The sequence below is a fragment of the Castor canadensis genome, chromosome 1, assembly GCF_047511655.1.
Source record: "Castor canadensis chromosome 1, mCasCan1.hap1v2, whole genome shotgun sequence".
NCBI classification, from domain to species: domain Eukaryota; kingdom Metazoa; phylum Chordata; class Mammalia; order Rodentia; family Castoridae; genus Castor; species Castor canadensis.
In genome coordinates this window covers 207,960,991-208,030,556 of record NC_133386.1, presented here as the reverse complement: position 1 = coordinate 208,030,556, position 69,566 = coordinate 207,960,991, and the positions used below count along the sequence as shown (strand labels likewise).

The 69,566-nt window shown below is 53.4% G+C and overlaps 2 protein-coding genes across 5 annotated transcripts; both read right to left on the bottom strand.

The window, feature by feature from the left end:
* Window positions 1–33,425: 33,425 nt before the first annotated feature.
* Ifitm10 (interferon induced transmembrane protein 10) lies at window positions 33,426–46,273 on the bottom strand. 2 transcript variants are annotated; one of them, XM_020168813.2, is made up of 3 exons: window positions 46,109–46,273; window positions 44,806–45,258; window positions 33,426–34,039 (listed from the first exon to the last, which is right to left on the bottom strand). In XM_020168813.2, the coding sequence occupies exons 2-3, from the start codon at window positions 45,046–45,048 to the stop codon at window positions 33,890–33,892; spliced, it is 393 nt and encodes a 130-aa protein (XP_020024402.1). In that variant the 5' UTR covers window positions 45,049–45,258; window positions 46,109–46,273; the 3' UTR covers window positions 33,426–33,889. The 2 variants fall into 2 exon arrangements, with proteins under 2 accessions (XP_020024402.1, XP_073925850.1); XM_074069749.1 differs by lacking the exon at window positions 46,109–46,273 and adding an exon at window positions 45,649–45,845.
* A 3,451-nt stretch (window positions 46,274–49,724) lies between these two features.
* On the bottom strand, window positions 49,725–60,276 carry Ctsd (cathepsin D). 3 transcript variants are annotated; one of them, XM_020168759.2, is made up of 10 exons: window positions 60,109–60,253; window positions 58,789–58,886; window positions 57,915–58,074; window positions 55,754–55,877; window positions 55,003–55,121; window positions 53,531–53,757; window positions 51,276–51,398; window positions 50,847–50,991; window positions 50,669–50,767; window positions 49,725–50,575 (listed from the first exon to the last, which is right to left on the bottom strand). In XM_020168759.2, exons 3-10 carry the CDS (start codon window positions 58,035–58,037, stop codon window positions 50,408–50,410), a joined length of 1,128 nt encoding a protein of 375 aa, XP_020024348.1. In that variant the 5' UTR covers window positions 58,038–58,074; window positions 58,789–58,886; window positions 60,109–60,253; the 3' UTR covers window positions 49,725–50,407. The 3 variants fall into 3 exon arrangements, with proteins under 3 accessions (XP_020024348.1, XP_020024350.1, XP_020024347.1); XM_020168761.2 differs by having other exon boundaries at window positions 58,789–58,857; window positions 60,109–60,247; XM_020168758.2 differs by lacking the exon at window positions 58,789–58,886 and having other exon boundaries at window positions 60,109–60,276.
* Window positions 60,277–69,566: the final 9,290 nt, after the last annotated feature.

Sequence of the window (69,566 nt, the reverse complement as noted above, 5' to 3'; positions counted from 1 at the left end):
CGTCACCCCCGTCCCAGACAGAGCCCAGTCCCATCACACACTAACCCTGCTGCCCTCCCCCGCCGTGCGCCCCATCCTCCCCGGCCTCTGGTTCTGGGGACCTCGTGGGAGGACCGCTCGGTGTCTCTGCTCTGGGACGGCTTTACTTCACCGAGCACAAAGTCCTCGGGACTCATCTGTGTCGAAGCTCGTGACAGGTCGTCCTTCCTCCCGTGGCTGAGTGCTGTCCATGTGTCCACAGACCCCACCTTGCCCCCACCTGCTCATGGACCTGTGGGTTGTGTCCACCTTTAGGCTGGTGTGAGCAATGCTGCAGTGGACACAATGGACGATGTCCCTGCAAGTCCCTGTCCTTGGCTCGCGAGCACACCAGGAGTGAGGCTGCTGGCGATGGCGGCCAGGAGTGCTCCCTTCCTTTCTGTCATCCTCCGTTCTGCTTTGGAGAATGTTGACGAAATGGCAGCTGCTCCAGCAGCCATTTTGAGCAGGAAGCAGGCTCCTCGTGATGGGCTCTGCGAGGAGAAGGACAGAAGGGCTGGCCCCCTGAGGTACGGAGCCTTCACAACAAACTGCACAGACCTGTACACACAGACGGGCTTTGTGACAGTGCCAGAGAACTGGGATTCTGTCTTGTTTAAGGTGTTTTTATTGTGTCTGCTGTTTCATCTGGCCTCTTCTAAATAATTATTAGCTGTAAGTTAATTGGAATGGCACATTTCTGTGACAGACCAAACCTTGAAACCTGGGTCACTGTTGACCACAGCCCCCCAGAAGGTCCTGTCTCCACCGTTTCCTCGCCCAGCCTCCTGTGTCCTCCAGCATCCCGCTTGCTCCTTCCAAAACTGGGGCCAGGTGAGAGGCAATCTGCGTCCTCTGGAGCAAGGGTTTTTGGGTTTTTTGGAGGGGGCAGCAGTGGAGTTTGCTCTGGGCTTCGCACTTGCCAGGCAGGTGCTCTACCACTTGAGCCAAGCCTTCAGCCACCCCCACCCCAGCCATCCGTGACTTAGTGACTTAGTGATACTCCCTCCCAAGCCTTCACCATTACACCCCTGGAATCTTGTTCAATGTCCCCACCAATGGCTCTGCCAAGGCCTTGGAGACCTGCAGATGGAGTCGCTGTGGCAAGGTCCGGGTGCCTTTTGTCAGCTGTTTGCAGACATGTTTACACTGCTTTCTGACCCCGCCTGGCTCAGCTCTCCACCCCAGGAGACACTGACCGTGACAACACGCCAGGCCCTGTCACCTCAGGGGTGACGGCACTCTGCTGCTGCTTTGTGCAATGCTGTCACCTGCCACATCTGTCTTCCCCATTCTTTGCCTTTGTTTTGGATTCTTCTTCCTCCCCCTGTCTCTCTCTCTCTCTCTCTCTCTTTTTCTCACCTTCTCTTTCTCTCTCTTGTGTTCTCTCTCTCTCTCTCCTCTCCTGTGTTCTTTCTCTCTGTTTGTCTCTTTCTCTCTCTCTTTCTCTTACTTTTTCTCTTCCTTCCTTTCTCTCTTTTCTCTCTTTGTTTCTCTCTCTTTCTCTCTCTGTCTCTGTCTCCTGTGTTCTCTTTCTTTCTGTCTCTTTCTCTCTCTTTCTCTTGCTTTTTCCCCTTCTCTCTCTTCCTTCCTTTCTCTCTTTTTCTCTCTGTTTCTCTCTTTTTCTCTCTTTCTTTCTCTCTCCTGTCTTTCTTCTCTCTTTCTCCTTCACCTTTCTCTCACCGGGGCTCAGCAGAGTTCTTACATGCGGTCACACTTTGTTTCCCACGTTGATTTGGTTACTGTATTTAGTGCATTGCTGACTTCTGAGCTCTCTGGATTTAGTGGTAGAAGACTTACACTGAGCAGGTGTTTGCTCCAGTTGGAGTTTGTTTGACTAGTAATTTAATTTGTATTTTAAAATGCCCTGTGTTTGTTTTCCTTGACTACAAAGGACTTGTGTTCAGAGCAACAGATACAAACAGTGCTGGTGTAATGGGAAACGTGAAAGTTAAATATCTTCTGATCGGAATGTGCAGCACAGGGACCTGAACACTGATTGCTCATGGGGGCAGGGGTTGGAGGATAAGATCAGAGGTCCTTCCATGTTCGCTCCATGAAACCACCATCTCCCTGTACCCCATGCCACTGTCAGTTCTCCCGTGGACTGTGCTTTCCACTAACGCTGAGTGACTTTTAGACGGCTCAGGTGACCAGGCATTGGGTGGCCTGGGACCAATGGCCACTGTCCTATCCAACGCTACTGGGTCCACAGAATGGATGTCTTCCTCCGGGTGAAGGATTTAAAGAATGAAAAGTGACCCTGGTATGGGAGATGGGTTTGTCCCTGAGTCCCGCAGGAGAGGGGAGGCAGCTGGGTTGGACGCCCTCTGTCTGCGGTGTCCAGCCAGGCCGAGGACAGAGCAGGAACTTCCTCCCTGCCCGCGCCCAGCCCCGCTGGCTGAGGGCAGAGCCTAACACACCTCTGGTATTCGGGGCCAGGCTGCGATCAGAAGGAGAACGAGGTCCGGCACCTTCTCTTCAGCGTGGCCTCTGACCTGGTCCTGTGGACTTGGCCTAGTGTTGGGAGAGGCCGTCAGTCCTGGGCCACACCCTGTCTGTCTCTCTGAGGTTTGTGACAGTAAGTCCCTGAAGCTGAGGTGTGCTGTCGCTGTTAGCCGACTCTGAGGAGGTGACAGGGACCACAGTGTGCACAGCGCATGTCCTGTGCACTGGAGGGACTTTTGCTGCTTGCTACAATGCTGTTCTTGCTTGCTGCTGCCTCCTTAAATCTTACCATTGTGTGGGGACAGTGATTAGGCTTGCTCTGCTGTTTGCTCTTTGTACAGTTTTGCTACTTGATAAAAATTGTTGATTGTGTCCGAGTCACCTGGCCTCATTGTGTCTTCCCCTGCCCTGGAACTTAGGGTCAAAGGGCATGCTGCAGCTCTTCTGAATCTGACTCCTGCCATTCCCTGTGTGAGGTGGTCCTTGTCTCTGACCCTGAGTGTGTATCCTGGCTGCACCGTGGGGATCCCCTGCTTGGAGCAAGTTACTGTTTGGGAGAAGCTGCAGCTGCCCTGGGGTCCACCTGCAGCCAGCAGGTGGGGCCATGGTGTCAGCTAATGCAGCATTGGTTTGTTGAGTGGCTCCAGGAGTCCTGGCTCAGTAGTGAGTTTCCTGGGAAGCTGTCTTTGGGCTCAGAGTGGTGGAGCCCCGTTTCGGCCATGGCGCTGGCCTGGTTCACAGAGGGTTTCTCTGGCAGTCACTGAGCCCTACTATCTACCTCTCACTTTGTTGCATGGCACAGGCTTCACAAGGCTTCACAAGGGCCAGTGTTGGTCTGTCCTAAAGTCCCTTCCCTCCCTGACTCTGCCTCTCCTGGACTCTTGCTGTCCAGACTGCCACCTCCACATCCACCCAGATCTGTGCCTGGCCTTCTCCAAGACCTCCCTGGGTTGCCTCACAGCACTCAAGGAGTTGTTGGGACCCTGGGAGAGCAAAGTACACTTTAGTGGCTCTGTAACTCCCCTTGGTTAGACAAGGAGCAGATTTAAAGCCACTTCTGCAGTGGAAAACAGAGGAAGAAAAATAACCCTCTTTCTCAGTTCTCAGGACCAAGTGCACTCTGGCTCAGTCCCATGTGCCCCTTCCTGTCCTGTCCTGCCCCAACCTGCCAGGTCACACTGGCCACAGCCCCCCCACCCCCATGCTCTAAAGACCCTCATGGCTGGAGTAGAACCACTTCTCCTCTTGTTCTCTCTACTCCCTCCTGGCCTCTGCATACAGCTGGTGCTACATAAATGGTTCTGCAACAAGTAGGGCAATGCGAGGGTAGACAAGACAGTGTGGCTGAGGCCTGGACCCCAGAGGCCTGAACCATACCACTGCTTGAGACCTCAATGGTCCATCTCACTGATGGTCCCCTGCCACTGCTCCCAGGATGGGCACACTTGGGGCACAGGGTCCTCCTGGCCCCTCAAGTGGACGGGGAGAGTGGGGAATGGGAGGGGAGCCCTGGCTGGTGCAGCAGGAAGTCCCCACAGTCCAGGTCCTTCCCTGGGATGGGCCTTTGGGGACTGCAGGCACAGGGCTGTCACAACCCCCTGTGTTCTGTTGACTTACTTCTGCTCCCAGCTTAGAGTGAGTGCTCAGGACCTGGCAGAAGCTTCATGTGAGAGAGGAAGAGAGTGGTCCAGAGTGCATGCAGGACAGAGGCCAAGGATGCAACAGTGGACAGTGGGAGCCTCTGGTGAGATGGCCACAGATGACCTGCCACACAGCAAGCTTCTGTGTCATAATCGCTGACCTGCAGGGGATCCAGGAGTGAAGAGAGTGTCTGTTCAGGAAACTGAGGCTCAGAGGCTCAGGCAGCTCCTGAGCAGGTCACCCAGTGTGGAAACAAACCTTCCCAAACCCCAGCAGGTGCAGGAATGTTCTGGTACCAGCACGGAGCTCATGAAATAGTAACAAGAGGAAAGACTTTACCGCACCAAAAAACTTCTGGATGGAGAGAGGAAGTGGGGGGGACGATCTCCCTGACTGCCAAGACTGCACCTAAGCTGAGAGTGCGGGCTGCAGGAAGAGGCAGAATGCACCTGTGTACTGTGGACGTGAGCAGCTCCCAGGAGCTGAGCTGGAAGCACCTGTCAAAGCCACAGGGCCCGTCGAGGGAGGCCCACGGGCAGGGAGGGACCAGACCTTCCCCATGCCAGCAGGGTTGGGGTTGGAGCGATGGCCAATGTTGGGGTTTCAGGGCAGCACTCACTTCCGCTACCCCGGGGGCCTCAGACACCCACTTCTGAGAACCTGCCTCCCCCGAGCTCTGCACCTGCCAACACTGGCAACCAGCCTGAAGTCCTCCACCCTTTGCTCTCCAGGGCTAAGGGGTGGAGAGCCACCCCTTAACCCTTGGGGGCTGAGGAGACGGGAATAGAGGTGAGGGCCTCAGCTCCTTGCCAGTGAGCGAGCGAGTGAGCCTGCACGTCTGCTGGGGAAGAAAGGAAGGGCTGGAGCTATCCCATATTAAGACCACCCCGTGCCACAAAGTATGAACAATGGCTGTGGCCTGGGGTAGGTGGCTGTCACTTGCCCCTACAGATCCTGGTTGAGCCTGGAGTTTTGACTGTGTCCACTGGCGGGCACAGGCGGACTGAGCCCCTACTCTGAGTCCACAGGAAGAAAGCTTTAAGGACGCGTAATTTTATTGTCGTGCAAGCATCATGACTAGGAAGGACAGAACCCTGAGGGGTACGTGAATTTATTTTTGGTTCCTATTTTCCCAGAAGGCCTGCGGGAGGACAGCTGTAGTCTCTTTGGAGTCTTGGGGGATTCAATGACTCTCCAGCACCTGAACAGCTGGGGACATGGCCTCTTGAGAGCCTCACGGGCTCCTACAGACCCGAGACCCTGGAGGTCAGCTGGTCATCCTCCCCGGGAGAGATTTCTTGATTTTTTTCCCTTTCCACAGGCGGTCCTCTGCTATGTGCTCTTCTACCACCAGGTGGCGCCACCTCAGCCCCAGTCTTGCTTCTGCTCGCAGGAGCCTCCCGACTTTGTTTCTCAGTGATGGGCATGGCCCCCATTATCTCAGCTGGGGAAAGGTGGTGGGGAGCAGACAGCACAAGCAACTTGACCAAAGTCGTGACGAGGCTCAGAATCCATCCGGGACACAAGGGACAGGGAGGGATGGGGACGGGACTCAGGTGCAGGGACCTGGCAGAGCAGGGTGCCAAGGAGATGGAGACAAGGAGGCCACTCTGAGGCCAGCAGGGGTAGAGGCCACTTCCCTGTGGGTCTGAGCAATGAGTCTGGTGGACCAGTGCAGGGACAGAGCCACAGAAGGGGACAGGTCAGAGTCCAGTGATCTCCTGGACCTCCTGGGCACACAGCAAGAAAAGCCAGCACATCCACCCCAGAACCATGCTCTTATCGTGAATCCTGCCTCGTTTCCCGGTACCTCTTTCTGGGAAAGCTCTGTGTGAGGGGTTAGCACGCAGAGGACAGGGCAGGGGTTAACAGCTCCTGATGACCAGGGCTCTGTCTCCCTGGGTAAAGCAGGCAGATATATGTGGCCCTGAAACCCTGGCCAGCCAGGATGGCCAAGCAGACTCCTCTGGGTGGGTGCCCAAAACCCCAGCCTTGTCCACAACCTTGGGTGAGCCCACAGCCTGGTTCCAGATCATCACCCCTTGGAGCCCAGAGGTCCTTGCCTTGGTGCCTGCAACACAAAACCCAGCCCTATCCTCTCCACAGCTCAGAGCACACAGCCACCAGGGGGCGCCCAAGCACCGCTCAGCCGCCTCTGCGCCTCACCAGGTTCCTTGCCCTAGTGGGCTCAGGAAAGACCAGCTCCCCTCAAACCTTTAGCCATTGCCCTCAGGTGGGGCTCACTGTCCTGGGAAGGAAGAGGCCAGCACACACGAGACACCCAGGCCTCAGAAGCTGAGTGGACAGAGTAAGATGACAACTGGATTGTGCAGACAGCCAGCAACTCCATTTCCATGACCTCCGAATGTCAAAGTTACCACTGCCAGTGTAACATTTTGTAGAAGAAATGGGGGCCAGAGAGGTTCTATGATTGCCTGATGTCACATGACTGGGACAGAAGGGCTGTGCTTCCCCTGGGTGATGGTTCTACAGGAGCCTGGACTTGGTCCCAGCAGCCTGTCCTAAACCCCCAGCCCTGTCCTAGGAGGATGAAGGCAGGACGGTCACTGCAACTTTGCTGGAGGTGGCAGGGCCTAGAGGTGGCTGAAGCTCTGTCCCTGGAGGCAAAGGAGTGAATGGGAGGATGGAGTGACCATGCAGACCCAGAGCCAAGCAGCACACATGCACGCTCCAGCCTGTGGAACTGAAGCACTCCTGCACGTGGAATGACGTATTTTTCAAGGTTGCATGAACGCCCAGGCTGGCCCTGTCTTCATTTGAGACTCCCTGTCCTGAATGTCTTAGTCACTCCTGGACAAGGGCCCTGCGTTTTCATTTTGCAGACTTGGAAGCAGCCTGAGTCACGCTGCAACTGCTACCAGGTATTCAGCAGGTGTCCTGCAGGCCTGTGCGCAGCCCTCCCCAGCTGACCTCCAAGGACACTTCATTTGGGGAGAGGTGGAGTGGCTCAGGGTACAGTTCCTGCCCAGCATGTGTGAGGCCCTGAGTTCCAACTCCAGTATCACCAAAAAGTAAAAAAAAAAAAAAAAGAACAAGGAGTAAGGACACCTCATTCAGGCCCCTTCCTCTGGCTTCTGAGGGGACTTCATGGTGGAGACACTGGCTGTCACCTAGGTTGATTGTGGGTTACATTCCCATGTGTAGGGTGGAGACGGGCCTTCCACAGTGTCTGATTTCAGACTGTCGTCCCCTACCAGTCCGGCCCACGCTGGTAGCAGCGGCTCATTCCCAGCTGTCGTGAGCCATGCATCCATGGTTTCTCCAGCTCTGCCAGCCCAGCTGGACAGTGCTATCAGAGATCATGGTGCCAACCAACATGGAACCTGAAGTCCTAAGCAAGCCTTGGGTCATCCAGTCTTGGAGGGATGCAGGGCCATGGTTCCCAAGACTGCAGTCCTGCCATTTTCTAATCAAAACACTCCAGGTTCTTAGTATCCTGAATCCAGTCCTGATCCTGAATCCAGTCCTGATCCTGTACCCTGCCTTATAACTAGGTCTTAACATGAAGTCCTGCATCCTATCCTGATCCTGAGTCCTGCTATAATCCTGAGTTCTGCCTCAATCCTCAGTCTTACTCTAGTCTTGAGTCCTGCCCTGGTCCTGAGTCCTATCCTGTTCTGCTCTGGTCCTAAATCCTGCCATGATCATGAGTCCTACCCTGATCCTAGATCCTGTGTCCTGTCCTATACCTAGGTCCTATCATGATCTCCTGCATCCCATCCTGATCCTGGGTCCTGTCCTGATCCTGGTCCTGTCCTGAGCCTGGGTCCCACCCTTATCCTGAGTCCTGTTCTGCCCACAGATGATGGCTTGACTTGGGCTGCCTGCTCCAGAGTGTCCCCAGGGACTGTCTCCCTGGGCCTTAGTGAACTTTCCTTGGGACTTCAGAGCCAGGCTGGGATCAGGGATGAGATGAGGCAGTGCCTGGGGTTGAACAGTGCCCGCCAGCTCATGTCCACTTGGAACTTCCGAATGTGACCTTACTTGCAGTTGACATGAGGTGTACTGGATTAGGTTGACCCTCCCCAATCAATGGACCGTGGCTCCTGTGGCTGCTGTGTCCCTGTGCGCTGCCAGAGCAAGATCTGAGGCTCTGAACTCAGCTCTCAGGAGTGTCCCGCATGGCCACCTTCCCTAGGAGGTGACCAGAACCCCATCTCAGCTCTGAGCTATCCCACAGGCCCAGAACTCATGTTTCTGAAGAGGTAATGGCCCTGTTCCAGGCCTTGGCCTGTCCCACTGTCCCATCTTCACCTTTCCTGTCACTCTCCTCCCTCTTGGGATCTACCACCTTCTCTGCTCCCAGAACCCTGGAAACCTGACAGCCCCTTATGAGGCCCAGCCCAGGATGGAGTCCTCCCTGTCCATCTCTCTTCCTGGCCTCCTCTTCTTGTACCCTGTAGGCTAGATCAGACCTAGAGCAGCCCTGTGTGCGAGACCTCGGGCCCCACCAGGCTCTGAATCCCTTCTTTCTCCCCAGAGGTGGTCGCCAGTCAAGCCTAGCTCTCACTCTGCTACGTTTCCTACTGCCTTTGTCTGAGAGCAAGTCTGTCCTTGGATTCAGCCCATTCCTCCCACCAGGGTACAGGTGCCGAGCCCAGGGCCACAGCAGTGAGACAGACAGAAGCCTAGGTCCTAGAGCTCAAGTGCAGAGGGAGGTGACTTCAGTGGTCCTGGGGAGGGGCTTCTCTCTGGAGCAGCTGGGTGGCATTAAACCTGAGTGAATCGCCCACCTCCTGGGTCCCACACTGTGTTTCCGTCAAGTGCCATGTCACTCTGTGCACATGGCCTCTGTTGTGTGAGAAGCAGGCTGCTGGGCCTGTGGGGGAGGTAATGACAGATGCTATTAACCACAGAGCAAAGGTGGCCATCTTAGCATCAAAGACTGGGGACTGCGAGGGCAGAGGCCTGAGGACAGCTTTGCTCTGCTCCAGTAGGTGTCCTCGTTTCCAGGTCCTGCCCCTGGGCAGAAGAGGAGCCCTGGGAGGTTGGGGCTTCCATCAGTCTTACTTAGCAGATGTAGTGTGATTCTCAGGTAAAAGTCGCCATCAGAAGTACAAGGAGATGCACCATTGCAAAACACACAGCTTGTCTCCACTTTGCTGAGCTCACAAGAACAAGGACGATCACTGGAAGTGAGGTGTGAAAGGCTGAAGCAGAGCCCTTTCCTCCCGCTGTCCTGCCAGGACCCTGCACTGCATCCTTTGGTGCCATGGCTACAGTGCATTGACTGAAAACCAGAGAGTGGAGGACAAAGTCTGCATGCAGACCTCAGTGACTTTTCCCAGACCTAGACCCGGCCTCAGACCAACAGCTAGCATGGCCCAGCTCCCAGGAGCATCCACTTCCAGTTGCCACCACACCCGCTCACTAAATGCCTGTTTTGCTGTTATGGGGCTTTGCAAATGCTGTGGGCTGCCATGAGGTGACTTCCGTGGCTGGTGCTGCTTGCCACGACAAGTAGGTGAGATCCACCGTGCTCCCCCTGCATCCCAGCGTCTTCACTGTTCCTCCGGCAGCCATTGTGGGAATGAACAGAACATGGAGGCATCCTGAGCTCTGGCTTTGAGAGCCAGTCAAGTGTGTCTTGGGCTTGTTTCATGAACAGTAGAGGCCAAGGGCCTCTGTGTGAGGTGAGGCCCTGAAGGGACCGTGCAGCTGAAGGTAAGCTGTCACCACCCAGTGCAGATGGCACCACAGATGTGTCTGTGGTGTGATAAAAACAAGTCTCCTGAAAAGTGACCAGTTCAGAGGTGTGAAGGTCATGTGTGCATTCATTTTGTTCAACAGAAAAACCACAAGAGCCCAGAGCCTGGTGCCTCAGCAAATAGGAGCTCACATCAGACACCACAAAAGCCACCAGGAAAGGAGCAGCCATGAATGACAGCCAGAAACAGCCCCAGATGAGAAGGTGGCAAGGCCTTGAAGATTGACATAAGGCAAAATGACAGTTAAATATCAAATTCCCAGCTATCCTCCACCAGAAGTATAACGGCTAAGTCCAGACAGTGGACAGCTCCTGTAACCCCAGTAAAAACGTATCCACAAGCAATCGAGCCAAGATGGTTCTTTGGAATGACCAAGGCGTTTGGTGACACTCTAGCAAGACTGACAAGGTAGATAAAAGAGAAAGAAGACACAATGGCAGGAACAGGGATGAGAAAGGGAGATCGCATCAGAGCCACAGACAGAACGATGGAACTAAATGCAGCTGGCGAGCTTCTGCACAGCTCAGGAAACCCACAGCAGAGTCAGGAGATAACTCACCTGACAGAAGGTGAGCATGCAATTATCAAAAACCTTGACCCAAAACCAAATAGCCCAGTGAAAAGTGGGCCAATGAGCCCAAAAACGCTAAATCAAAACCACAATGAGACTGAGGCTGTGGTCAGGGTAAAGGGTTTATCCAACACGTGCAAAGCCCTGGGTGGGATCCCCGCCACCACACAAGAATGGACAAACCCACAGTGAGATACCAACTCATCCAGTGAGCATGGCTATTTTCAAAAAACAAGACATGGAGAGAAGAGAGGCTTTTCCCACTGTTGGTGGGAATGTAAATTAGTACAGCCCCATGGAGAGCAGCGTGGAGGCGCCTCACGAAACTAAAGACAGGTCCACGTTGTCATCCAGTAGCCCAACTTCCGTGTGTGTGGCTAACGGGAAGGAAACCTGAACAGTGTTGTCTACCGCCTGGTATTCACAGAACTGAGATACGGAATCAGCCTTGGCACCCATCAACGGCCAAATGGCCAAAGAAGGTGGTATATGGTCAGAATGGAATATTATACAGCTGTAGAGAAGAATGAAGCCCAGTCCTTTGCAGGAAAATGGATGGAACTGGAAATCAGCTGTGAGATCAGCCAGATAGAGGTGAGAGTCGCATGTTCTCTCTCATAGGTAGAAGATTTAAAAAAAAAGTGGACCTGAGTGTAGAACAGTGATTCACAGAGGCTGGGAAGGGTGTGGGGTGGGAAAAGGGAGGCTGATTCCATCAGCACACACTGCTTAGGCTTTGGAGTATCACAGTGAACCCCATTAATAAGTAAACTCCATACATGTTAATCAAAATAAATGCGGGAAAGGATAATTAAATGATATTGCAAATTTTCTCTGCCTTCTCATAAATTTGGAAGCTAAGATGAGAGACACGAGCCCCAAAGTCAAGAAGAGTTAGCTGAGTGACCCTCTTTCTGTCAAAGATACCAGGGCTGGAGGACAGCTCAGCTGGCAGAGCACCTGCCTCGCAAACACAGGGTCCTGAGCTCAAGTCTCACTACCGCCAAAAAGAAAGAGAAAGGGTTTTAATTCGTAATTCAAAAGGCTCCCCACAAAGAAATCTAGAGCTCTGCCCGGTTTCAGTGATGAGGTCGGGGAAGAAGTAAAGGGAAAGCAAGCAGGCAAAGCGTGGGTGCAGAACCAGAAAGCAGCAGGGCAGGGGAGACAGGACGAAAGCAAAGCCGTCCTTCAGGCAGGATGTGGAGAAGAAAGAGAGCCGGGCCTCGCAGTTCACCCTCAGGAAAGCTCTCACAAAGGCTTCTTTGACACGCTGACGACATCGGTAAGTCCTCTGGCAAGGCTGACAAGGAAGAGTGAGCAGACCCAAGTGGCCGTGGCAGGGCTGGGGAGCAATGTCCCTCCCGACGCCGCAGGCGCCTCAAGCGGGTCCCTAACGATAACACTGTGCACGACAAGCATTTCTAAACCCGACAGCTAAGAGGAAATGGCCACTGTCCTTAAAGTCACGAGCCAACTTCTCATGAAGGACCAGAAGCAAAGGAAACAAAAGGACACCCCTCAAAGTTTAGAGGTTTCACTGGTGAATGTATAAAACCGGGAGGGAAGAAATAGCCCATGGGAAGGAGCGTTTCCCAACCCTTTGGGTTTTTTTTAAGGGAAGAGCATCACCAGGCACCAAAACCAGAAGAAGTCACGGAGGAGGAGGAAGCCACAGAGCTGTGTGCGCTGTGGACGTGGGGACGGACACCTCAGCAGAGCACAGCAGGTCCAGTGCGTCTGTGTGAGGGGACACAGCACAACCAAGCGGGGTGACCTCAGAAAAGCAAGCTGGGTAACCTTTGATGAATGTCCCTGGCGTCTGAAAACACCAGAGGAAAACGGCACCAGGACCACGGTGGACAGGGATGCTGCTGAACAGAACCTCTGCTCAGCGACGCAGGAGAGGAATGAGGCTCTTCCATCTGACTGAGCCACACCAGTCCCGGCCGGCAGTGAAAGAAGGGACAGGGTGCGGTGTCACTCTCACTGTCCCTAACACGTCCTGAAGGACATAGCCCGTTCCACCGCAGAGTCACGCGAAGGCTTAGAGGAAGAGGGAAGCTTCTGGTTCTCACTGGAACGATTATCTACATGGAAAACGTAAACATCTCACCCAACCATCTAGAGCCAATAATGGGAACCCAGGTCACACGGTGAAAGACAAGCACATAAAAGTCAATCATTTTTAAGACTCGTTGTAGCAGCAATGAACAGGTGAAGGTCAAAATTATTCAAAATATCATTATAAATAGCTCTGAAATAAACACGAGAAGGTGCTTGGCCCCATAAGTCACTAGGGAACGGCAAAGGAAAACAATGAGGAGACCCCACTGCACACCAGTGTGTGGTCCAGACCCAGAATGCTGACAGCCGGGCCCTGGCGAGGATGTGGTGAGCTGATGGGGCAGTTTCATGGTTTCTTGAGACGATCACACTTACCACACAGTCCTGTGACCTTAGTGTTTCCCCGAATGACTTAAAACAGGTCTGCATGAAAACCTGTGATGTTCAGCCAAATTAGCCAGACATGAAAAGCCACCTATTTAGGATTCCACTTTTATGAGGTCCCCCAAACAGTGAGATTCCCAGACAGAAAGTAGCATGGGGATATCAGGGAATGGGGACAGGACTGGGGAGTTTAACGGGGACGGTGTTTCCGTTCTAAGCTGGGCATGGTGGTGCTCACCTGTAATTCCAGCACTGGGGAGGCTGAGGCAGGGAGTCATGAGTTGGAGACCAGACTGGGCTATGTCCTCCATGATCCCAGCTGTGAGATGTTCCAGAAAAGAAGATGGAGATGGCAAGAGGATCAGGGCCTGCATGGGGCTTGGGGGCCGAGGGAGGAGCGGGTGGAGCTCAGAGGATTTGGGGGTGACGAGACTGTTGTATGGGACACTGAAAAAACTGATACTCCTTGCTACACATTTTACAAAACCCATGGGATGGACTGGGGTAAGCCAGGACTTCTGGTGGTAAGGATGGGTTGCGGTGGGGTCAGAGGTCATGACAGACACACACCCTAATAGAGGAGGAAGTGCGTGGGGACTGCACGTTCCGCTCACGTTTGCTGTGAACCTAAAGCTATTCTAAGAAAATAGGACTAGCTGGGCACCAGAGGCTCACGCCCATAATCCTGGCTACTCAGGAGGCAGAGATCAGGAGGATGGTGGTTTGAAGCCAGCCCTGGGAAAATAGTTCTTGAGAACCTATCTCAAAAACCCCTTACAAAAAAAAAAAAAAAAAGGACTAGCGGAGTGGGTCAAAGTGTAGGCCCTGAGTTCAAATCCCAGTACTGCAAAATAAAGGTTTATTTAAATAAAAATCCCTGAAATGACTGAGTTATAAATCTAACTAGACGTGTTTAGAATTTGCATACCACAAACGAAAAACACCGATGAGAGGAATCTAAGACCACCCGAGTAAATGCTGAGAGAGAGCTGTGGATTTGGGTGCAGAACAGCCATGAAGTCCAGTGATGTCCAGTCTCCCACAACCGACTTCCAGATTTAATGGGGTTGGAACAAACACCTGAGGATGCTTTACAGGTGCAGCCATGCTGCACAGCCCTGGCTCCTCACCTGGGCCTGCCGCTGTCCAAGGGGAGAGCTTGGCGTCCCTGCCGCCATCTTGTGCCTCCGTATATCTGTATCTTTTGCTCTGAGCTGTTCTGTCTGCAGTCACATTGCAGGAATCCAGGAAGGACAAGACTAATTGATTGCATCTTGTGACAAGAGTCACAACTGCCCCCACTCCCAGACAACAATTTCTTATCATGACCAGGTACCAACAAGACCACACCTGTGACCGGGACTGTTTGGTAATTATACAGATCTCTCGCCCACCCCAATTCTTCCTCTGTTTAAGCCTCAAGCTCATGTCTGTACCTGGAAGATGGGCTGAAGTGCTTATTCCCCGTGGAGAGTCTGGGCCTCACTGTTCGCCTCCCTTCATCCCTACCCCTTCTTTGTCAGTTGGGGAGAGTGGCCAAACCTGACCCATGGAACCTCCGGGGGTTGGGCTTCTGGCCTGGAACTCTTGGTTATAGAGACAAAGGGTGGGTGCACAGATCAGGGGAAGGAATTGAGCCCAGACATCAGCTCACAAAAACATGACCAGCTGGCTTGTGACAGGTGCGAAGTCCACTACAGTGGAGACGTGTCCTTGCCCACTTACACTGCTCTGACAAAAGTCCTAAGTCTGGGTGATTCATAAACAACAGAAATCCATTTCTTACAGCCCTGGAGGCTGGGAAGTCCAATATCAAGCCCAGCATTTGGCTCCTGGTGAGGAAGAGCACAAGGGGCTCAGACTCTGATTAGCTATCTGTCCACTGATGAGGATGGAGACCTTGTGACTTACTCAGCTTCCCAAAGGCCTGACCTCTCAGTAGCACCACACGGGGCTCTCGACCTGCATGTCCATTTGGGGTTGGGGGCGGAAAACATTCAGGCCACAGACAGCAGGGACGGTGCTTTTCAACAAATGCTGTTGGAACAATTAAATGTCCACATGAGAACAAAAAGTAAGTCTCCACTTTGTACAAAATTGATTCTGAATGGATCACAGATCCAAACGTTAAAATACAAAACAAGAAGTAAAAACGTTTGGAAGACAGGAGGAAGTCTTTGTGACCCTGAACAAGAAGGAACTGTGCGTGCACCTGTGCAGTGGGGGTAGGAAAGTTCACAGAAGACCGTCTTCAGCTGCCCTGGGGCCTTGGCGGTGGTAATGGCTGGTGGTGGAGGATGGGCGCTGATTCTTCGGAAGGAGCAGCCCTGTTGTGCACACACCCTTATCTTCATGAATCTTCACGAATCCTTCAGTCTTGGGGGCAACCCTACAGTCACGAGGAATGCAATGGATTTGCACTTGTACGTGAAACAAAACAATGAAAGCCAAGACAGAAAGAAAATGACCCTGGAGACAGTAGATGACAGAGAGGAAGGGCAGGGAGGTGAGTTCGCTGCCCCGGGGCTGCCTTGCCAGTTTCCAGGTCACGGGGCAAGAGGGAACTGAGGCAAAGCTCAGTGGATTCCTTGAGGTGAGAGCCGAGACAAGCAGGTAGCCGGCGTTCCCATAGCGTCTGAGAGCAGAGAGCCACGACAGTCCGCACAGCCACTGGAGGGTCTTGAGGACTCGGGCAACCCTGAATAGGATGTGCATAGGACACTACCTGAGGTCAGGTGTACCCGTCAGCTTTGGTTTACTACAACAAACTACCCCAGGCGGCTACTTCATAAACAAAAGAGGTTTCTATACTTGCAATTTTGGAGGGCCAGGACATGGCGCCAGCTTGGCTCAGCCTGGTGAGGACATTACGGTGGGTGGCAGATGGCCATGCTAGGAGTTTGCATTGAAGCCAGCGTCACATCTGAACCAGGAGCAGAGAGAGACTGCTGTCACCCAGTACCCTTCAAAGGCACACGCCCCAGTGACCCACAGATCTCCACTGGGCCCCACCTCTTAAAGGCCCTACAGCCTCCCATCACAATGTGTCCTTGGGGACACTTGAGCCATAACACCAGGGAAGGAGCTCAAGGGCACAGTGACCACTGCTTCTCAGAACAGCTGGAACAGTGACCATCTACCGGCACCATGCCTGGGTTTTGGGCAGAGCACGGGGAAGGTCCTGTCCCAAGTGTGAACCATCAGCCTGTGTGACCCATCTTCCCTCAGTGATTGGGAGACCAGGTAGACAGGGACAGAGTGAGAGCGTGGAAAACTTGACCAGCACCATGCACCATGAGATCCCGGTGACGCTGAGGAACACTGCAGCCAGCGACAGCCGGTGCACACGCCTGAGTGCACACGGAACACCGGCCAGGACAGACAGACGGTGACCACCTCTCAACAAATTTCAGTGTTCCGAGTCATACCAAATGTATTATCTGAACTATCTTAGAGTTTCATAGCAGATTTTACAAATACGGATTAGCAGTGGTGGGGTTTGAACTTGGCTTCATGTTTTCGAGGCAGGCGCTCTGTCACTTGAGCCACTCCTCCAGCCCTTTTTGCTCTGGTTATTTTGGAGACAGGGTCTCGCTCTTTGCCCAGGCCGGCCTGGACCTCCATCTTCCTCTGCTACGCTTTCTGCCACAGCTGAGGTGACAGGTGCATGCTACCATGTTTTTTTTCCATTGAGATGGAAACCTTTTGCCCAGGCTCACCTTGAGATGTGATCTTCCCGATCTCAGCCTCTGGAGCAGCTAGGATTACAAAAGATATATTTAAAATATCTACATTTTTGGAAATTGTATGGCACACTGATAAATAATCCAAGAAGAAGTCAGAAAAGTAATAGAGTTATCTCAAACTGAAATAAAATGAGATACACATCTGAGTCTGTGTTTTCACAAACTTCCTGCACTAACGGCTGACATAAGAAACGAAGTTCTTGGGTAAGTGACTGATTCCTACCTTAGGAAACCGCTTCGGGGCACCCTCTCCTGGGACCCCTCCCAGCTCTGGGAGCCCTACTCTTGCTACTTTCTATCTCAATAAAACTCTCCTGCTTTACACCTCCCCACAAAAAAGAAAAAGAAAAAGAAAAAGAAACTGCTACAGGAGCAGCAAATGAGGTTGAAAGAAAACAGAAGGAAGTAAATTTAAAAGATCAGAGTGAAAACCAGGCACAAAAAATAGAAAAACAAGAGTGAAGTCAGGGACACTGAAAGAGCGTTCTCTGAGGTCAGAAAACCTGGTGAACTCTTAAGCAGATTGATCAGAAAACATAAGAAGACAGACGATACAGATCACCCACATTCCAGTCACTGCTAGCACCACAAAAAAGAATAATAATAAAGGAAAAAATGCAAACTACTTTTTGTTAATAAACTTCATCATTTAGATAAAATGGGCAAAATTCGTGAAACATATAAACTTCTAAAGCTCCTTTTGAGAGAAATTAGATAACTAATTTAACTTTTTTTTGCTGTACTGGGGTTTGAACTTAGAACCTCACACTTGCGAGGCAAGAGCTCTACCACTTGAGCCACTCCACCAGCCCTTTTTTGTGATGGGTTTTTTTTGAGAGAGGTTCTCGTGAAATATTTGCCTGGGCTGGTTTTGAGCCCTGATCCTCCTGATCTCTGCCTCCTGAGAAGCTGGGATTACAGGTGTGAGCCACCAGTGCCTGGCAAGACAAACTTTTCATAAAGAAAACTCCAGGCCCCGATGGCTTTACAGGCGAACTCTCCCAATCATGCAAAAAAAGAAATAATACTGTTGCCATAACAACGCTTCTAGAGTATTGAAGAAGGAGGAACACTTCTGACTCATTCTCAAATTTCCATGGAAATGAGGTCGACCTAGAGCAGGAAAAGAACTTGAACAAAAGAGACTTTGCTTCTGAGCGCAAGACTTATAAATCTCAGAGCTCGCTGTGGGGAGACGGGTCACCTCAGCTGGGTGACACTATTCCACAGGGCAGTTGTTATTCCACAGGCCCATTGTGTCCTCCAGAATGGAGGCGGTGAAATCCTAGGACCCAGAAAAGTGACTGTATTTGGGGATGGATCTCTAGAGAGATGAGCAGGTTAAAATGAGGTCACTGAGGTGGGTCTAGTCCACACAACTGGGGGCCTTGTAGGAAGAGGAGATGAGGACACAGACACAGGGAGGATGGCCACACGAGGACACTGGGAGGTGAGGCCATCTGAAGTGAAAGAGTGTGGGCTCAGGAGGAGCTGCCTGGTGACACCTCGATCTCCGGCTTCAGCCTCAGGACGTGGGATGATGGGCTGCTTGAGACGCTGAGTCTGAGGCGCTTTGTTACAGAGGCCTGTGCCAGCCCAGTTGTTGTTACCCCCGGTTGTCACGCGCAGGGGAGGACCGAGGGCAAGGATGCCATTCAACAGCGGGCAATGGCCAGAATGGCCCTACCACAGACTCACCTGGCCCAAACTGAGCACAATGGCACAGCTGAGAACCCATGAGGTCAGTAAGTCAGTGGAACCGAGCAGAAGTCCAGAACCAGACCCACACGGAGGGATGGCACTCCCAGGGCCTGCAGTCACTCCCGGTGTCGATAACCTGCGGGTCGTGGTAGCAAGCCGCTTACGGTAACAATCGCCTCTCCATACAGAATTTCAGCTTCTATCTCAGACCAGCTAAAGACATCACTCCCAAAAGAACCAGCGATCTAATTAAAATAGAGGAAAAATGTTTGTGACTGAGTTGGGCAGAGTGTAATACCTATGAAGTAAAAGCCCACTTCGTAAAAGGAGAACACTGATCAACGTAGCTCCATTAAAGTTAATTTGGCTGGGCACTACTTTGAAGGCTGAGGCAGGAGGACTGCCATTTGGAGGCCATCCTGGGCTACACAGGGAGAACCTGTGTCAAAAAACAATCAATCAATCAATCAATTCTCTATTGTTCCACGCGACAGACGACAGGCCTAAGAGCTTCCCTGGTGTGTAGTATGTCTGTCTGGCTTTCTGGAAAAAGTACAGAGAAAAAAGACTAGTGTGCCGCGGGGAGGGATTGGCCACAAAATGGCATGGGGGACTTTTTGTGGTGGTGCTGGTGGAATGCAATTAAGCGTTCTGAACCTTGGTTTTGGTGGAGGTTACACAACTCTGTATTTGTCAGAGCTCGCGGACGGGGTCGGGCACAGCTTAGTGGTAGAGTGACTGTCTGGCGTGTGTGAGGCCCTGGGTTCCAGCCCTGACACACACACACAGAGCTCTTAGAACTGTACATTTATTTTATATAAATTGTACTTGACTATTATTATTTTTAGTGGGGAAATGCCATCCAGTCCCCCTGGCTTTTGTCAGTACACGCCAGGTAATTCTTGTGGCTTTTCAGGTGAGCCCCGACGTGTCCCCAGCTGGATCATGGTGGCATTTAGCCCCTGTCTCCTGGAAGTCACTGAGAAGATAGAGTCCCTGTTGTCCTGTGTGAGGGGTTTTAGCCACTTATTCCAATGTACTGGAAATGCAGCCTCTCTGGGAAGGCTAGACCACCTCTGTAAATTCACAGCGTCCAGGTGGATTAAGACTTGACCTTCTTGGGGACGTCCGTCCACAGTCCCTGTCTCTGTTTACCACCAGAGCCTGACCTCCACATATCAGGTGCTCCTGGACTTTGTAGTTCTCTGTCCAGCTCTGTGACTGTCACAGTCAGGTCCCTGGAGTGTCCCTCAGCCGGTGTGCCTCCACTGAAGGAGACGACACCGCTGTGAGCTGACACTGGGCTTTCCTGCTTAGCCCTTGACTCCTTGCTCCCAGCCCTCGGCACATCCATGCAACTCAGCAGTGAGTAGCTGACCCCACCGTCTTTGTGGACCTTGTCCCCCTATTTTCCAAATGCCTGTGTCTTTGCCCTCCCATAAGCTGTCCTCAACCTCGACCTTCCCCTATCATCACTGCTGAGATTTTTAACCACAGAGCCTCCATCCTGCTTCAGGTATGACTAGGATAGCAACGTCTTTCCCTCTCAAGCCACAGGTGAGCCAGTCCCAAATCCTCACTCATCCCAGCACTCTGGACACTGCCTGCATTGCTCTGCGTCCTCTATGGACCTAACAAGACAGGATCCCTTGCCCGTGATTTTACTGGGCAAACGCCTGTGTAAGAGAAAGTCGGGGGAGGAATCCCTAAGGACTGGCGAAAGCAGAGACCCTGAGTGAAGGAGCGGGGGGAAGGCAGTGGGCTAGACCACCACTGGGCAAAGCCTTTGGAGAATCCTGGGCTGGCTTCTCTGTTAGAGGAGGGCCGGGTCTCCCGGCAGCTGTCCTGCAGAGCGTCCGGTCATAGGCAGCTGCCATGGTTTTGGGGTAAATGCACAGTTGGATTTGCCTTTGGACAATTGCTCTCTGGGCAGCAAACTCTGTAAACGCAGAAGAATCAAACACCACAATAAACTCTGCCCGCAAGTCGTAGGGAGAGTCTAGCACCAACAACACAACTGTTTTCTTTAAGGATACTTGACACAGCAACAAAAGATTGACCATAAAATGTGCATTGCAGCATGTTCGGAGACTGAGCTCATGTAGTGACCACGTCCTCCCACATGCAATTATGGTGTAGCTCCATGAAAAAATAACCAGAAGTGTCACGGAGAGTTGGATGTTAGGCGCTGTCATTATGAATATCGGTTGAGGGTACCCACAGTGTCCTAGGGGAAATACTTTAACTGAACCGACATTGCCAAAACTAGGAAAGGAGCAATTCAAAGGAATTCAAGCAAATACAAAGAAAGCCACTACACGTCCAAACTAGGGAAGTGACTTTAAAGACGAATTGAATGAAACGTGGCTTAAATTCAAATGCACCTCATGATAAAAGCGAGAGCACACAAGGGAGGGGTGAGGATAGGTAAGACACCTAAAAAACTAGCTAGCATTTGTTGCCCTTAACACAGAGAAACTAAAGCAGATACCTTAGAGCAACTGAGGCCAATAGGAAAAGGGGACCAGGAACTAGAGAAAAGGTTAGATCAAAAAGAATTAACCTAGAAGGTAACACCCACGCACAGGAAATCAATGTGAGTCAATGCCCTGTATAGCTATCCTTATCTCAACCAGCAAAAACCCTTGTTCCTTCCTATTATGGCTTATACTCTCTCTACAACAAAATTAGAAATAAGGGCAAAATAGTTTCTGCTGGGTATTGGGGGGGAGAGGGAGGGGGCGGAGTGGGTGGTAAGGGAGGGGGTGGGGGCAGGGGGGAGAAATGAACCAAGCCTTGTATGCACATATGAATAATAAAAGAAAAAAAAATTCAAATGCACCTGACCCCAGGAATGTTATTGCTCCTGAAAACCCAGCTGGAGTGAAAAACCAGCAGACAAGAGAATGTTTCCATTGAATTTAATGTGAAAAAATATAGTGTGCTCCATTTCAACCCAAGATATGAAAACGGTTTCAACAAGTGAGCACAGAAATGAAAACAGGGGTTGGCGATAAGACATTGTGCAGGAAACTTGACAGAATAATGGCACTGTTGACTTATATTTTCCTGCACCATTTTCTCACTGATTTGTTAGCCAACCAACTTATCACAGCTTTCTTGAACTCAAGCTTCAGTCAATAGATGATGGCACAGAAAAACACATCAGAAGGAAAAACAGAAGCTAAGCCTGAGAGCACCTGGCAAAACCCGCCCTCTGTCCTCTTGCTCTGTGTGTCTAAGCCAAAACAAAAAACAAACAAAAAGTTTGAGGTTCATTACATAATTCAAATTGCATAACAATCTCTGGCTACAAATTGTATTGAGTAAAAAAAATTTTTTTTGGCAACACTGGGGTGTGAAGTCAAGGGTTTATGCTTGCTAGGCAGGCGCTCTACCACTTGAACCACTCCTTGAGCCCTTTATTGTGATGGGTTTTTTCGAGACAAGGTCTCATGCACTATTTGCCCAGGCTGGCTTCGAACTGTGATCCTCCTGATCTCTGCCTCCTGAGTAGCTAGGATTACAGGTGTGAGTCACTGGTGCCTGGCAGTTTCGTGTTTTTGCCCTGAACCGTAATAGCAAATTATCATCTCTGTGATGGCTCAGCTTGATTGTCAACTGGACTGTGTTGAGAGCCACCCAGATTAGTGAAGCTCATTCCTGGGCGTGTCCGTGAGGGCGTGTCCAGAGATGATTGACATATGGGAGAGCAACTGAGCAGGGAGACGTGCCCTCAATGTGGGCAGCACCCTCCAGTAGGCTGGGGGTCCAGATGGAGGAAAGGTGGAAGGAGGAGGAAGCCCACAAGTGCTGCCAGCAGGAGCTCCACTCTTCCTGAGCGAGTGCACCCACTGGTCTCCCCATGGACATCAGACCCCAGTGTATTCAGCCTTTCAACACAGACTCACACCAGGGACCCTCCACGGAGCTTCCCGGCCTCTAGCTCAGAATGGGGCTGCGTTGTTGGTGCTCTGAGGCTCCCAGCCTCTTGGAAGGAGCAGCTCCTGAGTTCTCTGTGTCTCTGGATCTCTGGCCTACAGATGACCACTGTTGGACTACCCAGCCAGTCCAATGAATCCTCTTGTGATTGTATATATTCTTCTGGTTCTGGCCCTCTAGCATCTGGCTAATGCCACTTCTTATATTTATCTAGTGTACTGAGAGGTGAAAGTCAATAAACTGAATTTAAAAAAAAACTGTACCTAAGGTGGTAGAAGTTTTCAGGAACCCTTACGGTCAAGAATTATAACACATAGTTATGTCTGTATCCAAAAATCAGAAAAGATAAAAACAAGTAAGCTAGCTGCATTCTGGCTTCCCACCTGCTGCCTCCTGCCCTCCCCTCCCAGTGGGCGCCATGCTCCCCAGGTCCTGATCCTCTCCGTCTGTGTACCCCGGCTGTGGCTTTCCCCATGACACCCCCAGCAACTCTAGACTCAACCAGTGATCAAGAGTCACTGGTGAGCCAGACTTTACAGCTGATGAGGGCGTCACCTCTCAAGTGGGCTTAACTGTTCTAGAGGCAACCACGGATGGAGACTGCCAACCCAGAGACCACCATGGACATGCACGAGGGGGACACGCACACTTTTGAATTCTCTACTGAAAGCAAGATGGCCACCTCCAGCTTTGCGGATGAAGCCAGTGAGGCCACAGATCAGATCAGCACCTCCATGAAAAGCAATGAGTGTGCGACATTGTAACTTAAAATGAAGCCAAGTCTCCATTAGCTGTGACCTGTGCTGTCCACCACTTTCTAAGAAGACTCAAACTTTTGAGCAAGCCTATGGCTACACTCTTGGATGTTAGGTAACTATAGGAAACAACATGGGTGCGCCCAGCTCAGGGGAAACAGCAAAACCATGATCCTGGATGGGTGCTATGAGTTGTGCACAGATGGCAGAGGTCCATTGTGTAGCTCTGTCCCACGAGCTTAACAAATATTCAGTTTACGATACAGGAGACAGGAGCAAACACACAGAGAGAGTGATAAGTCTTAAAGGAACTGAAACTAAAATTACCTAGAAAACTCAGTTGCCACTCCAGGTGCACAGCACCCAGACAAAAGCCCGTCACCCGCAATGGGAAGTGTGCAGTGGTGGGAGCGAGGAACTTCGTGAGGCTGTCGCACTCCTTCCCATCTGGAAAAGAAACACCACAAAAATAGCATTTAAAAAATACTAGCATAGAGCATACATTTTAGCTTCAGTCCAGGCTTGCAAGCTCGTTTTAATATTGGTGTAATTTTTTTGCTACCTTGGCTTATTAAAGGAGGTAATGACACAATCCATAGCATTCAATAGAAATTTCACAAAATTGAGCCATTCCTGCTAGACCTCCATTCACACAGTGCAGACCAGCTTGAGAGCAGTACTGGGGTTTGAACCTAGGGCCTTACACTTGCTAGGCAGGCACTTTACCACCTGAGCCACTCCACCAGCTCTGTTTTGTGTTGGGTTGTTTCAAGTTAGGGTCTTGCAAATTATTTGCTGGGAACTGGCTTTGAACCATGATCCTCCTGATCTCTGCAGCTTGAGTAGTTGGGATTTCAGGTGTGAACCACCAGAAATTTACTTTTTAAGGAAGAAAAACCGCTGATAATTCTGTGGAAGAGACTTTGTTGTTTTTGTAGTGTGAGGATAGACTGTGCTTACCTCCAGCCCTGAGATTTCCCTTAACACAGCAGGAGCTGGACTGGTGTCTCCCAGGACTGGACCAATTGCCCTGCAGTACACTGGAGGCTAAAAGTTCAAGAGAAGCCAGACATTCTTCCCCATGGTGAAAAAGGTGCAGTCATCCTGACCAGTGGACGGCACTTGGTGACTGTCATTTTCTCCAGACACAAAGTCCCACAGGCTTTGGACAGCTCTGTCCCCAAAGGGTATTTTCTTATTCAGTCTGTTATTTCCTCCCTCCCTCCCTCTCTCCCTCTCTCCCTCTTTCCCTTCCCCTCTTTCTTTCTTTTGATACTGGGGTTTGTCCACCTTGAGACACTCCACCGGCCCTATTTTTGTGAAACGTTTTTCAAGATAGGGTCTCTCAAACTATTTGCCGCTGGCTTTGAACCACGATCTCTGCCTCCTGAGTAGCTAGGATTAAAGATTTGAGTCACCGGTGTCTGGCTGGCTCTGTTATTTTTAGTCAACGTTGCTGCAGAATGCAAAAATCTTATTTATGGCATCATAGCAAAAACACCAGCATTAGCATGTCATGAATAATAGGGAAGCTCCTTTAACACAGGGTGACTGCTACAAATGCCTAGGACAAACATCACAGTGCATAACCTTGAAGTCTTTCCGGGTAGACACCCTGGGTGGCCTTATAGAAAATCCCAGCGAAGCTACAAAAAAATCACTCAAATGAAGGATGTGTTTGTAGTCGGGAGGAGGAAGGGCTGTTGCTTTTTAAAAGTCAGCTGCATTTCTTTATATTAGGATCAAATATTTTCTTTTCCCAGTAACCTGGGAAAGAGAATTTCAAGCTGTGACGTTTACAGTAGCGTAAAAATCAAGCACAGTTTCCCAACAAACTGTGTAGGAAAGACCTCGAAGAAATGATAGAGTGCTTTGCGAGGTACGAGACGCTTGAATAAAAGGAAGGTAATAGAGTCTTTGGAAATCTGGAAAAGTCAATGTTGTAAAAAGTAAATTCTCCCAAAGTGTGTTTTTAGATTTAATCAAAATCTCAATAAGCTTTTTTTTTAACTGGACAAATCGATTCTAAAATTAATGAAAACCAGGAGTAGAACGGGGAGGAAATTCTTGAAGAACAGCTTGAGAAGACTGGTGGAGACTCTGACTGACTGTAAAGATATCATGGTACTGGTAGAAGGACAGACAGAAGACCAAATGAAGAGCCTAGAACTAGACCTGAGAGAGGGGAGCACTTGGCAGAGGGCTGAGATGGCCCTGGGAAGGAAAGAAGGAAAGACGGCTTTTCATAAAATGGAGAGGTGAGACTCACCCTCTCCACCCACAGGCGCCCACATGCTTATATTCCTAAACATGAAAAGCTACATAAGAAGGATCCTAGGAGACAAGAAAGTACAGGCAAATTAAGAATGTTGACTGGGTGTAGTGCATGCCTGTAATTCCAGCTATGAGGGAGGCGTAGGTTGGAGGATTGCAACCCAGTCCAGCTGGGGCAAAACTTTGGGACCCTATCTGGAAAATAACTAAAGCAAAAAGGATTGGGGGTGTGAGTTAAGTCGTGGAGTTCCTGCTAGTAAAAGTGTGAAGCCCTGAGTTCAAATCCCAGTACCACCAAAAATAAAAAAAAGTTGATAAAGAAAAAGACCCGAAATATAGACTACAAATATACCAGGGCAGTGGAGAGCCAGAAACAATGACCAGCAAAGAAACACAAACTCCAAACTGTACCCTCGGTGATACAGTCGGCCAATTCTGGGAGTCGTAAGGGGCCTATGAGGTGGGCAGCTAGGTAGGCAGAACAGGAACAGGAAATGCCCCAGGCTGCCAGGCCCCATCCTAAAACCCCAATGGTTGAGATACAGCCCTATGTCCCTGTGAGCCCACACCTCACACCAGGTTAAACCAGGGGAGCCAAAGAGATCAAAATCACAGGCGTGCGCCTTGGGAAGGCCTCTGTGCGGTGGTCAGAGCATCTGGGGAGGGTGTGGGGGGGGGGCTTGATTTCAGGGCACTTAAGAACCTCACCCTATCATTCTGATGTGCTCTGTCCAAGCCAGGGGTCTTTGTCTCATAACTTCAACGAATGGAAATCACGGACGGCGGGGTGAGTAAAAGACCAGAGGTTAATTAAGCAATGGGGTCTCGGAGAGCTGAGCTGCTCATGGCTCCTTTGGTTGGGGCTTCATAAAGATTCTTCTTTCCCTGATGAAGGGATGCCCACTGTGTCCCAATACCGTTCACTCATTCGAATCACCTGCCGTGTATGCTTTTCTGTCCCATCTCTGGTTGGTGGGACATCGCGAGGTGGTCTGTAGGCTACAGCAGTTTCAAGGTGCCTCAGGTGGTCTCAAGATTCAGAGCCCTGTTTATCAAGCCTCTGGGCCACAGGTACAGTCCACTGGGTCCCCTTTCCCTAACCTGCCTAGCAAGACCTGCCTCCTGGCTTCCAGTCTCACTCCTGGATAAAATTCCAAGCCCTGACTGCTCCAAGCAATCAGTCCTTATCAAAGGACTCGAAGTGGACTTTCGCTTCCCTCACAAATCACTCTGTGAATCTTTGGCTGTACCTGGAGCAGCGTCCTAACTTTAGACATTTCACTCAAGAGCTGAGGAACAACTAGAACTCCCCAACCACTGGTCAGTCTAGGACTGGTCTGGTGTCCACCATGACAAGCTGTCTGGACAAGCTAAAACTGTGTGGCGATTCTCCCAGAGGAAAGGAAGCCACTAGAGGTTTTCTGGGTTCCAGGGCCAGGTGAGAAAAGGGACCCGAGGAAACTGAGGGACACCGGGCTTGGCCACTGGTCACTTGCTAAACTTCAGGGCTCCTCTAGGTCGGGGACTGATCTGGGGACATCTGTAGGACTGAATGAATCTCTCTGGTCTCATGCTACACAAGACAAGTTCCCATGAAAGACAGTAATGGGAACAGACTAGACCAGGACTCTCCAGCTCGGTGGAGACAGACCCAGAGAGCCAGGTCCTCACTTCTTCAGGGAAAATCTGCCTCCACCACACACATCCAAGACTGAGGAGACAGACGGACATCCCAGAAAGACCACCATGTAAGCTCAGGAGGCCTGCCCCCAACTGGGAACAAACTAGAGGGGGTCTCAGCCTTCTGAACACTGAGACCCAGTCGTGAACTCACCCACCTCAAACAAGCATTTCAATTGAAAAGTCAAATACTGGGGGGCAGGTGGAGGGAGGGGGACACAGAAGACAAAACAAAAGGCAAAGATTGCTAATCCAGTTTTTCTTTTAAAGTTGTTTATGGAAGACTTATCAACACGTTAGAATGGAAATACGATATAGCTTACAAACTTGAACCAAAAGAAAGTAGAGGTAGTTAAGTGAATTTCAGAAAAAGGTACACTTTAATAAAAGAAATAATTGCTAGCAATAAAAAGAAACATTTATGATATTAAAAGGACTGATTCAGGAAGACACAAAAATCCTACACTTGTATGTATGTACTAACGTGGGAACATAGCTATCTTTAAAACACAGAAAGCAAAGCTTAACAACTTAAGAGAAACCTGGACAAACCTACAGTCAGAGTGAAGGGTCTTTTGGTTTTCTTTTGTTTGTTGGAGAGAGGGTCTTGCAATAGCCCCAGTCTGGTCTGGCCTGGAACTCACAATGTAGCACACACTGGCTTTGAACTCCTGCCTCAGCCTCCAGAGTGCTGGCATTATAGACATTCATCACCAAACCCAGCCAGAGTGGAAGGTTCTAATTCACCTCTCTCAGTAACTTATAGAAAAATTAGGACAGACAAAAGGCTCAGTGAGGTGAGAGACCTCAGTAACAGAATTAGCCACCGGACATTGTGAAGTTTATGGGATCTTACACCCAATGACTGAAAAACACATATTCTTTCCAAGTGCACATAGAAATCGTCACAAAAGCAGACCAAATTCTGGTCCCAAGACAAGTCTCCTGAGTTGTCTCAGACCTCGAGTCCGCCGCTATTTCCTGCTGGAGCCCCCAAGCCAAACTCCCTTCTCTTAGTCAAGGTGACCCGATGGCTTGGAGACTGTCCTATGATGGCCAGCTGTCTCAGTGTGGGCTCTTAGAGATCTGGAGAGGGGCCCCAGAAATGGGGGAGTGATCCTAGGGGACCTGGGAGGCAGACTCTGCCTGAGATCATTCACACTCCAACTCAAGAGGGAGCACAGATCTAAGGGCCAGACAACAAAGCTATTTGATGAAAACTAGGAGAAACCCCTCACGACCTTGGACTGAGAAAGATACTCTAATGGCAGAACACAAAAAATATCAGCCATACAAGGCAAATGTACAAGAGGGGCTTCGTCAAAAAATAGCTTGTTTGTTAAAACACAGCTAGACGCTGAGTGGGGACCTGTGTCATCTGGAAGGTGGCCTGGGGTGGCTCCACAGAGTGGCGTCCTGACCTGGACTTTTTTGAAGATTACAGGCAGGTCTGTCTTGATGTCCCCTCAGTTGGGATATGATGTCCCCTTGTTTGGGTACGCACTGAATTAGTCAGCTCTGTCGCAGTAACAAAATATCCCAGGTCACAGACATTGGTTCTGGAGATGGGAAGTCTGAGAGGAAGTGTGGGTAGATTTGGTTCCTGGTGGACCTTCTCACCATGTCCTCACATGGCAGAGAGAAGACAAGCCTTGGTGTCTCCTTACTACTTGGGCAGGGTATCGCAAAATGATACAGTGCCCATTCGAGGACGTTTTCTGTGACTCCTTTCATGGGGTCGGTTTCATTTTATGACCTTACAAATGATTCGTTCTGGTCTCTGGATCCCGGGGAGTCTGCTGGGCTCCCCACCCCGTTCCCCCTTCTCTTTATCCTTGTAATTTCGTGCTCACCTCGCTGAGCCTTCTGTTTATTTACTGATTAATCCTCCCGACTCATGGCTTCCTATTTCATTCAGTGGGTCGTAATCTTTACTCTTATTTTCTTTGATACTCGAATGGCCCTTGACTTGGTGGGATACTCGGACCTGTCCTCGCTGTCCTGTCAGCCTTTCTTTGTTCCTGACACAGCAGGAGGCTCCAGGATTTTGTCCCTCTGGACCCAGCCATTTTCCCCCCAGGGAGCCGGTTCCTGTGGGTGGCAAGCGACGTTTGGGTCCGGTATTGGACGCCTGGTGCCAGACATCACACAACTCATGTCAGATCTAATCCCCATTGTGAGGTGGTAAGAAGGGGACAGCGTGGGTCCTTGAGTTGGTGACCAGGCTGTGGGGCTCTGGGCTCGGAGTGGATGAACGGGCCCATGGGTGAGCTACAGCAAGACCGCGTCTGTAACGCATGGTAGATGTCCTCAGCACACGACAGCTGTGTCACCTCAGGACCCTGCAGAGAGCCTGCCAGTGAGAGGGGCTCCCCAGATGTGTCCCCTCAACCTTGATGTCTTTGCTTTATAAATTTCCCAGTCTTGGGGTACTCAGTGACAGCAATGGAGGATGCGGGAGGCTATATGTACCGTGTCCCCATTACAGCTGACATTCTTGCCCTTTTGGTCTTTGTGGCTACTTTCTCCAACAGTGAGGAACCCGAGTCTCAAAGCTATGACATATTTACAGATGTGACCTGTCCCCTTGGGCGTAACCAGCCTCCCACATTGCCACTGTCCCACCCCACAAAGCCGCTCCTGGCTGTCGGCCTCGCATTCATTTTAGTCCACAGTAAAAATGAACAACCTGCTCCCACCCACTTCCCTTCCCAGGGCCAGCTTGCTTCAGAGGCTCTGGTCTGTGCGCTGGAGTTATTTATGAATCAATTCAAGGACTGCTTCTCTCAGGGAAAGTACTTGAACCCAAACAAAAAGATGCACGGCTCATTCATTTTATTTTCCTATGTATGTGAAGACACATGTTAATAGACATTTGGTTTATTTCCTATTTGTGGTAAATACCAACGCACAGTACTGCTATAAACAGTAAAGCGAATATTCACGCAACCATCAGGCAGCACTCTGGGAGCCACCCGTGTGCCTCTGTGGTCAACGGGTCAGTTTTTCTTTCTGATCTCTTCTCTTTGTGTCTTGCAGAAAAGCAGTAGCCAAACAAAAGGTGTTGGTGACTAACTATATTAAAGTTGGAAACTTCTGTTTATAAAAAGATGCTCCAGGCGCCGGTGGCTCTCGCCTGTAATCCTAACTACTTGGGAGGCTGAGATCGGGAGGATCATGTTTGGAGGTCAGCTAGGGCAAAAATGTTTGTGAGACCCCATCTTGATGGGAAAAAAGTTGGGTGTGGTGGATCAGGCCTGTCATCCCAGGGACGGGAAGCTTAAAATGGAAGATCAAGGTCCAGGCTGGCCTGGGCAAAAAGTGAGAGCCTCTGAGCAAAACAGCCAGAGCCAAAAGGGCTGACACAATGGCTTAAGCAGTTGGGCGCCTGCCTTGCAAGCACGAAGCCCTGAGTTTCAACCCCAATACCATTAAAAAGAAACAAAAAAAAAAAAAGAAAAGAAGAAGAAGACATCACTGAGAGTGACAGGAGCTGCGGATCGGGAGCTGCTTGCATCTGCTGAACAAGCGACAGCCCAGAAGGAAAGAAATGGCCCAGGCTCTTCACAGGCGTTCCTCAAAAGGGGACATCCAATGGCCACGGAATGCATAAAAAAGACACTCAGCTTTGTCGCCGAGCAGGGAAGTATGAACTAAAACCACTGTTAAATACCCCCATGCATTTGTCTGAGTGGTTCCCATGAGAAAGACACACTCCAGCCAGTGTGGGGAGGACAGGAAGCCACAGGGACAGGGGCCTTGCTAATAGGAACAGAGGCACAAACGCTTTGGAAACTGTTTGTACCTTCCAGAGCCGACAACTGGTGACCCTCCTGACACAGCGGCCCCAAGAAAGGTGTCCAGATGTGTAGGGGCATTGTGGGAACGCTTGCCTGAGGTTTTCTCCCATAATTGACAAAACGGAAAACACCCAAATACTCGCGAGCAGCAAATATGGCCTACTCCTCATACCAGTATTAGTCAGGGGTGAAACCAATGAGCCATAGGAACACACAGCACAGATGAACCCATAGTCAGTGGAGGATGCGCTTAGCTTCTGTTTATTAAATTTTCCAAAAGCAAGAACTTGTTGAAAAGAAGACAGTGCTGGGCTGGGGGGCAGTGGCTCACACCTGTAATCCCAGCTACTCAGAAGGCAGAGATGTGGAGGATCATGGCCAGCCAGGGCAAAAAGTTAGTGAGACTCCATCTCAACCAACAAGCCAGGCAGCGATGGTGCGTGCCTGTCACCCTAGCTATGAGGGAGAGGCACATATATAGGAGGATGACAGTCCAGGCCGGCCTGGGGAGAAGTGTGAGAACTTACTGAAAAATAACTAAAGCAAAAATGGGCTGGGAGTGTGGCTCGAGAGGCAGAACACCCCTTAATAAGCGTGGGGCTCTGAGTTCAACCCCAGTACTGTCGAAAATAAAAATACCTGGATGACAAATAAGTGTAAGCATGCACAACTAGGTTGTAAGAACCTGCCCGAAGCCCTGGAGCTGTCTGCCGCTCACTCGTGGATGGGGCTGGGAGCACTTGCTTTTCCTTCACCCTTGCGGCTGGCTGGCTGGCTCTGTGGCAGGTCACTGGGTGAAAGGCCACCAGCCTGTGCAATGTCCTCAGTTTTGTGCTAGTTAACTTCTGTGCATTTCCTATGGGCTACGCGCCACTTTTGAGAAGTGTTCGTTTGGAGACACTTTCTTTCCCGCAGGTCACGGCTGCGAAAAGGACCTGTGTTTTCTCTCTGGTGGATTTCAAGCTTCGTGCCCCCTTTGTCTTTGGTGTCCGGCCCTGTCACTGTGACATCTGTGACTGGGGAGTTGTCCCTCCTACCTGGCGTCACTGGTGTTGGGTTTGTGGGCTGATGAGCTTATCAGCAGTAGAAATGTCCAATCACAGGCAGTCCCGTCCAGGCTCGTGGCTCTCTGCCACCCTCCTAGGACCCAGGCCTCTCTGTAGAGGCCACAAACCACCCTGGCTGCCTGTGGAGCCTCAGGCTCAGCAGGAGGATGTGGGGTGGGGGCCGATCGGTTTATCTGCCACTTTTTCTTTTTTTTTACGGTACTGGGGATTGAACTCAGGGCCTGGCACTTGCTAGGCAGTTGCTGTGACACTTGACAGTCCTGCCTTTCTCATTTCTGCCTCAAGGTATTTCTAGTCTCTGCCCAGCTCTGTCCTTTCCAGTCCTCTCCTTCTGAACTGGGGTGGACTAAGCAGACCGGTGGCTTGCTGTGGTCAGAGACATCCCTGCACACGCGTTCCTTGTGGTCACACCATCCCTGAGCCTCACTGCCTCCACCTGTCTGGCAAGTGATTGGCCAGAAGAACGTCCTGTCTCCGTGGTCCACAAGGCCAGGTCTCCACTCAGGCCACTTGTCTGCACTTCTGTCTTTAGTGTCTCAAAGTCAACCTCCTCTCCCACTCTTGGTCTGTGGCCAGTTGGTCAGTCAGTCCTGCCCCCAGCAGCTGCCAATCACCTCCTTAAGCTCCCCCCAAACATACCTGCCTGCACCAGCTTCGTCCCCTCTGTCCCCTTTGGGCCAGTCTTGATAACACCACTGGTGTAATGGGAAACCATGAGCTGCCATGTCTCTAGCTGTCAGCAGTCACTGGCCCTTGGGATCCGGTCCACCTGGCTTCCTGGAGACACAAGGGACTGCCCACCCTGCATCAGAGTCCCACCATGGGACCGCCTTTTGCCTTCACAGGGTGGGGGCTCTGCACCACAGACCCCTCTGTCCACAGCCCTGTCCCTCTCCCACCTTGCCCCACTCCCTAGGTGGCCAGTGTCCATCTGTGGGCATCATTGCCTCTTGGACCAGCACAACTGCTGCCAGCCATATCTTAGCTGATCATCACTCTTGGGTTTTTTTGGCTAGGCAATGCTTTATTACTTGAGCCCCATCCCTGGTCCCTTTGGATTTAGTTGTATTTCCTATACGGTCTCATGGATTTGCCCAGGTTGACCTCCCACTGTCATCCTCTTACCTCTGCTTGCTGAGATTACAGGGATACACCACCATACCCAGCTGATCTTGACTTTTAAACCACAACTTTCAGTTGACCTTTGCAGTGACTGAGAAAGGGGAAGATCATTTCCTCATCTTACAGTGAGCAAGGGTAATGAACCCCTGGGATGGAACAGAACTGGCCGGGATCCATGTCACTGCTGTGTGCTGCCTCCCAGGTCAGCTTGGTTTTCCTCACTCTTGCCTTCAGCCAGGGTGAAGTTCCTGCTGCACACTGTCCCCTTCCTCTCTCTCCACAGAGGCTGCCTGAGCCCCTGGGAGCTCTGTGTGGGGTGCTCTCCACTAAAAAAGCCCATTGTTTCTGTCTTACACAGAAGACTGCCTGCATTCTAGAGCAGACCTCCTGCAAAGTCATCTGGATCACCAGCTGGTACCTGAAGGAGGCCCCCAGACCTCCAAGTGACCCCATGCCCTACCCAGAGCATGGCCAGAAGGCTGGTTGAGCTGGACAGGTATTTATTGAAAGTTCACAGATACAAGAGCTCTGATCGGGGTCACAGCTTGGAGGGGGTGGGGTTAGGGGGAAAAGGACGCCCCAGATGCTGGCAGCCCCCATCCTGGGAGCTCCCACATAAGCCCTTCTTGCTGGATGTCTGAGGAGCCCAGGAGCCTGGGCAGGGTGACAGGGAGTAGGAGGGTAGCCACCAGAAGCTAGGGCAGCAGCGTGGAAAAAGCCCAGGGCCCCAGAGACAGGCAGGGTGGGGACAGGAGGCAGACGGGGTGGCTGGAAAGAGCTCCCTGCTCCCGTGGGCACTCAGCTTCCAACAGGCTTGCTGCCGGTTCACAGCTCTGGGGTCCCCGACTGGGTGCCCACTCTGCCTGACCCTCATGGTACCCTGCCTCTCAGAGACCATGCAAATAGTCTCAGGGCTTTGTCTGCACAGCCAGCGGGGCCTGCGAGCCTCAGTAGTCGGTGAGGGGGTACCTCAGGAAGATGAAGACGAGGATGATGCAAGAGGCCGCCAGCGCGGAGCTGGCGATGTTGAACAGTCGGGCTGTCTTGGCGTCCTCCACGGCCCCGTTCAGATCATTCAGGAGCTTCTTGTCCCGCACCTGGAGCCGGAAGGAGGAGGCAAGACAGTGGTTAGCACAGGGATGGAGAGAGAGTGGCAGAGCAGGGGCATAGGAGTCCTGAGGCCTCTGGGCCAGTTTCCTGGTTGTGACAGCCATCTGGCTGCTGTGTTAGAACATGACCTTACTTTGGGGATGTATTTAGGGTGTCATTGTGAAACTTACCCTCCCCTAGGTTACATGACAAGTCCTACAAAGAGAGAAGGAAAAAGGAATGGGGACAATGTTAGCATTTGGGGCTTCTGGGTGAAGGATGCTCAGGAATTTGTGGGTTTGTTTCATATTTTTCTGTAACTTCTTGGTGAGTCGGAAATGACCTGAAATAAAAGAGGAAGGTGGTCTCAGCGAGAGTGACTGGAATATGGTGGCATCTGTGTCCTGATGTGATGAGTCCCGGCTAACCAAAAAATAACTGGGATGCCTGAGAGTGGCACCTGGAGGACAGGTGCAGTCCCTGTGACCTCTGGAAGGGCTGTAAAAGTGGAGGAAGGGGTGGGTGGGGTCCAGGGCACCCTGAGGAGACAGGAGCAGAACTACACCATTTCCAAGAGGCCACGGTAGTCCGTAGTCCGTGGCACGTCCCAGGATCTCTATCTCTCTCTCTGTCTCTCTCTCTTCTCCCTCTCCCTCTTCCTCCATCCCCTCCTCCTCCTCTTCCATCTCCTCCTCCTCCCCCTCCCCTTCTATCTCTTCTTCCTCCTCCTCCTACCCCTCCTTCTATCTCCTCCTTCATCTCCTCCTCCTCCTCCTCCATCTCCTCCTCTTCCTCCAGAGTGTAGTGATGGTGGGCTGGGCACTTGCAGTAAGCAGAAACCAGAGCCTAGGAGGAAGGGAAGGGAGAGAGAGGAAGGGTAAAAAGGATAAAAAGTCTTTGCTTAGTCATGGGCTCGTTGAAGGATGGCAGGCGTGCAGAGAGATGGCTGGACTGGCTGATGCCCAGATCACCTGGTGGAGGGTTAGGCAGGTGCGTGGAGACATGAAGAGGGGTGTGCAGGAGGATGAATGGGTGGGAAAGGGGCCTGATGCACACATGGGCAGAAGGATGGAGGCTGACAGTGGGGAGGGACAGTCCTGTGAGTGGACGGAGGGAGGAAAAAGGAGCAAAGGGAGAGGAGGAAAGGCATGAAGGCTGGAGATGCAGTGGGGAGGGAGAGGGAGAATGAAAAAGAGTGGGGTGGGTGGGGTAGGAAGATAAGATGGAGGGAGGGGGAGGGAGAGCAGGCTGGTGTATGGCTGTCACTGACTTTGTCTTCCTCCTGAGAAAGGAGGCAAGTCACCCCTATTAAGTTTCCACTATTTGAAGTCTTTGTTCAAATTAACTTTTTTATAACTTTCTCCAGAAAGACTGATTTCATCTTTTGCTGGATTTGGTCTTTGCCTCTTTTTCAATTGCAGTGTAAAATCACATTTTGCTAGTGCGTGGATGTGTGACATTCTTGTAGGACAGGCCACACAGCTAAACTCTCACATTGCCGTAACTGACCACGTGTTCTCCATAAGCCATCATCAAAAATCTGCTGCACACTCAGCAGCTCCTGGCCATCCTGTCCCCACTTAGAACACGGAGCATGACGCCAGAGACTCGATGGTGGACCTTGGTTCTGCAGGCACCCAGCAGTGACCTCAGGAAGTTAAGGGACTCTGCTGGCCTCTGAGCTCTCATCTGTGGCCTCATAGAGCCAAGAACACTGAATTGCAGACAATAAACAGCCTCGTCTCACCCTTCATCTTCTCTCTCCGGAGGCTAGAGGTCCAAAACTAAGGTGTCAGTAGGGTCAAGTTCCCTCTGAAACACTTTGTGGAATCTTTTCTTGCTTCTACTGGTATTTCTTTGGGTGGGGGCATCATTTTTACTAGTGCATATTAATTGCACAAAGTAATGAGTTTCACTGTGACATTTTCATGCATGTATATAATATCCTTTGATCACATTCACCACCATTACACTTTCACATCCCCCTCCTTCTCCCACTACTCCTTTCCTCTTCCTGAATAGCAACCCTTCTACTCACCCTTGCCCTTGATGCTTACCACAAGGCATAACACACATTTCACGATTTAAGGTCCCATGAGATGAACACGGTTTCCTCCGTGTGAATGCAGGGTGGGCTGCATTCACGGCACTCCTCATTGTAAGGCAGCTCTGAATTCCTAACGTAACTCTGGGTCATGATTTCTCTGTTGGATACGTGGCGTGAGGAAGAAAGGAGTGGCAGAGAGAGGCACACGCACAGGATGTTGAAGGTGGATGGAGAAGGGGAGGGAAGAAAGCTGGAAGGCAGCGGGGTACCGGGTGGATGGGGACTGGTGACTGGTCGTAAAGTAGGCAAAGGAAAAGGAGGAGTGGGGAGGTGACTGGACTGGAAGGAGGTGAGCAGACATGGACCACACGCACAGGACAGAGGGATGTGAGCTGGGTGGGAGGGACAGCTCGATGCATATGTGGACTCGCACTGGATGAGTGAGATGGGTGGGTGAAAAGATTTGTAGTGAAGGCCACATGGACAGGACAGTGCTCAGGTGGGCATTGCAGGTGCATCAGAGGTGAGACAGGCAGACAGGTGAATGCGTGATAATGTGTTGGGCTCACGGGAGAGGTGGCTGATGGACACAGGACTGTTTAGCAGATGAGGGGATGAATTTTTGATTTTCTGCTAAATAGCCAGGGCAGGGGGGTAGGTGGTGCCTAGATGTATGCTGGATGGGGGGAGCAGGTGCACAGGTAGACAGCTTCATGTATGTCAAACGGACAAAAAAGACAGGTGTGAAGTGTGTCTCTTGGGTAGCACAGGTGAGCCAATGAGTAAATGGACATATAACTGTGCTGGATAAAAGGGACAGGTGCTTGGATGGAGACCAAAATTTGGTTGGGGAGGTTGGGCAGATGGACAGATGGATTTGCGAGTGGCTGGGCGGCTAGGGCAGGTGCCTGGGACATCATTGGGACAGGCACCTAGGTGCACACGCTAGGTGGTGGAACAGGAAGGTAAGTAGACTTGTGGTCACAAGTTGCACAGGTGGAACAGGTGGAGAATGTGCTCAGTGGATGGTAGATGGAGACAGATTTGTGAGCTCATTCAGTCAATCAATCCATATTTCTCCAGGGCCTGCTCTGCAGTCCTGCGTGTGATACGAGGACTGTGGAGGTGCTGTTGTAGGTCCTGGGTGTGTAACAAGGAGCAAAATAAACCCTCTGTTTACAGTCAGGGCAAGAACACTGTAAATAGCACAGTCAGTAAGAGATCAATGTGTTAAGCATGCTAAAAAGAAACCTGACGGCCATGGGCGCACAGTGCTGGGGGAGGCTCAGTCTTGGCTGGGTGGCCAGCTTGCTGAAGACCAGACAAGGGGAGTCTTTACTCCCATTTCCTGCATGGGGAGCAGGAAACTTTTCTCCCCACTTCTCCTTACTTTATCCTGTTATACTAAAATAAATCCGTGCTAAAACTTCTTTTTAAAAAGACCAATGGGGGAGGGGGAATAAAGAATGATGGAGGGGATGATTTAACGATGATATATTGTAAGAAATTTCATAAATGTCTCAATGCACCCCCAGGACAACAATAACAAAAAGTAAGAAAATGAAAAGATAAGCCAATAAATACCGGGCAAGGGTGAAAGGCTCGGTCCCATGTTACCGGGCGGAGGTGTGTCAGGCAGGGTACAAGCTCTACGGAGGGGTTCCCAGTGTGCCCAGGGCAACCAGAGGCCAGTGCAGGAGGGCAGAGCACAGACAAGGAGAGGGTGAGGGAGGGCTGCCCAGGAATGGATTGTGGGGCTCTGGGGGGCTTTTCAGAGTGATTTAGAAGTGCAAGGAACGGGCGGTCTGAAGTATTCTAGCATGGTGACTCTGAATATCAGGCAGAGGGGACTATCCTGTCCAGGAGGCAGGAGAGAGGAGAATCACTTAATAGTCCCGGTGGGAAGGTGGCATGGCGGGTGGGAAGATGGAGCTCTTTCTAGACACACATCGAAGGTCGAGCTGACAGCGTTCTGTGGGGTCAGTGCAGATAATGACAAGAAGACTGTGACTTAAGATGACTTCTAGATTTTGGTTTGATCAGCAGAAAGTGAACTGCAGAAGAGTGTAGGGGGAGCAGGTTTGGGGCGTTCTGCAGTTCAGTTTCTGACACGAGTTAGAACTGCCTTCCAGACATATTGCTAGGCATGTTGAGTGCAGTCTGAGTCTGGAGTTCAGAGACAAGGTCAAGGGCACAGCTGAGTCTGAACATCTGAGAGGCACCAGCACAAACACGGTAGGTCTGAGCCTGGGTGGGACACCAGGGAAGGGCATGTCAACAAAGAAGAGGACCCCAAGTCAAAGACCAGAGAGTCAAAAGCAACCAGGAAAAAGGCCTGGGCAGAGCGGGCAAAGAAGTGGGAGGAAAGCCAAGGATGGCACGGATGGAGTAGGGGACGGGGACAAGAAGGTGGAGGAACAAAGACAGAGCAGGTATGTGTGGAAGTGCGGTAGCACAAGGAGTGAGACGAGCAGGCTGTTTATGGGGAAGTAGATGGGGTGGGGACACAAGGGCACAAACTGCAAGCTGCAAGAGGTGATGGGCACAGTCTCCTTGCAACCAACTCCTACCGCGCTTCTCACCTGTGTAAATGGCGGGCCCATTTTTTTGGTCACCAGCTGAATACCACTCAGCAGTACTTTCCATTCAGACTGTACAGACAGCCCTTGTATCTGTGGGGTCAGCCAACTTCAGAGGGAAATATTTGAAAACAAAATTGAATCTGCACTGAACACTTTCCTAAACAATTCAGCAAAAGTACTTACAGAGCATTTCCATTCTTTTAGGCATTGTGGATTATCAAGAGATGACCTGAAGAACATGGGAGGGTGGTGTAGCTTACGTTTAAGTGCCATACCATTTTACAAAGGGGACTTGAGCATGGGGGTCCTGGAACCAATCCCTGGGGACGGGGATGTCCACTACCCTGTGTGCTGGAGCCTTGGTAGTGCAGAGTGCTTTGCTTGGTCTCCAGGGGCCATGTCTCTGCATCCACTCAGCAGCAAGGGTATCTCTTTCATATGGAAGTCACAGCACACTAAGTCTTTGTTTAAAATTCTTCAGAGTTCTCATTTTACTCACCGGGCTACACAGCTGGGCATCTCAGCTACCCTCTGGTCTCCTCTCCTATGTCTCAGCCCCATTCCAGCCACACTGGCCACGGACTTGACTTAGCACCAGGGCTTTGACAATGCTTGTGGCTGGTTCTGGATAATCCTCCTTAGCCACCTGTGCTCCTGCAGGAGTCACTTTTGCCTCACAAGGAGGAGTTTTTTGCCCATCCTGTATGAAGCAGCAGCAGCTCCTGTCCTCTGCTGCTGCATTTACGCTTCATAGTTGGCCTCACCTCCTGCCATGGGTAACTGTGAGTTTCATTACTGTCTGACTTCTCTGCCAGAAGGTAAGCTCCATGTTAAGGACTGTGCATTGCTTGTCACTTACAAGGCACTGGACTACTGCTTGCAGCATGTGGAGTAAATGGATAACTATTGGGAGGATGCTGGGGAACAGGAATGAATCAACGATTAGGTGATGTACTAGAGAGTTTAACAGATGGCTGTAAGGGTGACAGCAAAAAGTAGGGCAAGTGAGGGAAGATAACAAAGAGGACAGGAATGATTATTAAAATGAAGGAGGATGGAAAATGTATGGAGGGAGGGAAGATCAATGGCTACAAGTGAGTGAGGAGAAAGAGGAGATGAATAAACCATGATAGTGTGTGGATCAACTGGATAGAAGAAATGGTAGATGGATTGGGTGGTGTGATGGAGGATAGCTGAAGGAATAACTGATGATGTGGGGGGAGGGGTTAACAGGAGGTAGATACATGGGATGGGTGAATGCATGGAAGGCAAAAGTGGGGAAGAAAAGGTGGGAAGGTGGGTGGGTGGATGAGTGGATGGACTTACAAGTAGGCTGTACTGATGGGCAGAAGGGAAGGAAGAATGGTGAGTGGGTAGATGACAGGGAAATGGAGTGCATGGCTAGAATTTGAGACAGTACAGTTGGGTAAGTGAGAAGAAAGTCAGGGAGAAGGGAGAGGAGTGGAGAAGTATGTTTGCATTGACAAATTTGTATATCAAACAAGTTGTTGGAAGGAGTGGCTAGCTAGGTGAAAGGGAGGGAGGGAAGAGGAAGCAACGGGAGAGGAGATGATCAGAGGAGATGGCCAGAGGGACGCAGAGCTGGGAAAAGGATGGATATTTGAATGAAATCAAGGATCCCTCTATTGATGGATGGATGTCTGAGTAAGACCCTACAAAGGTGAATGAATGGGTGGAGGTAATGGAGGTATGAATAGAGAAGGGGGTGGATGAATGAAATGAAGAAGAAGAAGAAGAAGGAGATGACGATGAAGAAGAAAAAGAAGGAGGAGGAGGGGAACTATGGTAAAGTACAGGACTGAACATTTCATATGTTAACTTCTCTCAACAACATTTTCAGGTAGACATACAAGAAAGAAAATCAGGAACAATGTAGTTACTTATTTAGGATTTCACAGCTAGTAAGTGGTGTGGCTATGACTCAAACATATGCTGTGAACCAGAACCATATGGCCGTGTGGGAAACACAGGAGGTGAAAGGTTGGATAGGAGGAGGAGGGAGGTAGAAGACGGATGAATAGGTAGTTGATTGAATGATGATCACTGATATGGAAATAACTGGAAGAAGAGAAAAGTAGAAGGGAGGAAGATAGATTAGGAAGGGTCAACAGAGTGGGAAGATGAAAAGGTTTGTTAGTGTTATGTTGGGTACAGGTACAGGTGAATGACTTGGGTGTGTTGATGGATGGTATTTGGGGATGAGTGGAAGAAACAAGGAGGTCAGGCTGGTAGGGCATGGAAAGATGGGCAGGTGAATGGATGGATTCATGATGAAAGAATGGGTGAGTGTGTGGACAGGTGGGAGGATGGACAAATGCAATTTGAGGATACAGTGAGGATGGATGGATAAATTAATGAACTCAGCATGTGGGGAGGGCAGAAGGGAGGGAGCTGCAAAAGAGGAGGGAAGAAGTGGCTAAATGGATGCAAGAATAGTTGCAGAGATGGATGTATGAGAGGGAAGGGAAATTGTGATAATGGGGAATTACTTTGACAGATGGGATGAGTCAGGAGGCGAGAGGAGAAATGAATTAAGATGAGTGTGAAGAAGGGCTTTTAATGGCTGGACATGTGTGACTCAGCTACAAGAGTAGCGTGATGGAAGGAGGGTGGGGAGACTAAAGGATGAACCCCATGGGTCGGGTCCAGGGATGGGTGGATCGCTGAGTATACTGACAGGGAGGGCTGGTAAGTAAAGTGGGGCAAGTTACTAAGATAATGACGTTAGAGGAATAGTTTATGGGAGGTTGGTGAGGATGAGATGGGAGAACAGGGGAAGGAGGAAGAAGCACGAATGACTGTGTATAAATGGACAGCTGGAGGGCTGAGTGGCTATTTGGATGGGTTGAAGGGAACAAAGGAGGGTGGATTTATGTAGCTGGGCACCACTTAATAAGAGGGATATGTTCTGAAAAATGTGTCACTCAGAGATCTCATCATTGTGCCAACATCATAGAGTACACTTATACAAACTAAGATGGCCATGACATCAGCAGGCGATACGATCTTAATAGGTCCACCATTAAATATGTGCTCTGTTGTTGAGTGAAGTGTCACATGACTGTATGAGGGCGGGTGGCTGGGTGGATCCATAATGTTGATAAGTGAGAAAGGAGAGACTGACAAAATATATACAATACAAAAACCAACTCAGCATCTTCCTTCTTTATCTGTTCTTTGGACTTCCCTGTCACTAGAAAGCCCAGCCTCCTGCGGTAAGCTCAAGTGCAGTGCATCCTGGCTGCCTCTGATCCTCATCTTCCCCTCACCCATCCTTCATGCTGCCTTTTCCCAGAAGTCCCCAGTGCCTGAACCCCACGTGGCCCCAAGCTGGGTGTGACACATTGTCTGAAACACTGGGACATTTAGTACATTTCATCACATAGCCTCTATCTATCCACCCATTCAAACAACATTCTTTGACCCCCAATTTGGTCTTTCTGTCTTGGACACTGATGACACCAAGATGAAAGGACAGGCAATATAACCAAAGCAGGAGGGTTATACAGGAGAGTGACCTAGATCTCACAAAAGAGAGAGAAGGGCACATGTGATTCCCCAGAATGATGGACAGGGAGTATTTGGGGAAGCCAGGAGAAGGAATGAAAAATGGTCTCAAAGAACCTTAAATACCAAGATGAGACATTTGCACACCTTCCAGCAGTATGTCTGGACACCATGACTGAATGAATGGAGAACTGATTTGCTTTATCTCTCTTGCCCTTCCCAGACACGGGGCTGGGAAAAATGAGGCCCAGTCTCCGTGCTGCTGAACAGCCTGTGTGGAGCTGACCTGGTCTGTATGGGTGGAGGATGGTCTGATGGGTGATGGACAGGGAGGGCAGGCAGGGATGCAGCATTTTTTCCCACCTGCTCACACGCTGGCTTGAAGGGCATTTTGTCTTAATTTGTGAACAGATGAAGGAACAGGGGTGCAGCAAAGTGAGAGGGCTAGTCAGTCCCCAAAGCTGGGGTTTCAGCCAAGCTCTAGAGACCCAATCCGCCCGCTGTACTTGAAGTGCACAAGGGGTAGGAGACTACAGCTGGAGGGACAGGTGGACAAATTCCTGGACATCTGTGCCAAAGCCAGCCCCTTCTATGCTTGCTATGCACATGCCTCCCAGGGAAGCCCAAAGCCTTTCCACTGCCCCTAGGAAGGATCAGGAGGGAGGTGTGGTCAGCCCTCTCTGCCTGCCAGAACACCAACCTCATGTCACCCCCACCCAGCACAAGCCCGGCACCATTCAGAAACGCCTGACCTACCTACAACCTACACCAGATGGGCTGCCCCGCGCCAGCCAGCCGGCTGCAGCCTGAGCCAGGACAGGAAGGGACAGCTTCTGTACAGGAGCCCAGGCAGCCAGACACATGTCCTCAGGCCTTGGGCGGCACACAGCAAGAGGGCACCAGGGGGGGCTGAACTCTGCCAGCTGCAGTCTCAGATGCTCCAGTAATGCCACCCTCTACTCAGCATTGCTGTGGGAAGCGCAGCTGAGCTGGCCTGAGGGCCAGTACCAGTGCCCAGGGCCCCTCGTTTGCTGGCCCTCAGCACATGCCCGTACACACGCATGTGTGTGCACTCACACACATGCACTCTCAACACACATACACTAACATTTCCACACACACACAATCACACACCCAAATGCGCATCCACTCACACTCACGCACGCACGTGTGCACACACTCACCATCTCCACATATATGCACGTGTGCTTACGTGCAATTGTACTCACACATGCAATAATGCTCACATTCACACCCACAAATACACACTCAAGCACACACAACACGCTCACATTAATTCGTTCAATATACTCGAGCACACGTATGCAAATTCACAAACAAGGAGTGAATCACACACATGCAATTCCCTCATCCATGCATGCACCCGATGCACACACTCACACAAATGCAGTGAATCACACGTGGTCCTGTGGTGGAGTCCAGGATGAGGCACCCAGGCCTGGAGAGGAAGGCACAAGAGCAGTGTGATGGGGAGGAGGGCTGAGGATGCATCAGGAGGGCAGGAGAGCCAGATGGCCAGGCATGTGATATGGGGCAGGGTGCAGTTCTAGCTCACAGATGGATCAGAGGTGGAGCTGTCAGGTGTCCTTCCTCCTGGGTCAGCCTTGCCCTAGCTGTTCTCTCCCTGCAGTCCTCTGCTGCTCCCCAGCCCCCTGCAACCCCCACATCACTGGGCAGCTGCAATCTGTGAACTGCATCTGGCTTGGGCCATTCAAGTCTGGGCTCAAGGAAGTGATGATCTGGCTAAATGTGAGCCAAGCCTTCCTTCCGGAGTGGAAGGGTGTGGGGAGGGCACCGAGTCCTGTCTCCCCTCACCCTGCTGGTGGGGATCCACTAGCTCAGCACTGCTCAGTTCTTCTTCACTCTACCCTAAGTACATCTAACACCAGCCCCCTCCCAGTCCCTGTCTTTCTCTCACTTTGCCTGGGGTGGGGGGGATGGGGTCCCATGACCTGCCACCCTGCTCTGCTCCAGCCAGGTCCTCCCAGTGCCAAGGGGCTCTGGAAGCTGTGCTCATGCTGGCTGCAGGGTGAGGGGGTGTATAGGACATGTTTCCCCACCATTCCTCTGGGCTGACCTGGCCACCAGGCTTGGTCTCACACCAAGTGCCCAACTGGGTATGTGTAAGTTCCCAGGTGAGGGGCTAGAAGACGGTGGTCTGTAAGGGTCTGTGAGATCACCCCTCCTGCTTTGGCAAGCACAAAATTGCAACCCTCATTAGCTCCATGCCGGCTCCATTCCCATTTGCTGGCCACTTGGAATTCCCATGTCCCCTGACCACAGGACAGCATCCTAAGCCTTGAATTACTACTCCCCAAGGCTCAACTAAGCTGGCTGTGCAGTGAATCGATGTCCCCGAGCCCAGTCAAGAAGCTTTCTCAGCTCAGAAAGGAAAGGGCAGCCCCTAGATGTCTGCCCAGACCTAGCCAACTCCCCCATCTCTCCTGATCCACAAGGATTCCCTTACTGTCCTTGTAGCCTTTGACATTCTCCACTACACTTGCTCCTCTCATGGGCTCCTCTGAGAAGGAGAGGGTAGAAGACAGCCACAGCTCCATCCTACCAGCCCCCCTCACCCAGTGCCGCGCAGGCTCACTTTGAGGGAGTAGGCCAAGGCGATGAAACCCAGGCAGCAGAAGTTGAGGTAGACGAAGTTGAAGATGGACCACAGATAGTAGTCGTTCACCTCCGTGGTGTCTGGGTACACCTCAATGACCGTGGTGGGGTTTGTCATGGTCTTCTTCTCAGCTAAGTGCTTGCAGGCCTGGGGGGCACCAGCTGCCCGCACGCTGTCGGTCTTGCTGCTTTTGGACTCCATGGGGAACAGAGTGGGCGCCATAGGGGGCGAGGCTGAGGGCTCAGGGGCGGGGGCCGCTGGAGCCTGCAGGGCAGGAGGCTTGGAAACGCAGGCGAAGCAGCCCTTGGGAGAACCTGCTGGGGGCCTTGGAATCCAGAAGGCCCCGTCCAGGGGGACTCGGGCTTCCTGGGTGCCGTCCGTGGTGCTGGCCGGGGCTCCCAGCAGGGCTGGGGACTGGCCGGAGCCCTGAGCCTGGAGGGAGGGAGAGAAAAAGGAGCTGGACCCTGGCATACCAGCAACACCCACTCTAGAGTCCTGCAGCATCTCCCCTGCATCCCCATAAACAGCCCAGCGGAGACGGAAATCCCCACCAGGCAGCCAGCTGCCAGCCTGCCACCTGCCTCCCCCACCCTCCAGCCACTGCCAAAGCCCTTCGCAGCAGCCTTGGCAGGAACGTCAGGGCTTTTCATCACTTTCCCATCTGCGCACAAACAGTCACCCACTGACATGTACAACAGCACCCACAAACACACACCCACAAACCCCGACAGACACCCTGCTGCGATCAACGGAGCCCCCTGTACTCCAAAGCTCGGTGCACAGGGCACACAGATTTACGATGACCCTGCCCTCGCCAGTCACCTGCAGAACGAGCGGAGCTTTTGAAACACCTGCGCACAGACCCATCGCCACAAACGCCAGCATCACCCGCAGGCTCTCCAGCCGGGCACACCCGCGCGCTGAGCCACGCCAGGTAAACAAATGCCCACCGTTGCGCGCAATGTGGACGCACGCAACCACACAGGTTCCCACGCTTCGCTCAAGGATAAACAGGTGCGGGGCTCCAAACTCCTGCGCGTCACCCCACCCCCAACGTCAGCTGAAAGCGGTACCCGGGACCCTAAGCGCGCACACTCGCACACGAAGCCACCCACCCCCGTGCCACAAGCAGATGCACAATGACGGACACTTCTCCAAAGGGGCACCCAGGCACCCGGAGTGCTCAGCACCGGGGCTGCGAGCGCAGGGGTCTGCGGCCGCGGTCCCGCGGGCCCCCGCCCAGCCCGGGTCTGCCGCATCCGCCCGGACGGTGCGTCCTCACCTACTGGCGACTCCGCGGCGGGCGAACCAGACCCCTGCGCCTCGGTGCGCGCGTCCTTCCGCCGTCCCGGGCCGCTGTCTGTCCGCGGATGCGCGTCCAGGCCGCCCAACCTTGGGGGCGGGGAGAGCGCGGGGCTCGGCGCGCCGCTGCCTCCCCCGCTGCCCGCTGCCCGCTGCCCGCGCCCGCTCCGCAGCGCCAGGCCGGCCACGGCTGCAGCCAGAGCCTGACTCACGCGGCGGCGCAGACACCTCCGCCTCCTCCGCGGGGAGGGTGGGGGCCGGAAGCCGCGACCTCGGGGAGTAGCAGGCCCACTGGGGTGGGACCCTATGGACTCCTGCGCGGTGACATTCCCATCTTCCTGGGCCACCCCGCCCCCAAACTCTCATGGGACCCCAGCCCCTGTGTAAGCAGTCCCCGGAGCTCTTCTCATAGGCGTCCTCAAAGAGAGAACCCCTTCCTCTAGCTCTTCCCCATCGCCCTCCACCAGCTCACTCCCCTTCCCCTAGGGCCCTACCTCTTCCGGGCCTGAGCCTGAGGCCAACCTGCCACCCTCTCTGTCTCCATGAGTCCCGTCCTGGTGGGTATCCGAGCCTCACCAAGCCCTCACCAGTCCACAGAGTCTGTGGTACCCTGGGCCTGTCCTCTTCACTATGCCCCTTCCTCACCCATCCAGGTTCCTACCCCTGATCTGGTCTCTTGTCCCTGTCCCTAACCAAGCCTCCTTCTGGAGTCTCTGGCCCCCAGTCATAGCCCAAGTGGGGTGCACCTCGCCCAATCCCCACCTGAGTGCCCATCTTTACATAATGTGATCTCTACAGTCCTCAACCCTTGGCCACTCTCCAGCCCCTTCCCTGATGACCTATGAAGTCCCGGTCCTTCACCCATCCTCAGTACCCTTCTCTGAGCCAGCGCTGCTGGAACTCCTGTTCCCCTTCACCAAATCTGACCCCACCAAGTCCAGCCCCCTAATGATAATCCACCCATGTTGGTCCAGTGTCCTCTCACCCTGCAATGGCAAGCTCCCCCCCCGCCCCGCAAGGGGGGCAGGTGTCCTGCTCCAAGGCCCTGGTCCCTGGTCCCTCACAGAGGCCTTAACATTTGTCTTCTTGGAGCTTAGTCCATGCATCTACTGCAACCTCCCATCCAACCTGGTGCAATCCCACGAGGTTGCTGTCTCTAATATCACTTCCTTTAACCAACACTGTCCTCCCAGACTCGGACTCAGCCCCCTGCACAGTCCCTTCTCATTCTCTCTTGGACACTTGTTTCCAGCTGCTTTCCCAGCTCCATAAAAGTCCCAGAAGCCCCCTTTGCCCCTGGAGAAGACCCTGGCTGTCCCTCTCTCAGACCCCCACCTCATCATGCAGGTGCCTTCTGAGTGGGTTGTCTTTACCCATCTGAACCTTGCAGCTCTGCTTTCTTCCTCTCTGAGCCCCCATTCTCCTAAGTCCCCAACCTTCCTCTCTGTCTCCTTGGACCCTCTCAATTTGCCCCAGTCTCTCCATGACCCTCCCTCCTCCCCTTTCTCCCTGGCACTTTTCAGAGACCCCTTTCTAACTGGGCACTCACTGGCTCCTGCTCCCCCCTGAAACCCCCTTCTCTCCCTGAACCTCTGAGTGCTGTGAGCCCCGAACCCTTCTAGGAATCCCCGTCCCCTGGGCAAGCCCCATGTCCTCTTCAAAGCCCTCCCCTTCCTAACCCAGACTGACCCCGCGCACAGCTATAGCTGGGCATGTCTGGAGCCTACTGTACAATGTCAGTCTTAAATGATATAGATAAAACCCTCAGAGAGTGGGAGGAATTAATTCTCAAGCAGAAGGAGCCCCCCACCCCTCTTCTCGGAAGTCCTGGCTATGCCCCTCATGGAGCCCAGCCTTAGTTCAGGGCCCAACAAACCCTGTGGACAGATGGGCCCTGCCAGGAGCCAGGTTCAGATCTCCCTCATCCAACTCCACCACCCCTTTGGTTTCAAAGGGCCTGACTGAGGTGCATCCGGGGGAGCCTGCAAGGGACTGTGCCATGCTTTCCTGGGACGAGCACCACTCTCTCCAGGCCCTCCCTGCCACTCGGCCTCCATCTGCCTGGACAAATAGGTTGGGGCCAAGTCTGAACATCTCAGGCAGTAAGGAGACTGGATCCTGTGGGAGACTGGACCCAAGGTGAGGGTACAGCCAAGGTCCTCCCCCGAATATCAGCTTAGGGGCTCTGGGACCTCAGCCTTTCCCCCTCCACCCCCACTCTGAGCTGGTGAGTGAAGGGCTGACCTCAGCTATGGTATCTTCCGGGCTAAGGTGTGAGCCAAGAAACACCTTTGGAGAGGGTACGAGTACCATGATTGGCAGTAAGGAGGGTCCTGCTTCTCCCCTGATTCTAGAGTCAAGGACTAGAGGCCCAGCGTGGATCACTCAGGTAGAAAAAGAGAATGCATTTGAATCCAGAGTCAGACCCCAGGTCCTAAGATGCTACTGGATGGACAGAATCCTCGTGGGGACAGCTGCAGCAGCTTGCAGGCCAGCAGAGCAGCAGAACAGGCCAAGCAGGCTGGGAAGGAGCAGCCATAGGCCTGCAGGGGAGGGAGGAGCTGTAGTCTTCTGGCTTTGGTGCACAGAGCCTTTGATGACACTGGTCTCCCCAGAAACCCTGCCAGGCCCTGCAAAGCTCTGCCCAGCCCTGCTCGGGTTTCAGGCACAGAGATACTGGGCACATGTTTACCAGCCTCTTGGCAGCTCTGGATGAACCTTCTCCAGAGGTTGCCTGCTGGGCTTCAGGCTGGGGTTCAGTTCCCAAAACCCCTTGGACTGGGAGATCAATGAGAGTCCACTGTGCAGCACCAGGAGGGTGACAAAGGATAGCAGAGGTCACACTTATTTCTTGCACCTGCTGAGGTGGTGGGGCAGGGGCTCCAAAGGACTACTGATCCCAAAAGGAATCCTGGCTCTACTTGATCCTTAAAACACAGCTAGCTGGGCTAGCACCAGGGCTGCATTTGGACTTCTGCACCTGACTTCCCTCTGAACACACAAGACCACCCCAGATACAGGGCACACCAGTATCTGCAGCCAGGTGGAGGGGTCTAACGTTGATCTCTGAACCCCATGACCCCAGGAGGCATGCTCTAGGAGAATAAGGGGCGTAATGCTGCTTCCAGAGCCTGGCAGAGGCAAGTTGCCTGCACCACCAGCACTGCAGACACCTTCTATTCCCTTGGCCTAAAGAAGGGTGTAGAGGATAGTCAGAGGCCCCACTAGGGCCTGATTCTGTTGTGTATCTTCCAAGGGCAGGAATTCCCTGGAAAAGTGTAATAGGTGCTTGCCTGGTCCACCTCCCTGAAAATCCTGCCTCACTGCAAGCACTCACACCAAAAATGCTGTGCTGAGCCTGCCCTGTAGCCTCTGGCCAAGGCCACATCTGCTGGCCACTGTTCCAAGGCTTCAGAACCAGTCAGCTCTTCCAGCCACATCTTGCCCACAAGGTTGGACAGCAAGTAAAGCCTCAGGGTCCCCCTGTGCAGGTCTATGCACCTCAGGCTGCTCCCCAGGTCTTGTCCTGACTCAGTCCCCCCAAGTGCTTCTTCCCCAAGTCCCAATGCCCACCAAGAACACAACACGCCAACAGAGACAGAGGCCCAAACAACTGTATTCACACATCTTCAACTTTGGCTCCCAGCTGCCCCGGGAGAAGAGCAGCAGGTCAGTCACTGCCCCACCCCAGTCATCCAGAGCCCCCAATACATGCCCTCCAGGGTGGGGTCAAACCCCAGGACCCCACAGGCCCACAAAGCTGACTTTTGTCCTCTTGTTCTTTCTTACACATCTTCAGGCTTCAGTGGCCAGGACATACAGATGAGAGGGGGTGACAGAGCCTGGCACTGGCCCCAGGCTGGGCAGAGAGACCTGGGGCAGGGCAGGCTTCTAGAGGAGGATTCTGAGGGCTGACTGTCACAGGGCAGGGGCTCCTTGTGGACCAGGCAGCCAAGGATGGCAGGGCTGTCGGGGAGGGGGGCTCCTGGGACACACAAACTTGGCAAGTGCCAAGCATGGACTGGGGCTTACAAGGCAGCAAAATGGATCCATGTGCTGGACTGACCTCTGCCCCTCTTCAGACAGACAGGCAGGCAGGGAGGAAGGAAAAACCACAGAACAGAACAGCAAGACTAGCTCGGGCCCGGCCTCCTGGGAGCCCTTGCAGTGGGCAGTGAGTATGTGAGTGTGTGAGTGGGCAAGGAACTAGGGGTGAGAGCTGGCTGGCCTCCTCCTACTGGACTCTGGTCCTTTGCCCTGCTGGCAGGCAGGGGGCAAGCTAGAGCCTGGCGGCCTCAGCGAAGCCAACTCTGTTGTTTTCACGGTCGAACACGGTGTAGTAGCTTCCAATGAAGACATCACCCAGAATCCAGAGTGGCCCGCTGGGTGGCGGGATGTCCATACCCATGAAACCACTCAGGCAGATGGTCTTCCCGGCTTGAGACACCTGCACAGCCATGGTGGTCACAAGGCAGTCACTCCCTCTACAGGCATCCAGCAAACACGGCTACCCTTGCCCACCCCCTGTTCACCTACTCACCTTGAGTGTGTAGTCATTTGGTGACAGCGTGTAGTCTTTGCCTCCTAGCCTCAGGGTGACCGAAGGCAGGCTGGACACCTTCTCACAGGGGATCAGGTACTAAAAGAGGCACAAGTGATGTGTCAGGGTAAGGACTCAGGTGCCTCATTCTGTCTGCCCACCTGGCCCTGCAGCTTACCTCTCCCTGGATCAGAGGCACGGCCCCAATGGCTTTCTGTAGCTCCTTCACCTCTTCCACCGGGCCTACCAGGAGGGAGGTGCCCGTGTCCACGATGGCCTCACAGCCCCCCTTGCACAGGGTTAGCTCGGTGCCCACATTCAACCTGGAGGGGAAGAAGGCGTAAGTCTCTCACCTGGCCAGGGTTGGGCCTGGGAAACCTGCCCTGGCTGCATCTTTATACCATGGGACCTTCTCTTCTTTCCTGGGGCCACCTGACTCCCCCAAGGGTGAAGGGAAAAGGAGGAGTCTTGAAGCGGCAAAGAGTGGGTGTGGGGTCCGGCCTGAACCCAGCTCTGCGCCAAATTCAACCCTTTGGACTGTTAAGGCAGGGGCCAAGCCCCAGGGTAACTGTGTGCCACACCCAACCACCAAAGTCCCACAACTCACTGGTCCATGTGAACCTGCCAGTAGGCCATTCGGGTGACATTCAGGTAGGAGAAGCTGCCCTTGCAGTACTTGGGGTCAATACCTCCCAGCATCAGCTCCCCTCCAGGCTGCCCGCTGGGATCCCTGGGAGGGAAGGGGAAGGGAACAGCATTAGCGTCTCCCACCTCCAGCACAGGAGGGCCTGTGCACAGCATCCGAGGATCCAGTGGGCCATGAGGTCAGAAGTAAGGAGGTAGGTAGGTACGGCAACCTTGGAGGGCTCCCTGAAAAGGGACTTCCTGGCCCCACAGGGGTGGGTCAACCCAGAAGGAAGAGGAGTTGAATGTCCTTCTTCTGGGGAGGGGCTCCAAACCCCACCCTGCATGGGCTGCTCAGTGAGGACCCAGCCTATCTCAGCATGACAGAGCTTGCTGGGCCCTCAAGTTCTCTGGGTTTCCTTAGTACCCGAGGTTCAGCCATGGCTGGCCAAGGTCAAGGCTGCATGGCAGACAGGGAAGTGCAAGCCCAGAGACCAAGAAGAACGGACACTCTGCCTGGGAAAAAAAACCACACGGGCTCCTGTGAGGACAAGCCCTGAGATGGCTCGCTCCAAGCAAGAATGACCTCTGCTGCATCCACACAAGTTCCTCCAAATCTTGGCTTCCCTCTTAATCTTCCCCCACTTCTAATTTTATACACACGCCCACTGGGGCACCCTCAAGCAGAATACAGACCACTTCACTTTATGTGGCTGGTAGCCACGCTGAGGTCCTTTTATAAACCAGCAAGTGTGAGCTCTAACATACAGCAAATCCTCAAGAAAGCTCTCACTCAAGGTCCCCCACCATCCTGACAGGTGTCCCCAGCTGCACCTGCCACCCCCTCCTGACCCATGCCCCCACTCAGAAGCCCGAGCCTTATCCTGTCCTCCGCCTGGAGTTCCACCCTGCCTCCGCCTCCTGTCATTGCCTCTGAAATCCCAGATATGGAAACACAACAGGCGCCTCTCTGCTTTTCTCCTCACCCATGCTCCACTCAACAAGCCTGTTTTTGGAGCCACAGCCCCTCATCCTGCTTGATTCTCCTCTGCACCAGTCCAACCCAGCAGTCATGCCTGTGGGTCTCCAAACTGGGACCTGGCCAATCTCTGGGTTCCCCACCTACCCTGGAGGAGGGGACCTTCTTCACCCCATTCTCTCCTATACCCAGCTGCACCATCACACCCCAGCCTCTAGCCAGCAACCTTGCCCAGAGCCCAGCAGAGCCGAGCAGCAGTCACCTTCCAAGTAAGGGGCCAAGGAAAGAGTGCTAAATCCACACTAAGCCAAGGGTGGGGAGTGGACAGGGTGGAGTGAGACCAGAAAGTTTTAGACTGGCATTCTGCCTGAAGTGCCCCAGGGTCAGGGATCAGGCCTGGAGACCAAGTGTCAAATAGGTCCTCCTGGCCAAGGCAACTGGAATCCGGTCTGGACAGGGAGGGTGTGGAGAGTCACCAGTTGCTGTTTAGTGTGAGTCGCTGACACCCTGCTGCACCTGGGAAGCCAGGATGAGCAGCTGTGGTGTCCCAGTCACCCACTCCTGTCTGGAGCTCTCACCAGGACCTGCAGCACTGGACTGAGCACCGAGGCCAGAGGCCCCTTGCAAGGCTCTCCAACCGGGATCACCCATGCTAGGACAGCGGCTACAAGGGGACCCCTGCTCCCTGCAGGAGGTCCCCAGGGGCTCCCTCAGTCAGAAGTTCATTGCCCCTTTGGGAGCCTCCCTAGAGGCCACTCACCATGTGGGACTTGGGGCTTATGGTCTTCCCTCAGGGGCACCTGTCTCTGCCATCCAGGGTTCCTTCCTTCCCTCCGAGGAGACTCCAGGAGCCTCTCCCCCTACAGCTGCTGTTGCAGATTGGGGCTCACAGTCATCACCCCCTGGCCATGGCCCACATCTGCCCCTCATCAGACCCTGAACCACCAAGACCCTAACCAGGTCAATTCACACAGGAGGAAAGCCTCAATAGTCAGAAGCCTGGGACCCAAGTCTGCCCCAGAACCTCTCAACTACAGACTTGGTACGACAGCCTTCTCAGGAGGCTGGCTGCCCACCTAGGAGAGGGCAGCCCATTCCCACCTCCTGGGATGCCGAGGTCAGAGATCAGGGCTGTGGTCCCACCTCCCTCAGCCTGCAATGCAGCACAGCTGAGCCCAGGAGAGCTGGAAGAGGCAAAGTCGGACAGCTAGAACCCACATCCCATACACACACCTGGTCAGATGAGCCCTGCAACTCACCTGTTCAGGTAGAAGGAGAAGACGTTCTTCTCCACCAGCTTTTGCTCCATCAGGTTGTCGAAGACAGGCAGCACGTTATTGACAGAGATACGGGGGTAGGCCATGCCTAGGATACCATCGAACTTGGCCGCGATAAAGGTGATGCCCGGCTGACTGGTGGCCTCGCCAAAGACCTGCCTCTCCACTCTGACTCCACCTGGGGCTGACAGCCCTGACTTGCAGGGCACCTGTGGGCCAGAGCATTTGCACTGCAGGGTCAGCAGGCTGTCCCTAGGCATAGGGGAGTCACAGCTACTAAGCCCAGCTCAGAGACGCTCACACGACATCAGAACAGCAGAGAGGGGAGGCAAAAGGGCTGGAAACAACTGTACATAGTAGGGACCATGTTTCAACAAAAGATGGAAAGTGAGCAAGAGTGCAGAGGGGCAGGTTCTGGCTCAGCTCCCACCCCTGCCCACCCCTTCCACACCAGGCCAGTCTTGTCCCCTAGGGCTTGGGGTAAGTCACTGAGCATGGGCCTGCAGCCTGCGAGGATGGGGAACCCATGCCTCCTCCCCAAAGCCCCACTCCCCTTGCCCTGTCAGCCTACCCCTACCCAGGATGAAGCTGCAGAGAGATTAAGGAGGCCAGAGCAGGATGTGGGAAGAACAGTCTTGAGGCTAACCCAGGAGGGGGAGCGAGTTGGGTCATATCCTGTTCACTGAGGAGCCCAGAGAGGAGGCTGGAGCTTCCAGTAGACAGGTCTCAGCCATGGGATGGCAGAGCCCCCAAGACTCATCCTTGCAGCACAGACATAAGACATCACTCTTGGGACAAGGCCCAGATGAAGAAAAAGCTGGCTAGACCCCTGGTCCCAACCACAGCGTCTGTGGGAGGAGTCTGCTGCTTTCTGCCCCATCCTATGCTGGGAGGGACACCATCTCCTCTGCTTATCATCCCCAGATGGGGTGCCTGCAAGATCCTACACCACAGGCAGGCCTGGGCTATCCATCTGGGCTATCCAGCCGGGCTCCCCACAGATACCTCTCCAGCAGCCCCAGATGGGGGTTCTGGCACACTGCACCCCTCTGAGCCTCCCCAGCCAGCTTCAGGGACCACTTCCATTCCCAGGCCTGATCCCAGATACCCTGCCGGCACCTCACACCCAACATGCCCAGAACAGAACCTGATGCTCCCCGGTACGCCTCACCCTGCACCTCCAGGCCAGTGGCCTGCAAGAGGCCACTGACTGGGCAGCCAGCTGCCTTGTTTCTTCACCACCAGGCACCACAGGCTCTTCCTGCCCTGCCCAGGGTCTTTCCTCAAGTCATGCACCTGCCTAACAGGCCACAGTTCCTCCTCACCCAAACTAAACAGGGAACTCGGGTGGGGCCAGGGCTACCGGACTCTCTCCATCAGCCACAGGTGCACACAGGGTGAATCCCTTGCTGCAGCAAGTGCCCCCAGTCCCTCCAGAAGCCCTGGGGACTCACCGACACAGTGTCTTGGCTCAGATACCCAGAGAGGCTGCCTGAGCCATAGTGGATGTCAAAGCTTGTGCCGTTCTTCACATAGGTGCTGGACTTGTCGCTGTTGTACTTGTGATGAAACCCTGCACGGGAGTGGGGAGCAGGGCAGAGGGCCATCAGCCTGCTGCTCCCAACCTTAGCCTCTGGATCTTCAACCTACCAGGATGAACTGTGGTGATGACCTGGAGCCCACATGCTGGGGACCTCCACACTGTGGGCCCTGTGTGATTCCGAGACTTGCTTTCAGCCCCATGGTGGCCCAGCCCTCAGCTTGCTCCATGTTTGACCAGCAAGGTCCCCACCCCCAACAAGATGGCCGCAGATGACATGAACAGGTTCACCCAGAAACAGGGGCACTTCAGGCAGGGCCAAGGAGCTGGCCTGTCTGATGTGGCTGACAGGTGGGAGCATCACACTGCCCAAGAGACTGACTGTGTCAGGTCACCTGCAGGTCCCAAACCTGCCCTGCCTCCCCAGCTATATTCCAAAAAGGCTGGACTTGAGTGACAAGCTCCAGCTCTCCAGAGGAGAGCTCAGAGGACCCCATGCCAGGGCTTCCACCTTCTTGTCCAAGGCCCCTGAAGAGGAAAGTGTTCCGTGCACAGAGCAGGTAAGGGGTGGGGCAGTGCCGAGTCCAGCATCCCAAAAGGCACAGGACCCTTGGCTTCCCCACTGGACACTTGTGAGAGGAGCAGGACAAGCAGGGACTACTCACAGCAGGCCATGTCCAGCACCTTGCAATGGACGGAGGGGACCCACAGGTTGGAGGAGCCAGTGTCAAACACGACTGTGAAGCACTGAGGGGGGGTCCCGATGCCAATCTCCCCGTAGTACTGGGCCTGGTGGGAGAAGTGGGCATCGGGATAAGGGGAGGGAGCCTGGGCGAGCCCCCGGCTGTGCTGGGAGTCAGGTCGCAATGCCCAGGTTAGAGGTGGGCTGTGTTTCCACCTCCTCAGTCCCTTTGTCTACTTCCTGCTAAGCCTGGGACCCTAGAGCCCCACCCCCAGATTCACAGGCACCTGATATGTGGTGGGACTGGGGAAGGACTGTAGCCTCTGGAAGGTGAGGCTTTGGGCAGGCCAGGGCTGGACAGGCCAGTCTGGAAGACCTCTGCTACTGAGGGATCCCAGGCCTGAGAACGGGGTCATGTCCTGATTCTGGGGGCCTCAGTTGAACCTGGAGGGGGTCTGGCTGAATGAAGGGAGAAGCCACACCTGGGAGGAGGCCTTTAGCCTTGGCTCCAAGTCAGTCCCTGCCTGGCAGCTGTGTCTTCACTACTCTGAGCCTCAGTTTCCCCACTTGTTCTCGGGGACTGCAGAGGCCACGACCAGGGGTACCAGCCAAGGATGAGGGGTCCTGTGTCCCTCTGAGGGGAAGGAGCCCTGGCAGAGGCCCTGGGGACTTGGAGTTTAGGGTCCTGTCTTCCTGGGCATCCCCTTCCCCAGGAGGAAGCCTGGACCACCGGTCTACAAAGGACCCTGGCTCCAAGCCCAGCTGTCTCTCCACCACTTGAAACCAGAGAGCAGCACCAGCTACTAACTCCTGACACAAGAGAGGTGACCATGGGGGAGGGGGGTGACTCAGCAAATCTCCCTGTGCACAGCACGTGTTCTGAGGGACCAGGTGGTCCCTCACCTCCCCAGACAGTCACATGCTAGGGTCTCAAGCTTCCTACGGTGGCCTAGGCTCCGAACACACAGGAGGAGGGCACTCCTGGGCAGGCAGTCACCCCTGCCCAGACTGCATGGTGGTGATGGGCTCTTGAGACTCAGAGGCAGGTGGCACAAGACAGTCCAGGGCGGCCACAGAGATGCCTGGCTCTTCCTGAGGCCCTGGCTGCACAGAGCTGGGACCAGGCCCGCCAGGCTCCAGTTTGCCTTGTGGCTTCCAGAATGTTTCACCTTGGAGCCTGTTTCCCCTCAAGGACAATGAGCTCAAGAGGGGCTACCGACTCCAAAGACAAGTGAGGGAACAGGACCGTGCCACAGGGTCATCCCGGCCTCCCACAGGACAGGCAGGACACAGAGGCTCCAGCCAGTGACAGTAGGCAGGTTTGATAACCTGAGCGCAGGGACCCCAGGGTCTCTAAGCCCACAGCCTCTGGGGGTAGGTTCAGGGCCAGGCTGGGTTTGATTCTAAGTCCCTCCATTCCCCCTGGGGACAGTCCCCAGTACAGCTTAGCTGGTAACCAGTGCTCAAGACACAAAGAGGGCCTATACTCTCAGGAGACTGAGAGGATCAGGGTTTGAGGTTGGCCTCGGGAAGAAGTCAGTGATAGTGAGACCCTATCTCAATAAACAAGCCAGGCAGTGTGTCATGCACCTGCTATCCTGGTTCCATGGGAGGCACAGATAGGAGGAAGTGGTCCAGGCCAGTCCCGGGCAAAAAACGTGAGACCCAGTCTAAAAATATGAGGTAAAGCTAAAAAAGAAAGAAGAAAAAGGGCTGGTGGCTCACGCCTGTAATCCTAGCTACTCAGGAGGCAGAGATAAGGAGGACCACCATTTGAAGCCAGTCAGAGGCAAATAGTTCTTGAGACCCTATCTCGAAAAACCTTCGCAGAACAGGGCGGGTGTAATGGCTCAAGAGGTAGAATGCCTGCCTAGCAAGCGTGACGCCCTGAGTTCAAGCCCTTCAAAAGAAGAGCTGGAGTTTATGTCTCAAGTGGTAAAGCACAGGCCCTGAGTTCAAAACCCTAGTATTACAGGAGTGGACCAGGGGCCACGGGCAATCCAGCAGCAGTGGGGATCTCAGAAGCATGGCAGGAAGGGTGTAGCTGAGCCCAGAAGCACCACCCACTGAGCAGGTACACCACTTACACCGCAGGCTGCAGATCACAGGAATGGGAGTTTTTGCCAGGCCCCACCCACACTCACATCCATGTAGTTCTTGAGCATCTCAGGCACTGGGCCCTTGGTCTTGGCAGGCGATTGCAGGGAGTACTTGGTCACGGGAGATCGAAGGATCAGGTCTTCCACAGGGCCCCCCATCTCCGTCATGGTTCGGCGGATGGATGTGAACTTGTGCAGGGGGATTCTGTGAGGAAGGGGTAGAGGCATGCTTCCAGGCAGCCCTCCTATGGCTGAGAGTCACTCCTGGCTACCAGGCTCCCCATCAGCTGCCTCCATGGCAGATCCACCTAGGTGTCCCCTGGATGTCTCTAACTGTGCATAGCTTAAACCAAGCTCCTGCCCAAACCTGCAGGCTCAGCTACCCCCAAATCAGTGAACAGCAACCTATCACCATCCCAGGTCGCTCAGGCCAAAGTCCTGAGTGGCCCTATTCCCCCTCACACGTCACATCCTAGCCAGAGGCCAGAATGTCCACCCCACTCCACTGGCCACATCCCAGTCCAGCCACCCTCAATCACTCCAAGAGTCCCAAAACTCCCCACCTGCCTCCAGCCCTCCTTGCGCACCTGCTCTAGTCTCTTCTGGGATGGTGACCAGTGGTGTCTCTTTAGGGTATTTTTTGGGCCCGTTACCGCTGAACAATGCCCCCTGAGGCATCCCACTGCACCTAGACTCCACAGTTAGGTGGTCACTCCTCCAGGCCAGCAGGCTCAGTCTGCCTGACCTCTCGGGGAGGACCTTCGACACCAATCTCCCCCTCCATGTCCTACCCAGCCACCCTTCATATGATCCTGCACCTGAGCACCTACATATCCACCACCATCAGACCTATGAGCTTGAGGGCTGCCCTCTGGGGCACCAGAGGCTTCCGTGTGTCATCCATGCACACCCCTCATACCTTGCTGGGAGCACCCCTCCAGGAGTCCTGGCTTGGTGGCCTCAGGGGGTCTGGCCTTACATGAGGGAGCTGGAGATGGAGGTCAGTTTTTCTGGGTTCTGCTAAACAAGGGACTCCTTGTTTAACAGCAGAGTGAGGAGTCCCTGTTCTGTTCCCAGGGGTCACTGGCCCTTCCCTCATGCCTTCCCTCCCAGGAGAGCTGGTCTGCGCATGTGACTGCTAGGACAAAACTTCTTCCCTGCCCAGGAATTTGAGGCCAAGGTCAAAGCTGGCTTTTCCTGCTCCAGGAAGATAGGATTCTTGCCGAAGAGTGGTGGGCTGGAAGAGCCCAGGTTCTGGCCCTAAGGGAAGGGACACACTCTCCAGGGATCAGGAAACAGGTGTCATCAGTCCATCAGAACCAGGATCTGGCGTGAGGGGCTTTGATTCTGCTGGGGAGTCTCCAGGTGCCCAGGGCATCGCCAACTGCACTAGTATTTCTGCCCTCCCCAGAGAGGGGAGGCCTGAGGGTGGGGCAGGCTCAGGCCTGTGATTGCTCCCTACAATGACTCTGATTGTGGCTACCCGCCCCCAGGCTGCAGCCCACAGCCTTTGAAAAGCTCAGTTCTCACCCAGCCCCCTATACCCAACAGGCCCTGCGAGCCAGCTCCAGCTCCCACAGACCTAGGCCCCACCCAACTGCCCCTAGGCACCTCAGCAGAGTGGAAGAAGCTTAGCTTGGCACAAAGGCCCACCTGGCTCTGAGGCCAAGTCCCTAGGCCTTGAGGAGGGCCTGGTCCTCAACTACGACGCCGACGGAGTCCCAGTCCCAGGGCTGGTGAGCTAGGCCACTCCCCTTAGAGCTCCTCCTCTCTCTGGGACTTGAGGGACAACGAGGGTGCCCAGGGCCTGAGGGACCCATACCGAGTAAACTCCAAGTCCACGCTCCAGTACACAGCTGGCAAAGGGGGTCCCATAGAGGGCAGACGTCCAGCCTAGGCTCAGGGGGCTCCAGGGCCTTCCCAGTCGTGCACTCAATACACAACCCTCAACCCCACCTGCAGCAGCCCTGTTCCTCCAACAGCCCCTACTCTGGGGAGACGGGTCCGTATGAGTTACGGCCATCCTCTGGTCCCCTCAAGGCCGACCCCAGGTAGGAGGGACCCCTGGGCGAGCCCTGCACTACAGAGCTCCGCCGCCCGCTATGGGGGGGTGGCCCTGCAGGAGGCGGATCAGAGCGCACAGGTGCACTCCAGCCCCGCGGGGGCGCAAGGCCAGGGTACTCGCCGGGCCTCTGCGCCGCGCCCCCCACTCCCTCAAGGCACGGCCCGGGGACCTCACCTGATGAGTGCGGTGGCGGACGCGGCCAACAGGCCGAGGGCGAGCAGCATGAAGCCCGGGGACTGCATGGCGGCGGCGGCCGGACCCGGTCGGAACGGAGCGGAGCGCCAAAGGTCGCGCGCTTATAGCCAGGATGACCGTGCAGTCGGGCCGGGTCAGCTGACCGGCTTATTTGAGCCTGGCGGATCACGTGGGCAGCGGCCGGCAGGAGCGGGGCGGGGCCAAGGCGGGGCGACCTTGGAGCCAGTGCCTCAGCGCATGCGCAGCTCGCCTCGATGCGGCGCGCCGCGCCCGCGCACGGTGCTGGGGAGCGCGCCCGCCGCTCTGCGGGGCTCGGGTTGCAGAAGCCGGAGATCTTGGGATCCGCCTCCAGTCCGGGAATTCTTGGACAGGGCTCCAGCAGCGTGCGCATAGCTGCTGTCTACCGGGGGACCGCGCTGTCCCGCCCTCCGACAGGGAGAGCCCCGCCCCAGACCCCGGCTCCTCCCTCATCAGCCTCGGGGCTGAGCCAGGGTCCCCTGCACCGGGATGTCGCCGCGCACCCGCCATCTGTGGGCGGTGATTCTCTCCAGGGCCCACCTGGCTGCCACCCCCTTGGTGCCGCGCCTTCCACACTGACCTCATCGTCCCTCTCCAGGTGCCTGTTACCTGCTGTCCACCTTCCCCAGAGCGGCGCCTGCCTGGCCCTGCCAAGTCGTCCCAGGCCCTTCTCCCTCAGGGTTGGGACCCGCACGTTGTGATAAAGCAAATAAGGGAATCCCAGCACCATGAGGGGTCCTCAGGATCTATTTGTGCAAAGCCTTGGGGATGCTCCAGTGGGACCTTGAGCCCTGGGAGACCTCACTGGTCCACTCGTTATTGTCAAATTTGGTGTCAGTGTTATGAACTGAGTTAGACACTGTCCAACAGAGAGTCGGACCCTGTGGGGCTCAAAGCACAGCAGCAGATGGAGCTGCATCAGGAGCAAAGGTCACTTCAGAGAAGAGTCCAGTCAAGAAGGACATGTAGTGGGAATGTTCTGGGAAGGGAGTGAGGTCTGTGGGGAAAGTCCTCTCCGAGGGGTCAGTCACACCTGAGCAGGAATGTGAACACTGGGGAGACTTCCCATGGCCTCTCCTCCAGAGAGCTTTTGTGGACAGGCTCTGCCAGAGCCCAGGGAGGTAGACACCTCTGGCCCCACTTTACAGAGGGGCACACAAGCTGCCGTGAATCCCAGCAGGCAGTGTTGGAATTTGTGTCTTTTTCATCATGGAGGAGGTCAGGCCCTTGATCCTGCTGGGGCTCTCCCTTCCTGGTCAGTCAGGGCAACAGGTGAGTGACCATAGCAGGCTCTGTCTCCACATCCACTACTGGATATAGCTCTAGATATGAGAACAAAAGCCCGTAGGGAGGCAGACTCTGTCTCTGCCCTTGGAATCTGGCACTACTGGGGTCCAAGGCTGCCCTTGGGCAGCCCAGAAGCAGGACCTGGCACCTGGAGTCCTTGGGGCTGCTATCCAGAGATAACTGCAGGACCCTGGATGGCCTGGACTCAGGCAAGGCAGAAGTCCTCTGAGAAATGTGCTGGGCCCCCCAACCCTGCAGTGGACAAAGTGTGTATCTCAGAGTGACCACATAAAACAGGCATTAATGAGGTGTCCCAGCCATTGAAGGAGGTGGACGATGTGGATGGTCAGCACAACCAGAGGTGTGACATGGTAGTCAGCCTATGCAGGGCTGGTATGAGCCAGGCCAAGAGGACTGAGCTGTCTGTGAGGATGACAAGGACCCCAGAGACCATCTGTGGTCTACTCCTGCCTGTATCTATCCCTTGGTCTCCCCACACCTATAGCAGAGCCTGACATGTGCTTGGTGACTGGTGTGCGATGAATACCTTGGATGCGCCCAATCACGGAAGGGCTGACCCATGGGACCCTGGGAGGCTCAGGAGTGGAGGTCGAAGGGCATGGCTCCTGAGCCCCTCTCCTCTGACTGTCCCAGGCGGACCCCTTGGGGTCTGGGCCTGAACCTCCCACCTGCACAGCCCTTGAGGAACCAATGTAATGGAGCATCTGCTGCTTTTCTGCCAGCCTCAGGTCACAGAAGTCCTGCAGCCACCAGGCTGGCTGAGGGTGCTCTGTTCCCACCAGGCTTGCCTTCAGAGCTCCTTGGCCACTGGAAGAAGGAGTGTGTTCATGCCCTGTAGCTCGGTGTTGAGGCCACTGCCTTTGGTCCAGGGATACCTCTTCCTCACCTTGCCTCACATTTGGCAGGGTGCAGGAGACAGAGCCATCTTTGGAACCCTCACAGTGCACCATGCGTTGACTCTGGTGGACTTGGAGGGACCCTTTGGCTTCTGACAGAGCAGAGGGTTTTTCAAGGATCCAGGGGCCCCAGTCACCCTGGTGACTGCACCTGGCAGGGACACAGGCTCTGGTACTATGAGGAGTGAGGAGGCAACTGGGTGGGGGGCTGCTGTACATCCCAGTCTCTGTAGTCCTAGCCCATGTGGCTGCCCCCAGGGAGTTGCTGCAGCTCCAGCTGCAGGGCACAGGGTGTCCTCACCAGCGTCTTTCCAACTCCTGGCTATTTGGTGGAGTGTCCAGTCTGAGAGGGAAGAGATAGAGAAGGGAGCAGGCCTGCGGAGCACCTCTCTCTGCAAAAGTTCTGTGCAGCACTCCTTATAGGGGCCACCCAACTCCTTAGATTGTCTCCATGTGGTAGAGACCTGGAGGGGTTGGGATGTCTGACTGAGTGAGTTATCAGAACCTACTCCCTCCAACCTCTACTCCCACCCTTCAGGGTGCCACCCTGCCTTGTGGGCCAGGTCCTTTGCTCCCCAGCACCCAGTACCCATGTATTCATCTTGAATTCATTGTACACCTGCCACAAGCCAGGCTCTGCTGCAGGTGTGGGGGAATTGTAGGCACAATACCAAAATTCCTGCCTTTGTTGGGACAGGAATTATATTCTAGATGGGACCAGACATAAAATGAAGCAGGCCTCTCATGGGGCCTTGAAAGTTGGTGAAGGATGGGGTACAGGAAGTAACAGGCGGAAGGTGTTGCAACCAGAGAGGCCTTGTCTGAGTAGCTTTAAGGAGGTGATGGGTCACAGGACTGGGCAAAAGCCACAGGATACCAGAAAAACAAGACTAGATGCTCTTGGGTGGAACATGCCTGTTTTGTGGAGGGAGGGGAGAAAGCAAAAGGTCAGAGAGGAGCGATTGTGCCATGTTATTCAAATATTCAAACCTGCAGCCACTGAGGGGACTCCAATGTCTCTCATTGACATTGAGAGAGGGGCAGAGGGGTCCCCTGAACGGAGGCAAAGGATGAACCAATAGGGGGAGAGGGGTCCCCTGAATGGAGGCAAAGGATGAACCAATAGGAGCATCTCTCAGGCTTCTGTGTCAAGGTAGGAAGGAGCCAAGATGAAAGAGGTCAGGTGCTGGGAGGCAGCAAGTGGAAAGCAGTGGTAGCTTGGACCAGGCAGCAGTGAGAAGCAGTTCGATCTTGGCTGCACTTTTGAGATCGGCCAAGGGATTTCTTCATGGATTGCACAAGTGGTGCACGATAGGGGGACAACAGTGAAATTTATCTATCCAAAACCATTGGATGGGTGGCAGGTAAATGGCCAAGACAAGAGCAGAAGCAGGAGAAGGGGCCTGGGGTGGCAGACCGGGAACTCGGCTTTGCATGGTTAGGTTGAGATGGTGCCAGTGCGAGGGGTGCTGGGAGTCCAGAGGAGAGGTCCAGCTGAGACAGAAGTTTCTGAGTAATCAGCATTCAAGGTGTTACCAAAATAACACCTTGTATGCTTTGGCCAAAATAAGGCTGGATGAAACTAAGGGCTGAATGTGGGTAGCACACAGAAGCGGTCTCGTGATTGAATCTGGGGTTTCCTAGCATTGAGAGGTTAGAGAATTGAGGGGAAACCAGCAAAGGACATGGAGATATGGCCATCTGAAGACAGAGGGACTGAGAGAAGTGCCTGGAAGCCACTGAAGGAAGTGTCTCCAGGAGAGGAGTGGCCTCAGGGTTAGACATCTGTGGGGGTATAGGAAGGCAGGATCAAGCTTGAGCCACTGGGTTTAGCAATCTGACCTTGACACAAGCTGTTTCAGAAGTGGTGGGGGTGAGGTTTAAGAGAGAATGACTACTGCGTACAGTAAGCAGGACAGTGTTGACCAAGAGTGGTGCAAGGGATGGAAGAGTTTCCTGTGTGGTGTCAGGGCAATGGAAAATGCAGTGGAGAAAGGGTGAGCTCCTCAATAAACAGTCACCTCCAAACTGGATCAAAAGGTGTGATCCCTCCCTCACACTATAGAGAACAGTTAGATCAATATGGATGGCAAATCCCATAGGAATGCAAGACAAAGGGGACCCTCTTCTTGACTTCAGAATCTGCAAAGACTCGTTTAGATGGAACATACAAAAAAGTGCCACACCAAGCAGACACTGGGGAGGAATGAAAAGGCATGCCACAGACCAGGAGAAAATGTGTTTTTGGAAAGCACTTATCTGATAGAGGACTCATGGCCAAAGCATACAAAGAACGCAGTAAAGGTCAACAATAAGAAAACAAACAGCCCAATTTAAAAAATGGTGGAAGGGTCTGAGCAGCCACCTCACCAAAGAAGAAATACTGAGAGCAATTATACATATGGAAAAATGCTCACTGCCAGACGTCACCAGGGAATTACAAACTGAAACAACAATGAGACACCACTGCACACCTGCCAGATGGCCAACATCCAAAACGAGGAGGAGGAGCAACAGGAACTCTCAGCGCTGTGGGAGTGCACAGTGGTGAGGCCACTTTGGAAGGCAGTGTGGTGGTTTACTTCCATATAACCCAGCAATTGTTCCCCCTGGTATTTACCCAAAGGAGTTCAAACCGTATGTCCACATAGAGACTTGCACACTCATGTTTGTAGCAATTTTATTTGTCATTACTCAAACCTGGAAGTAACCCAGATGTCCTTCTATGGGTGAGTGGGTGAACGGGTCTGGGACACCACAGTGGAATACAAGTCAGCCCTAAAAAGAGCTGAGCTGTCAACTCATGAATGAAGCCAGCCCCAAAGCCAGCTCCAGTCCCTCCCCTCAGCTGACCTTCTGAACAAGAGTGGGGACTGTAGAATGATCAGTGGTGGCCAGGATCAGAAAGTGGAGGAAGGGATGAACGGAGTGGGGGGAGTGGAAGCCCAGGACACTTTTATGGTCGTGACAGTGCGATGAGGGACACACGTATGACGTTATGCATTTGTCCAAACCCTCCCCGGTGGCCCAGAGGTAAACTGTGAACCCCAAAGTTAATAATAATAATGCATCAGGGTTGGTTCCTTGATTATAACAGGTGCCCCACACGAAGGCAAGGTGTTAGGAGTGGGACAAGCTCTGTGTGTGGTGTGGCAGGGAGGAAGGGAGCTGAGACCTCTTTACTTTCTGCTCAGTTTTCCTGGGTATGTAAAACGGTTCTAAAAATAAAGGATCAATTGAGAAAGAAAACGATAAAAAGCTTCAACTTCTTTTAGGGCAAAAATGATAAGCTGGCCTCTACTAAGATTAAGAACTTAGTGTGTTCCTCAACGCACATCATTAGCAAATTTGGGAATAACCTTAGGGCTGTAGGCAAAGGGAGTGACCCAGCACAGAGGGACATGGACTCTATCCCAGGGGACAGGGGCCTGAGCACTGGGCCTTAAGTGCTGACAGGACAGAGCTAGACCTCTGAGAAGCAGCTGGACAGGAGAGACAAGAGGGACAAGGCAGGTGGGACTGAGGCTGGCCCTCTGTCCTGTGATGTCCACCTCCAGGTCCTCAGTTAGGGCAAGGCGGGAGGAGCGTACGGCCCCTGTGCTGCACTGGGTCACTCTGTCACAGGTCTCTCTGTACCAGCTTCAGGCCCTGTTTCACACAACTCCTCGGGGTGGGTGAGGGAGGCCTTATATTCGCTACCCACCATGGGGAGGCCAGATGAGGCTTGTGTGTCTGGACAGAGCCAGGCCTAGTCCACGTGCTGCCCCTGCCTCTGCTCTGGAGACCCTGCACGCCCACCACTGAACTTCAGTGCTTCACTGTCACTGCACTGCCCCAGACCTCCTCTGCATGGGCCAGCCACAGGGTCAGCTCCCAGCTATCCCTCCTCAGCTGCCCACCTCTGGTGACACCTGCGGACCCCTCCCTGATGGTTTCCTCCCCACTGGCTCAGTTACACCCAGGATGGGAGGAAACCCCAGCCTCATCTGATAAGCTAGCTTCTCCCCCAGAGCTGGGGGTGCTCCCAGGCCTTGTCACCATCACATGGAGGCTCTGAGGCCCTCCCAGTGATGGCCCTCAGTGATGGCCCAGGGAGGAAGCTCTGTCCAGCTCCCCCCTCCACCCCAGCTCCAGCTGCCCACAGTGCAGCAGGGACAGAAAGGCAGTGTGAAAGAGGAGCGGGTCCTTCCCTCAGCCTGGAAGGAGCTAGGGGGATGGGCAGGGCAGGCTGCTCAGTGCCCAGCAGGAACTGGTTCCTGGGCCTTCAGCTGGAGGTGCTGAGTCACCCCTGCTCCTCCTCCCTGCTCCTCCCCCTCCTAGCTGAGTCATAGTCTCAGGGCGCCTGGTCACCCTAGCCCTGGGGAGAAAGGGGGCGACCTCCTTGACATCCAGCTACAAGTTCCCCAGGGGCAGCTGAGGCCACCTGAAGGAATGAGCTATGGGTCAGCTGAGGGGAGGGACTGGAGCTGGAACTGGAGCTGGAGCTGGAAGGGGACCAGGCCGGGCTGTGACTGGCTGGCAAATTTGGAGGGGACAGGTCTCTAGACAGGTGAGTGGAGGGAGGGCTTGCCCAGACATGGGTGGGGGAGGGGATGGTGAAAGCAGGACCCTGATGTGGCTCCTGGGTGCTGTGCTGCGGGGACATGGACTCCGCGGGCTACTCTGCTCTCTACCCCAGCAGGATAGGTGGTCCTGGCCTCCCACCCTGGCCACTGTCCCTGAACAGAAGTCTAACCTGTGCACAGTAGGGTAAAAGTGTGACCAGGGCCCACAGTGGCTAGAGGCCCTCGTGTGTCCCTCGCAGGAGCTTTGCCTTGCCCAGGGTTCTGCCATGAGCATCCCAGCATCGGGACCAGTGAGGTGCTGTGGGCAGGGCCTGGCTGCCCCGGGGTGTGTCTCTGGGCATCCACGCTGGCCAGGTGAGGATTGCATTGGTCAGCCCTGTCTGGTGGGTGAATGGGATACCCTTTGAAGCTAAACCCCCCACCCTGCCCCAATCCACGCACACGCATGGCTTAGGTGCTCTGGGCTTGCATGATTCTATAATGCAGACAACACCCAGAGACTCTCGGGGCCTCAGCCCAGGCTTCGATGAAAAGGAGGCCAGGATCCCAGTGGCTCACAGCCCTCAGGAGCAGGTGCTGCAGCCACAGGGGCTGTGACCTCCCTTCATCATGGCTGCCCTGGGAGAGCAGGGGGCTGGTGGCCACATGGGACCCCCAGGTCTAGGCTCTGCCTCACAGGCCCTTGCAGCCTACTGGGCTCCAGAATCTAGAATGACTGGGTAGATGACTCGTTGGTCTTCAGTTCTTTTTCATTTTAGCAAAACCCGCTGTACTCAGGGACACTGGCCACAAGGCTGCACTCTGTGGGGAACACAACAGACACAGGCCTGATGTCTGGGGACAAATAGGACCCTAAACCAGTACACAGCCAATATAAAGCATGATTGCAGGCACCGGCTCAGCTGCTTTAGACTGGGGAGCATCTGTGCCCATGCTGCACACCTGCTGCACACCCTCTGGGAGCAGGACAAGAGCCCGCCTGCCCCCAAGTGGTGGGGAAGGCTGTGAGGCTTGAGGGAACGGCTTGCACAGGCCCTGCAGGTGGGCAGGTGAGGGAGGACTGCAAAGGACCTGGAGATGATAGGGGCCACCTGCAGGCACACAGCAGGAGTGCTCAGGCAGGCTGCAGAAGGCTGGAGGCAGAGCTGCAGGAAGATGGGCTTTTGTACATGTTGAGTCTCTTTGGACTCTGGTGTGATGGTGAACTTTGTGTTACGTTGGTTGGACCATAGAACCCAGGTGACTGCAAACACCAGCCCAGATGGTACTGTGAAGGTATCATTTCAGAAAAACAGCACTGATAAATACCTTGGCTTCGAACCAGGATCCTCCTGATCTGTACCCCCTGAGTAGCTAGGATTACAGGCACGAGCCGCCCGGTGCCCGGCAGTACCTTGGTTCTTGAGTCTGGCAGGAAAAGAATTCAAGCAAGACACAAAAGATGTAATAATGGCAGGAAAGTTTATTAGGAAGAAAATTTAGTACAATGGGATAAAAGGCAGAAGAAATAGAAAAGGAGATCTTTCCTTCCCCCATGCAGGAAATGGGAGCAGAGACTCAAAATGGTGACCCCCATCTCCTGGTCTTATACTGGAGAGCTGGGGGAACACATGTGGTCAAAGATAAAGGGTCTGGGTGGCTGAGATGGCTGTTAACACAGGGAAGGGTCTTCCTGCCCACCCAAATCACAGGGACGATCCGTGTGCCTTAGAACTCCCCTTTGTCAGACATGATTATTCTCCACCCATCCAAGGATCCTTGCAGCTTCTTAACATCTCAAAGAGGAAAGCAGAAGCAGGTAGCCCCTGTAAGTCTGTCTGTCCTATACCTTAGCATCTAAAAGGAGAGGGAGGGGCTCGCTACTCTGGCCTTTCCGTTTTTACTTCCTTGTTCCAATGTCTGAGTCCGGCTCTTTAAATATTTATTGAAATAATACACCTTCCCTGTCTCCTATCTACCCTGCCTCAGGATTGATAGTGACCAGCAGACTGTGAGGAGAGCAGAGGAGCGCCCACAGTGTGGGTAGGCCTTGTCTAATCAGGTGAGGACTTTAAGAGAAACTTGCTTAGGTCCCCCAGGAAGAAGCAGGTCTACCAGCAGGTGCCTTTCAGCTCCCAGGGGCAAAAGCCCTCCCTGTAGATTTCAGAGTTGTAGCCTCCCAGCTGAGGGAGCCAATTCAAAAAAATCTCCCTCTCTCCAGATCCCATTGGCTTGGCTCTGGAAGGCCATGATGAGTACAGACAAGGTCAGAGATGCCTGGCGGAGCTTGTGAGTCAGGCGTTAGGATGGGGTCCTGGGTCTCCAGGTACAAGGCGATGGCCAGAAGGGGAGGAGGGTGTGAGCTGTGGCTCAGTGGTGGTGTACTTGTCCAGCAAGCACAGGCCCTGGCTTCCATCCCCTGGCTCCCCTTGGGGGAATTGGATGAGGGGTGAGGAAAAGGGGAAAGGCAACACTCATTTCCTCCTGCTCCTCTAGATGTGAGGATGTCTCACCCTGGCTCTGGTGTGAGTCACTGTAGGAATGGAGCTGCCCTATGGCTCCTGACATAAATGACCACAAACAGGAAGGCTTTTAACAACACAAACTTAGCCGGGCGTGGTGGCCGGTGCTTGTTATCCTAGCTACTTGGCAGGCAGAGGTAAGAGGATCA

What these genes read in the sequence shown, in the direction of transcription:
- Ctsd (XM_020168758.2), bottom strand. Translation starts at nt 60,176, where the DNA reads ATGCAGTCCCCGGGCTTCATGCTGCTCGCCCTCGGCCTGTTGGCCGCG. An exon ending in TCCGCCACCGCACTCATCAG is followed by an intron (nt 58,075 to 60,108) that starts GTGAGGTCCCCG and finishes CCTTCCTCACAG; the next exon opens with AATCCCCCTGCACAAGTTCA. An exon ending in TGCTCAAGAACTACATGGAT is followed by an intron (nt 55,878 to 57,914) that starts GTGAGTGTGGGT and finishes TTCTCCCACCAG; the next exon opens with GCCCAGTACTACGGGGAGAT.
- Ifitm10 (XM_074069749.1), bottom strand. Translation starts at nt 45,711, where the DNA reads ATGCTGGCGTTTGTGGCGATGGGTCTGTGCGCAGGTGTTTCAAAAGCT. An exon ending in AAGCTCCGCTCGTTCTGCAG is followed by an intron (nt 45,259 to 45,648) that starts GTGACTGGCGAG and finishes CCCTCCCTCCAG; the next exon opens with GCTCAGGGCTCCGGCCAGTC. An exon ending in CCTTGGCCTACTCCCTCAAA is followed by an intron (nt 34,040 to 44,805) that starts GTGAGCCTGCGC and finishes TTCCGGCTCCAG; the next exon opens with GTGCGGGACAAGAAGCTCCT.